Below are 72,089 nucleotides of genomic sequence, written 5' to 3'. Positions count from 1 at the left end.
ACTGTGTGAGACATCACACAGGAAAACGCTCCCTCTCTGCACACAACAGGCCGCATTAATGTGCAAATGTATGCAAGAAAATTTCAGAAAAGACGGAATTACTGAGCCAAATGAGGTAGCTGCACTCAAATTGTTGGGATTATGAATAATTACCGCACATTTTCTGGAACTTTCCTCAATTTCCTGTGAAACAATGACTTCAGTAGTTTAATTGAGGACAATCCAATTGTTGTGTGAAGTTATTGTTATCCAATGGCTGGAGGTGGGAGCTACCTTACACCCAGTTGCATATGCTGTCACAACACCAGCTTGAGTCCTGTCATTTTCTCCCAGTTTCCCTGCAATGCTAACTCTCCTGTCATTGCAGACCCTCCCACTCCTTCCTGACCTGCAGTAACGCATGTTCCCCACATTCTCCATCATCTGACGGACACGCCAACCTGCTCACCTGTTCCCACTCCCCTCGTCGGCACTGCAGTACATATAGCGGCCCATTTCCACCTGTTCCCCGTCAGATCATCTGGTGTGTTCTTCACTAAGCGTTCCACCCAAGTCGCCGGCCTGATACCTGCCTGCATGAACCTTGAGAGGCTTGGGAATTCTGTTGGGCTGAGGTGACAATGTAACTTCCATTCAATTGTTCCTAAAAATAATTCTGCTGCACCATACTTGGCTAGCAAACAATGATGGGCAGTAGTTGGTAACCTGTTACATAAATGTGATGACTTTTTTTCCCCCAGTAAGAAGTAGCACAAGGGATAACAATCCAGTTACTAATCCACTAGTTTATATCCAGGACGTTCCACTTGCAGGATTGTTCAGGTGCCGCCGGAAAATCCACCAAATGTCCCTCATTTCGGCCGGATGTTCGTTACCTTCCGCTTTCTTTGTGTTGTAATTTTAATGTCCGGTGGATTTATGAGGACTATGGTTTACTGCTCCTCAGATCTCTGCAGGGTAAATCCAGACAGCTAGCTAGACTATCTGTCCAATCTGAGTTTTCTGTTGCACGACTAAAACAACTTTTGAACAAGCACGTATTCCACCAAAACAAGTTCCTTCCTGAGGCTATTTTGCAGAGGCGGTGGCTCTGTCCGGCGCCCAAGACAAGTGTGATTGGTTTAAAGAAATGGCAATAAACCAGAGAAAGTTTTTTTCCCATCCCGGAATGCTGTGTGGACCCAGAAGGTCTGGCAATGACATTATTATGACATTATTATGACATAATAATGTCATAATAATGTTATAATGTTGTAATTATTATTACATTATTTGTACATTATTATTATTTGTACATAAATAATGTAATAATAATGTCATTGTTTTTTTCAAGTAATGTAATTACCTTTACAATAAGTAACATGCAAAGAGCAATTTATATTTTTATTATATTTCACGTAACTTGGCCAACACCGCTTACAAACAAAACATTCCGGCTAACATCTCGATAATCTCCTAGTTCAAGGAAAGGCTTCCTTAAAAGTATGCAAAGTCACTTTAATCTGAGGACTTAAAAGGGCAGACCAGGTAAGACCAGGTGATCTGATTTTAATTAGACCAGTGGCTGACGTGCTGTGCCTTAAACACCATTGGTCATGGAGGAAGGGGGTCTCATAGCGCTGTAATTTACCCCGAGAATGATGCGCCAGCCTCGGGGCTCACTGGCAGCTTTGATGCTCTGATCACCAGGATGCTGCCTCTCACCTCTTGGTTCAAAACCAGGAGAGTAGAAAACAAGACGAGAGACAAGGTGGTTAGGAATGATGGCTTACGACTCTTTGTGGTTTGATTGAGAGTAGCAACAAACTCCAAGTGGCATTAGGTGCTTTAAAAAATGGAGATGAGTCCATCATGAAAAGCAGATGAAAGGAGTCTTTGGTGATGTGGAACAACTAAGAAAAATGTCAGAGAAGAAAATGACGTAGAGGTAGAAAAGGGAGGGGGAGGGGGAGGGGATGAAGGAGGGCTAGGACGGCTGTTGTTATTGTGTTTGATGTAGTGCTTGACAAGAGAGAGAGAGAGAGTTTAGAAATCCTTGTGTAGAATGAGGCAGAGGAAGAGAGGGTTCATTTAAATGCATGCTCACTCAGGGCCCATACGGAGTGGGTGTCTGCTGAGAATTCATCATGGCCTTGCTGATAAAGCTTCAGCCCCTTAGCGAGGGGAAAGGAGAGACAGATCACTCTCTTGAGGTGAGATTGCCTCGTGGATGGACACTTGTTATGTAGAAATACACAACACTGACGGATATTGCCATGGCACTTTTGGACTGGTTAGTCATCCCTCCATCCTCCATCCGTCCAGGTTGCATATGAAGTGCTCTCTGGGGACCATACGCTGCAGACTGCATCAGTGATTAAAGCTTCACAACAATTAGTAGGACAGTTTTCCGAGAGAGAAATTCATCCATTGTTCCTTCACAAAGCATCCAGGTAGTGATTTGTTACAATTACAAAGGATCTGTCTCCTCCCGTGTCAAAATTAACACTTTTTTTAACACGTTTTTGTAGCAGTTTTCTGCCAACTTGCTACCACTATTTTTACACTCATGTTTGGAATTTATAGTCAATAAACCCATGTATCCTATATGAAATTATATCTAATTTAAAAAAGTTTTTTTTTTTAAAAAGGCAGAAAGTATAAAAAATGTTGACTGATAATTAAGATCAGGGGATGTTTATGGATAATCACAGACTGTCAAAGTTTAGTAAAAAATTGAATAAAACACCCAAAAGTCAATGATAGTAGTGAACTGATCCATAATTTTACTTGTGAAGAGCGTTTCATGGAACAATCTGTGTTACGTTTGGGCAATTTGGTTGAAAGAAACCCAAAACATTTTATTTAGAAACTTTGAAAACGGGTCAAATTTGACTCGAGGACAACAGGAGGGTTAAACTTAGGCTATGTTTAGACGGAAACTATCTGAGGAGAAAACGCAAAAGTGGCGTTGCGTTCTCACTTTTTATTCCGCGTTTAGACTAGCGTTATGGGGGGTGGGGAATCTGCGTGCATATGGTGCGATCCACCAAGTCCCCGTGCCTGCGTAGAACCTTCCTTCTACTTGTCTCCCTCTCCTCCTCCTCTCTCCCTCTCCTCTCCCTAGTAGCGCGAAGCGAACAACAAAAGCTGACAATTTTGTCTGGACAGACGAGGAGGTGGAGTTATTGCTCCAAACAATGCACACACAGACACACACGCGGCACACACACACACTCGCTCAGTGCGTTTTTACCCTTTAGTGGAGCGTTTTTAAGATTTCTACTCTTGGACGATGGTTTCACTTTTTTTGCGTTTTTAAGCCCCAAAAAATGCCGTCGCCATCTAAACGAAAGGCACATCTGATAAAATATTTTATCGTTTTCACCCGCGAGCATATTATTATAAACAGGGCCTTAATAAGACATTAACAGCTGATAAAAAAACTGTTAACCCAACAATAAGTGCTACGTGTAGCATTTTAACTTGAATATATGTTTCCCACTTAAATATTGATGCTTTAAACCTACATTAATTGTTTGTTTTTTTGACAGAGTTGATATGGGTTAAAGGTGGGCAAAGGTGTTAGCAACCAGTTGATTTGATATTTACACATCCAGCAGAGCAACATTAGAATGAAGTCTGGAGTTGTGTTTTTGCCTCCACGAACTCCTGAGGGAAATATCTTCCTCTTTAGCTGCTATGTTCACCCAAAAAGGTAACTTTGGGCTGTGTAGTGGAGTTTAGCCAGAAAAAGTGAGCGTAATGCGGCGATGACAGTTAAGTTTAGGCACAAAAACGACTAGTTAAGTTTAGGAAAAATATGGTGATTTGGATTAAAACACTCCTGAGCAACAAACGAGCATTTCCTGGGTGAAAGTATTTTGTTTTCGCTGCAAACTGAACGCCGCTCTTCGGCTTGAAAGAGCTGTATTTTCCATTGAATATTGAGGTGCATATTTAAGTGTTTTGGCATGGCTGGCCGAGTAACACTTTATCCACGGTATTGCAAGGGGGATTTTATTCTTGCATGTTTTTGTTTTGTTGTGCATGATCAAAAAACACCCTCTTCCCCTCTGCTTTTTTCACAAATCGCACCCTGGGTATGGGTAGCGAATTCCAGGTAGCAAGTAGCTAAAGCGTCACTGTGAAATGGTCACTGTGACACTTCAGCTACCTGCTACATTACATATAGACATTTGATCCATTGTTATTATAGAAAGCATATTGATTAGAGCAGCTTCACTTTTTCTATTGGCCCTGACAATATGTTTTACATTGTGTGCTAACAGCGTTTATGGGACAACTGCTTTATTACTTTAAGATGATATTGTTTTATGGCACAAAACAGATGTTTTCTAGCTCAGCTGGGGCTAGGCATATAGAGGTCCTATCAATATCTGATGCAGAACCAAATGAAAGATGAAATAAAAAACAAAGCTCAACATGGTGTTATCGTTGACAGTAATAAATCCAAGGTATTCGATTTTATTTGATTTTATTGAGATTTCTATACAGAAATATACTGTGCGTATACAGACACGTATATGTTCTCACATATGTTCATTTGACTCAGGGAACATTCATGTGGACCAACATAATTTAATGACACACCATTCAGCTTTGAGGAGCAATTATCAGATCTTCAAACAGAGACAGGAGGACAATGGCCTTAGGTGGTGAGGGTGTGTTTGTGTGCATTACAGTTTTTCTTTAGCACGCCTCAAAAGGACTGTACAGTAGTTAAACAATAACTTCAAATTCTAGTTGGACTTCAATAAAGTCCCTTCAACACTTGAACATACATACATCAAGCTATCAGTGTTGGGAAGTGTACTTTCAAAACGTATTCCGTTACAGAATACAGAATACATGCCCAAAAATGTCATTTGTAATGTATTCCGTTACGTTACTCAATCTGAGTAACGTATTCTGAAAACTTGGATTACTTCCACATTGAATTGCATTTTATAAGTGTAGGAATGTGGCCATCACATACAGCTTGCTAAACAGGCCTATTCTGGTGTGTTCTTCTGTTCCAACTGGCTGAATGTGTACCTAAACAAGCAGATAGATTTTTGTATTTGTAGTCCCGAACTGCATACTACAAAAATCTAACCACAGTCTAAGCTACCACGAGCTAATTTTAGCTAACGTTAGCTAGCATGTCAAATGGGGCTAGTCAGTCTTTCAACGACTCTGGGGATAGTAAATCAGCACGTAGGAGAATGTAATGTCGCACGTCAACTATAAAATAGCAAGGTGACCAGTAAAACTACAGCAGACGACTGCTACTATTACTTTAAGATGCTTCTTCAGGTTAGAGGTGGAGTCATTTGGACACTGAAAGGAGGTTGGTTGCTGGCAAGCAGAGGTTGCACTGCACAGTTATATTTTGTTCTCCCTGTTATTTCTTTAATGTGAAATGCTGTTTTCCAAGATGGAAACGCATTCCTGCCCTGGCTCTGTTGTGCCGGTTCCAGCTCCATCTCTACCTCTATCAGTGATCACGCAAATAGCTCATTTTTTTGTTTTCATATTGGGGGAAATGCATGGAGTTGCCTTAATTTATTTAGAGAGTGAATAAACTCGTGAAACAGAGAAGTATCGTTATGTAATCCATTGATTTCAACAATTTAACTGTATTTGAAATACCAACTATTTAAATTGTAACTGTAACGGAATACAGTTACTCATAATTTGTATTCTGAATACGTTACGCCGGTACATGTATTCCGTTACTCCCCAACACTGCAAGCTATGAAATGCAGAGAACTAATTGAAGTTGGGTTATTGTATCAGGACACTTAACCTGGTTTATACATCAGTGTTGTTTGCAATGCACCTATTCCCCCCTTGTGGTTATTGTCTTTGTTTTACTCTGTACTTGTATTTTTATTATATGTACTACTAGTTGCAGTGAGTGAGTAAAACTCTTTGCAGTATACATACGACTGTGACATAGTGGTTATGTAATGCAGGTGAGGTTGTCTTTATGCTGAATCAGCAAGCACGCTGCGTTTTTTTCTTGTTTGCTTGTTCTGGCAATTAGCTTTTGAACCTTCCTCATGTCCTTGGACAGAACTGTCCTACCTACATGCATCTGCCCCTCTGCTCATCACAGGAACATTTCACAACCAAAACTCTCCCTTTCCTCTGTTTCTCTCTATCTCTCTGTCACACTTAAATTACTCCGAACAAATCCAAACACATATTCTATCTTCTTCAAACCCAATCTCCCAAAGAAAAGTTTCAGATTTGTATGCATTTTTTTTTCTTCATCTCTAATGTGATAGACGGGCAAACTTTTTGGAGTGCAGGGGGATTTGGGGAGGGGGGGCTGGCATGGCGATGGTGGTGAAGTAGGCAGCAATTAGCGTGGCGCTAATGAACTCCCTCTCATTATCAGTGAATCAACAGGCCTGTGCTAATTACGGTTAGCAGGACAGACTCCTCTCTCCCACTGCGACGGGCTTCAAGGTCCCTCCGGAGCTGCAACATACCGGATGGTCTGCCAGCAGCCACAGGTGCAAAGCACTCACTGCCAATGTTAAAAACAGAACATAACACATGCACACACACAAACATGGGGTCTGACAAACACACCAATCCAGAGAGCAATACTCCAATACTCTCTCTGTCATGTTGTGGTCATCTCTTGCAGATGGCCCCATTGCACAGCCCTTTTTTTTAACACATTTGTTAGAAATTAAAGTGCTGTTAGCCCAAACGGTAAGCACATGAGAGAGGTATGATTCAATATGTATGAGTGGGGCTGTTACAGGATCTCACCTGGGCTTTGTTAACTGCAAGCGTATTTTAGCATCCATTGCTCTTCCGATCTTGAGGTATAATTTTTAGTTTATTTCCACTTGGGTCTTATTTTCATGGTTTTTGCCATTATTCCAATGGCAATATTAACCTTTTTATTAAGTTAATTGCTAAAATCTGAAAACATTGCAACAAAAATTAAAAAGAAGTCAGATGGGGCAAGGAAGACAAGAATGCACACAAGGTTTTAAAGTTGTGTTATTCCATACTTTTATATTATAAATGGACTAAATGACTGCGCGCTATGTCGCTTGTAGTGACAAATATACAATGAATTATCCCGCAACTCTACAGTTCCCCTCACTTTTACAGAGCATTTTAGCATCTTTCAGTTCATTGTTTCGGTTTTATGTCCCGCAGCTTTACTGTTCTGCTTCACTCTCACTGCTCTCATCATCCAGCAGACAGCTGAAAAAAAACAACTTTACACTCCCTGCCCAGCACCAAACAGCAGACAGACCAAGTTAGTGACTAGCTGGTGAACATAGTGGAGCGTTAGCTGGATGCTTTCTGTTGCTGAAGATCAAAACAGAGACTGAAAATGTGACTTTATATTTGTCAAATGGCCAGAAACGTGATTTTAGATGAATGCTGCTTCATGTCTACTAGATCTATAGGTAGATCTATAATAATATGTCGATAACTGTGCTTCCATTCGGTTGTCGACCGAATTCTAAGCAAACATTTAATATGTCAAAAAAAAATTATTAGGTGTGTTTCCATCAGTTGGCTCGGAGCAAATAAACTAGGTGTAGTTTTGTCAGAAGTTGGCGCTATAGGCTAACGGTATGCATGGCTGTAATCCGCTAGTAAAGAGAGTAGAGGAAGTAAAGGTAAACACACAGCTTTTCTAATGTGATACTTGAAATTGCGCATACAAATATGTGAATGGAAACTCAACTAACGTCAATATCCTCAAGCAATCAAAATATCAGTTAATACTTAAACACAATACCTTAAACAAACACCAGGTTAGCCCAAAGGCTAACGGTAAAGTGTTCCTGAAAGTCAGCAATTACTTTAGCATGTGCAAACTGAAAAAAAATGAGCCTCAGGTTGAGTTTGTCTTCCTCGTTTAAGCAGGACCTGCTCTGAGTTGTGTACGTTTTAACTGCCATTTCACGACAAAATCTGCCTATCTACTATCTTACGACAACCTCCCAACATTCCCCTGCTCTGCAAACAAGTGTTTTACATCAGACACAGCAAGATCCATTAATCAAAAAGCCTCTTGTAAGCCAGCAGTGGCTTTCGCCTATCAAACACTCTAAATACTTTTTAAAAAGCACATGTTCTAACTCCATTGATAAAGGGACTAATGGCTTTTCCGTGAGTCACTGAGGTGAGCAAACACCAAAACGATTCTTGGTGTCAGCCCACAGCATGAGCCATAAGATGGGACCTGGGTGTGTAAAATAGATCCCCCCCCTTCCTTTCCATCTATAACTTAAGCAGAGATCAGTGGCTAACACTCTTAATCCCAAGAGGGTGCTTTCTGAGCTGTAATTTAAAAATAGCGTTTTAATAACACACCACTGCTACAGTACATTAATCTCAGAATTAATTATCTACCCCACCCCCAGCCTATTTGCTTGAAAGAAGCTCTTTGCTGCATTTCTTGTGTTTTAGTTCTATTTATTCCTAGAGTGAGCGGATAAAGAGATGCATGTGGAGTGTCTTGTGTTGAGCGCAGTAATTATGCAGTTGCTAGTATATTACCAGTATGTATATGAAAACCAGCGAATAAATTACAGCTGCAGGGTGTCATCGGCATAAATGGTCAGTAAGGTGTGATGTTCGCCGCACAATCTGCAATGTAAACAAGACACGATTCAATTAAGGAGTGCATTAAATAAAAAATGAGAGTGTAATCCAAAGATATTATGGCAAACAGCTGTGGCGTGGAGAATAACTTCATGTTCGCTTACATTTTTATGCAAGAAAATGTTTTTAATCAAACGTCACTCCTAGCGATAGAAAATCAATTCCAGTGAGAAATTAAAGAGCATAACGTGACTGCGAGCCAGGCCTAAAGGCACCGCAAATATTCAAAAACAATATTAAACTGCGATAAATAAAATATGAACCTTCTTTGGCAATATAGCATTCAAGCATCAGGGGACGTGGGCACTTAATGCAAGTTAATGAAACACAAGAATCATTGTTTTAAAGGCACGGCAATCACTGAGCTTTTGTCGAAAGGTGACGATCGTGTTGCTGAGCCCTCTGGCAGAAGTTGCAGGGCTGACAAGAGATCAAGTTGAACACTGACGGGGATTAGAAGTATATTAGCTAGGGATGTTCAAAAAAAGAAAGTCTTTCTTGTTCTCCCCCCCCCCCCCATTTCCCTGATTGACTGACTGACTGACCTCTATTGTCATAGCTCCACAGCTGACAGTGATCTCCACACATACATCACTTTGTATGTTCTCGGCTGAATAGCGGCGACGTGCGTGAACTCTGCATGAGGCAGGTGCCCACGGGTCTGTGTATCACAGATAACCTTTACAAGGAGGTGCAGTTCACGCCTCCCGGCCCCCGCACCTTCCCGCTATCACATCAAAGGATCTGGATGTGGTTAAATTCAGACACTGGAGAGACAGTCGGGGCTTGGCATGCATGATTGATGTCGAGTTTGTAACATTAGGTATCATAAGGTGTAATATAGGAGATAGCGTGAAGTGTAAGATTGCATTTGAGCGTGTTGAAGGAAATAGGAAACAGATTGACAGCTCTCAGTGTTTTATGGTTTCCTGCTGGTCTTTTTCTGTTCTGGATATCTGACCATAGCTATAAAAAAAAAAAAAAACAGAGAGATGCAATAATTTGTGTTATGCAATGTGTTAACTCCACTGTATCTATGGCTGCCTTACTTTTTGGCTGTGTTTTGTCTCCCCTGCTCTTAAATAAATCCCTCACACACATAGCAGACTTTCATGTTTCAATTAAGGTTTGATTGAGTTATGAAATATACGAGTCTTGCAGCCAAACCGACATACATTTCTGTTGTTTGTGACATGACTCTCCTCCGATTTCTGTGTCTCCTACATGACATCCTATTAATTTTGTTTATATCGAGGCAGGTGGTTGTCAGTAAAAGTCATTTCGTCAATCAATTTTTTTTTTTTTCCGGACTGACTATTTTTCAAATGAAAAAATAAGTTGCTAATTTTGTCAGTGCTCTTTCTAGACACTGCAGGTTTAATTGCTAATTGTTAACTGGGAATGAATGCATTTGCATATTAATTAGTTAGCCCATTTGCATTTTTAATTTGCTGCCTTCAAAGGGGGTGAGATAAAAGGTCGCACAATTCTGAATAATTTAAATAATTTATGCTCCATTGGTGAAAAGAAGCTGAACAGAAGTGTTCTGCGGATATTAACCCCTGAGAGCTTTTACCGAATAAAGCACTCCAAAAATTGTTTTAACAAATCTAATTAAACGGAAAAAGGTCTGAACACACAACCACCCAGAGCACTAGGAGCTAGAGTGTGTCCTCGGGAACAAAAAAAACGCTCAGGAGAGAGTGATGGAGGGTGCATGGATATGGAGGACGAGACTTCCAGCCCTCCATCCGAATATGAAGGCCTCTCGTAGTCTTTTCATCATTCAGATTGATCAAATACCCCTGCAGGAATGCTGATGGAGTCAGTGCTTGGTAATAGTAATTCTCTCTGAAGTTAAGCTGCTCTTTGCAACGTGTCGTACTCCATACGCAATCAAAGAGATGCATGGACTACGGTGGATCCTTGAAAGTTAGCCGAGACTAATTTCAACTATTCCAGGTTGTCGGTTTAATGAATGGACACCACTGGCACAAGTAAATTCATCAGCTCATCACAGGGAAGTAACAACAAGTATTTGAAGTATCCCCATTTTAACTTTCTATGCCTTTATTTAAACTATTGAAGTGTCCATTTAAAAAAAATAAAAAAATAAATAGAAGGCAACATCTTTCCAATTTTGGGTGGAGGAGCTGATATTTTCTCTCCCTGTTCTTCAACCAGGTCCCAACTGCATTGTGAGACTGTCTCCTCGTCTTTGTCCCAGTGATCTTAATTACAGGCCCTGGGCCCTGAGCAGAGAAGCCCATTTAAATCAGAACACATCCAGCTTCCATTATGGGCTTGGCATTTGGTCTTTGTGCCCATGCTCTTAAATTACATGCTGCCAATCCTAGTGGGCACGGGCAAGATGAGGAGCGGAGGATGGGTGAGAGAGAGATGAGGTGAAAGGGGGATGAGAGAAAGGAGAGAGGGGGCTGAGAATTACAGCGGAGGGGGCCACAGGCTACACTTGTCGACAGAAAGCCCCCCCCCTCTCTCCCACTCTCTTCTTCTGCCCTCTTTATCACTAGATAACTTATGTAAAGTAGCAGATGAAACCCATTCCCATTCACGTCGGCCTGATTGTCAGAATAAGCTTGCATTCCTTTGAAAAGTGATTGACCGTCTGAAAGGGTACAAATTAGGGGCCTGTTCGTCTTTTCTTCTCCGGTCGTGGGGTTTATTTGCGGCAGATTCACCCAGGCCCAAAATTAAGTGAACTCAGGCAGGGATGAATGGGAGAGCTCTGATTGAATAATTGATTTCCTTTGTGCGGCCTGTGTTTAAGAGGGATAACTAGACATCCTTTGGAGTGTAATGATTGTAATTACTGCGATGACTGGTCATGTCAAATATGACACAGGAAAGGACTGTTATTAACCTTTATTCCCCACATAGAAAAAAAAAAAAACTAACCCAATATCCTCTTGTCTCTCCCGTCTGCATATGGGTTTCACCTCTGGTGGAGGCATGGCTGGCGTAGGTTGAATGCATGGATGAACTCATTCCCTGTCTTCTACTCCTGGCCCATGAAAGGTAGATGGGTAATTGACTGTGCAGTCGAAGTCACTGGGTGTGTCAATGACTCAGGCGGCTAGTGAGCCTTGGGGTAACTCTCCAAGTACAATGCATTATGGCTGCAGAATTTAAGTGTAAAAGATAGGAGTTATAGCCGCGTTCATGATATCTGTCAGATTCCCATATGCCTTGACCTCTCAAGCAGTGCGGCCCGAATAGGGCTTTGATGCACTTGATGCATTTCAGGGCCTCAGTGAAACAGACATTCATCATGTAGTGATCAGACACAGTCTGCTGAAGTTACTGGACATGCTGTCCATATGAATCAGAGATATCACCACCGATCTACTGAGCCATTGTCTTGCCCAAAGAGTGAGGCTTTAAAGCTGCATATTGACGGTTCATTTCTCAACAACAATTCTCAGCTCCAAGCTAGTATTAGCTCTGACCCAAACACTCTCACTGTGTTTTGATGGTAAAACGCTCCGTAGAGCTAAGGAGGGCTGCAGCATAAGGTGATAATTCTCTGTGGGTTTGTCACTACAATCAACCCCTTTCACATTACTCATAGTTAGTTGATTAGTGCAGCTTTAAATTGAGATACTCCACTGGGAGAGTTCAAGGGAAAACCCATGTGAAAGTATAAATTGCATGTGCTATTTCAAAAATAATCCAGCTCAAGTGCAAATATAAGCAAGGCTCTCCTTAAGAGCAGAGAGTCAGGACTATGGTTATAATGTCAAACTGAAACCGATCCTGGAGCTGCTCCATAGGCACTGAATAATTGAACAACGGCCAACTGTGACTGCTCCCGTGGAGATTTTACTGGGATATGTAGACATTTTATGATTCACAGCTGTAAGGCCTACAGTCAAATAAAACTCATTTGGATGTAAAATCTCAAACATTCTACGAGCCCACGGAGTCAGTCGCTAATTCAGTGTTGGTGGACCACCTCCTACAAGTGTTGTGAAATGATCAATTCAAGAATCTATGCTGTGATTTCCATTTAGACAGACAGCTGTCTTTCTGGGTTTTGACTGTCTTGGATAGCACAAATCAAAGTCTCGTAAAGGATCTCCCTTTAAGAGCAAGGACCATGGGAAACGTGACTGTAGCTGTTGTAGGCTGAAAAGAAATGTGTTTCCGTAAGTGTACCACATTTTAACAGCTGTTCCAGAAACTACTGGCAAGGGCTACCTCTTCCCATCTCTAAATCTTATCTAATGCCATACCAGTTTCTTTTTGCTACTTTTCTCCATCCATTCCCAGCAAAAATCTACAGCTCTATGTGTCTTTATGTGCTCTACGTGCTCCATCCACCACACCATAGACAGATCAATCTAGCTCCCGGCAAACTTTTACAGACATTAGAGTTACCTACCTTGTCACTGGAAACCCCAGGCCTCGTTGACCTTTAGTTGAACCTCTATAAAGTCATGCTGCCTGCCTTGCCAGCTGTGGAGACAACTGAAAAACTTCATTTGCAACTTCATTTGCAACTTCATTTGAAGCCTTTAATTAGCTACCACAAACACTTGTACAGGGGTAGTGTGACCAGTGAGCACCAGACAGATGGCACCAGGGAGGCATGTCATATTGATATCTAGCTCAAATTGGTTATAAAATTAAAGAACTGAATTATAGCATAGCATAATTATTTAGCCATGCTAGCAGCGTGGCTCTAGGGATATGTGTCTATTGAGGGTGTGTGTGTGTGTGTGTGTGTGTGTGTGTGTGTGTGTGTGTGTGTGTGTGTGTGTGTGTGTCGCCCTTTGGTCCAGACCCGAGGTTTTCAAACTGTGAGGTGTGCTGGAGGGTTGAAGGTGGGGGCACGGAGGGAGAGACATGGGGCAAAGATACTGTGTGAGGTGAAAGGGACAGGTGTATGCTGGTGTTCTGAAAACAATGGGTCAGGTTACTGTAGTTTGACCCGCTAATTTGGCTCACTCATTAACCCAACGCGGTCAACAGCAGCAGCAGCAGCAGCAGCAGCTGTGGATGCAATAGACCCTTTTCACTGCAGACATTTGACTTGTTATAGCAGAAAAAAAGCACAGGTGATTTAGTTAACAAAGGCTCAGTTCCATCATGTGTCCCATGAGCCATAATATACACACACAATACCAGGACCCTGGAACTAGCTCACCTAAATGGAATGCAGTTGTTTTTAATCAATTATCCCTATGATAATCCTACTATTAAATGCCAAAATGTCTACTGTGAGGTCTAAAAGGTTAAGGTACTAGAGGTAACAAAATGAAGCAGTTTTTGATACCAAGAGCACCGCAGCCTAAAACAACAGGTTAAACTAAAATGTCAGAAATATGAACTGTATCTCGAGCTGGGTTTAGTTGGACTGGCTCAAGTGACTCACTGCCCCACTGTGGCTTCAATGTGTGATTGGTAAAGAAGTGCATCCTAAGGATAGCAGGTGACTTGTTAGCCAGATGCACCTGGAGGCCCAAGGCCTCACACTGACAAAGGGAGGAAAGGCCATTGTGGAAACTTTCACACATGGTACACACATTCATGTTCACTTTGGTGATCCTCTGACTTTTCATCTAGCACTATCTATCTATCACCACGGCAGAATTTGAATTTGTCCAATACTTTGGTTTATGACTAAGTACCTGCTAAGTGCTAATTAGCAAAGTTAGCGTGTTAACACACTAAACTAAAATGGGGATGAGATTATGCCCGCTAAACATCACCATGTTAGCATTGTCACGTACTGTAAGCATGTTGGCATTCTGACATAAGCATTTAGCTCATAGCACCGCTGTGCCTTAGTACAGCCTCACAGAGCAGCTACTGTTGCATGGCTGTCGAGTTTTGTTCTTATTGACAGCCTTGTTGAAATGCACCGTTCACTGATTCCTCCTTCAGTCTGTGACTCAAGGAGTATTTAGGACCCTGCTGGGATATGGCTGCATCTCTGTTGCTTCCATCTTATCCTCAGGCCTTAACTGTTTTCAAGCAGCCATATGTGCTGGTTATTTTGTAAACCAATGGCCACAGTGTGCATTTATTTTAGTAATGGCACATGAATTCAAGCTGACCTAAATTGAATTTTAATTTTATTTTTTATATCATTATTTACATTGAAGAACATTATCTCAAAGGTGAGATATAATGAAAGACAGTTAACAAATCTAAATTGTAAATGAAAATATCAGTCAATAATGAGCAAATGTAAAGTTAGTTTTTCCCCCATGAGTCTATAAATGAAGACACACACTTAGTCTGGAGTTGGTTGCGACTGTGCCACCCTGCTATTTGTGTTCCTTAATGACTTTCTAATTCCTCATCAGTGGGTAGCTAGCCTCCACAGCAGGCAGACAGAGAGCAGTGGCAGGATGCCATCCAGGAACAGGTGGTCTTCCATGTTGTGCTTATGCTGTCCGTAGGCCCCAGTTACATCCTTTAGGTCGCGTTTAAATTGGGAGCAATACAGTGGGTTTCCTGCGCACTGGACTTTTTTGACTCCAGATGCTGATTAATTTGTGGCTGCTGCTAACTTGGCTAGCTTTGTTGTTTTTTTTAACAGTGAGCAGGAAATAGATTGGCTATGTGCTAACATTATGTGAAAGCAAGCTTGTGACTAAAGGAAATCAAGGAGGGTGTTTTACTGTGTCTGTGTATTGTGAAAGAATATAGCACAAGGTCTCCATGTACGTGTTTCTGATTTGTGCCAGGATGTCTCTCGACACAGTTTAATGTGACTATACTGCATATTCACAGTAACAGTACACATTAGATGATTTTCTCCAGAAAGAAAACAAGTGACAGTGATTTACACCTGTCAATCTCAACTAAGTCATTAACATAACTCCATTTAAAGTCTTATGAAGTTCTTAGAGAACATTCAAATTTAAACTAAAGGTCAAACTGTTATGTCAGGAGGGGAATATGTAAGATGTTTATGTTTCTTCCATGCCAGTGACAATATTTTATTCTATCAGGTTACATTTTACAAATAGCGTACATTTGAACTGTCAGAATCACTAAGCAAATATTTTCATTTTTTTTGCTCATTAACTCTCAAACAGTCTTGTGTGTTCCCATGTGTTCTCCTTCTATCTAATTTAAGGCTTCACTCTCTCACATTGCTCAATATTGACAGACTGACATCTAGGACAACCAATTTCTTTACACCTCCCTGGATACTTTGCGGGCTCTGCAAATCACTGTGTATGGACCACCTATCTGCCAGGTAGTACAATACAGTAGGTACTTCTTATTTGCAAGATTAAGAGTCACGTATAGTTTCCATACAAGATTAGCACGAGAAAAAAAAGAATGTTTATCTTGATCAGCTGTTGTCAGTTTTTTCTTATATTCTTTTTGTAGTGTTTTTGTTGCTTTGTTGCTGTCATGAAGTCTCTTAAGGTTATTAAATGAATATCACATGCAATTGTGTGGTGGCATTGTAATCTTTGCGTGACTCCAAAACATCTGATTTACACTGACATATCTCAGTTTTAATTTTTTCTTATGTTTTTTGTGCAGTCAAGGTAATACAATTAAACTGGTTTCGGTTCATTCTTCTTCTTTTTTTTTGCAAATGAAACTCTACCAGTTATTTACATACGGTTACAATTAATCCAGTGCAGAATAAAGACAATACTGCTGGGGTTGACTATATGATGTCAGCCCAGAAAAACAAAGAAAATATACAACAAGAATAGGATAAAGTCAAATAAAACAGGGGTTGGTGAAAGAGGGTGAGGATGTAGTTTTTCCTCTTTGTCAGAAGCTGAATCAAGTATGCCTGCTGTAATAAGTACGGGAAGAAACAGGGTTGTAAGACTTGCAAGTTCACAGAGTAGCATGTAACACCCCTCTAAAGGTCACCCATGGGTGCCAAAAAAATTGTAAGTAGAAAGAGTTTAGCTACCACACTGTCTGTTTCAGGCGTATGCATGTACATGCAAACAAAACTGTGTGCACCAAATATCAACAGCATCAGCATTGTTGGTATTGACTGTGGTGTAGTACATTTTATAATAACCTTGATAAATGAAGTATTTATTGTTGGAGCCAGCTTACTACTATTTGCAGTAGGGCTGGGCAATATATCGATATTATATCGATATTGTGATATGAGACTAGATATCGTCTTAGATTTTGGATATCGTAATATCGTCATATGACATGAGTGTTGTCTTTTCCTGGTTTTAAAGGCTGCATTACAGTAAAGTGATGTACTTTTCTGAACTTACCTCCACGACGCTGGTCAGATCACTCATTGCAACATAACAGCACACATCTACTGGGCCTCCTCTGATCTCACCCGGGAAGGAGACAACACTTTCATATCAATTCACCTGTCATCTCACAATGTGGCATCTTCCCTTTTGAAGGCACAGTAGCATTGTTGCAGTTTCTCAGATGTGAAACTCTAGCTTTTATCATCCTGTTTTGGGCGAGGAGGAGAGGAGTGGGAGATGAAGAAAGCGATTTCTTTTTAACTTGGACCCACCAAAGTGGAAAGAAACAGCGCGTTGACAGGTGTGTGAAAGGAGTGCTACTGGGTCAACTGGGGAACTTCAGAGACCAGTTTAAAAGCCTTCATAACGTCTCCGTAGAGGAGGCATAGCAGTGCTCACTGGCAGCAGAGCAAGTATCAACACTATCAGAAATCAGCATCGAAGGCTAGTTTCTATAGATGCCTGCACCAGCTTTTACCATAGATTATTGTTCGCTCAGATCTAGCCACATAATGGAAGTCTTTGCTACTGTACCACCAAAGAGTCTAAAGCCAGAGAGATTTGCTCCTTGTCCTGAATTACCAGCCAGCTGTAAACTACAAGTCCCATTCCACAGCAGGAGGATCACTCCTCCCATTAGCCCTGGCATAGTGCCGACTGCAAATGTGAGATCTGTTGTCGTCAGGAGGCCCAGTTGGGACAAGACCCTCTGTCACTCACAACGACACATGTCATAAACTCATTGTCTTGCCATCAATCTGGGGACCTAACCACCTCCGCAGCAGATGGAGGCCCAGCAGGAAGACAGAGGGCCATGCCCTGAGCCTCTGCCCCACACAGAGTGCATGTGGCGGGAGTAAGAGGGGCCACAACTATAGGGGAGCCCCATACCCTAGACTGGACCTCCTGTGGATACACCTCTGGATGAAGTCCTAATGTTGTCCATGATTAATTAGAGACAAATGTAATTATGCCGTTTCTGTGTAAGAAAATAGGCTTGCTTTGCTGTTGATAACTATTTAAAAGTGTGTCTCCTTATTCAGCTTCTCCTTTACGTCAGCAGTTACTCTGCATCTATCAGTAAATACATGAAGGTCTAAAACCACAGTGAGCAACATCCCTCCCGAATTTAGGAGTGAAAATAGCGATAAACAAAGATGCCTCGCCTCCCCTGAATGGGGATATATAATGATATTCATAAAGAGCCCACCTACTGCATGGGGACACAGCAAAAACTGTTCCTAAGCAACAACATACACACTCTTACAAGCTACATCTTGGGAAATTTTGACCGGATTGGGATGCAAACAACAAAAAACCCTTAACTAGGCCATGTTTTGAGTCTGCTACCTATGGCTGGGTATCTGGGTGTCTTGTCTGGCATGGATCCCCCCCCCCCCGACTAATGATACATAACTGTATTTCAGCAAAAGACAATAGAAGCAAGCTTGTGGTAGGTTGCTTATCCAAATTTCAACTATTGTCAATCAGTTCAAAATGAACTGATGACAAGTCATGTTCATTAATCCATTAAAGGTAAAGGTCAAGTCTCATTTTTCACAGGAAAAAATACCTTTTTCACTCTTTTTTTTCTTTTATTGTACAAGACTGCTGTACAAGTTCATGTACAATGAATGCATTCTTCAGAGGTCAAGAACTGGTCAACCTAACTATCTAATTCCTGTTCTCCCTCCAGCACTCAGAAACCATTTCACATTATCAGTTGATGAGAAAACTCTGATGGCCCAGGTGCATTAAATACGTCTTATGCCCATTTTATGTAATTAATTGGTTAGTCCTGTTCACAAATTTGCATGATGGGATTACTGAATGTCAGGAATGTTACATTAGGTGAAGAAAAAAAAAAATCGAAAAGCCAAAGCAGAAGGTGGAAATTTAGTCAAAACCATGGGAAAATATGAAACTACCTTATAACGCAATGTAGCATTCTGTCATATTTTCTACTGTGGATGCTATTTACATATGTTAAAGAGGACTCTGTGATGTAAAACTAGGCTTTAGACACTTTAATGCACCAGTTCCATCTTGCCGTCTGCGATGCAATGGTGTTAGATTGAGTGTGATTTTTGTGGTACTCAAATCTTAAGTATACTTGCTATTATGCTCTTCATTCAAAAAGGCCTATAAACAATTACCATTCAATAATGAGTGATGTTTGTTTCTCCCTGTCATTAATTAGAGTTAATCAAAGCCAGCAGATGACTTAAAAGCGCCACTCTGCAAAGAGCTCCCACGGGTCAACTGACAAAACATTATCCTCTGGGTACAGCACTTCCAGGAAAACGATCAAACAACAGCACGAAAAAGGAAGTAAATATGTTTTTAAAGGACAGCGTGATAGATCATCATCACAAATGCATCACAAAATTATTAATCAGCACCTCAATGCTAATATATCTGCTCTGCAAATCAACACATTAAGGTGAAAAATGCAAGCGCTCAAAATCCTTATTTTCTTTCCGTGAGGACTCGGCCATTTATAAAAAGATTACAGAAGGTAAAGATGCTCCCTTAACTCTAATATGCATCAGCTTTTGCTGTCACCAAGTGACGAGTCTTTGAACGATGTGTCTGTGTGCGCCCAATCCTTTGCTACGGTTGAGGAAGAGGCCAGCAGAAAGGCTTCATTGCCCTCTTGTGGTGAAAACATATGACATTGGCCCAGCCCTATCAGTCCACCTTACAAGAGGCCTTCTATGAATCTCAGCACGAATACTGCATGTGAGGATGTCTGTCATATGGGGCACGCAACAAGGTAGGAAAAAGTAGAAGTGTGTGCAGCTAGAGGGAACTAAAGAGAAGTTTCCATTCTAGTTCTCTATTCTGATAAGTCGAATTTTGATGGCGAGTTTCACAACTGTAGCAGGCTTGGTGGCTCAACAGTGGGCAGACTCTGAGAGGGAACAGACAGTGAGGTAAGTCACAAAATATGAATGTCTTTTAGACAAGCATTTTATAAACAGTGTGAGAGAGCAGCAAAATAGGTCTCTTAAAACTTAGTACAAGCTGAGAAGTTGTATTTAATAGTGCATGTCAACTTAACCGAACACCTCTGAAGATAGTTTTGCATACCAGGTCAATTCTGACTTTCTTGGTCGGCTTCTGAAGCTCAGGAGTTCAGGCTCTCTTGGGGCTTGGTGAGGTCACACTTTGAGCTGGACTCTTACTGAGTGAATCACCTGCAGAGCAGTCAGACCAGGTGTCTTTTGGTTCAATTCATTTTATTTATAGTGTCAAATCATAAAAGATGCTATCTCAGGACACTTTCCAGATAAAGTAGTTCTAGACCACACTATAATTTACAGAGACCAACTAGTCCCCCAAGAGCAAGCATGTTTGTTTGGCTCTTCGTCAGGTTTGAACTTGTTAGAAGAACTTTCAGAGTGGGGAGAACCAGGTCTCTTTGTGGCCCCGTGGACTCAGCTTTGCTGGGTGTGGACCCTTGGACAGATGAGCCGTTAGTCACAGACACTGATTCCTGTACAGAACAAGGAATATTTTAGTTTTTTTCTGTGACAACTGTAGCATGAGCTTGGTTGGTTGATTCGTTTTTATTCGCATCTTACCACAAGTACTTGGCATATTAAAGGAATATTTTTTTTTCACATCCAAAACCTGGTTTAGCTTATCTTGTCAGCTTTGGCCTTGGCTGGTAATGTGTGAATATCTGGTAGTGTGGCAGAGATTTTCCGGCTCACTGTGGGCTTCGGTTTCGGACTGAAGACCCTTTTGCGTTCTCCATTAGGTATCTCCCAGCTGACATTGTCCCCGGTCACGTATGTGGCTGATATGGTCATCCCCTCTGCATATATCTTACAGCTGTCTGCCAGACTGTAGACTGCAACAGCACAAAATATGATTTGTAATTTCACACAACATTGCTCGATTTCTACTGAATTTAGAAAAGTAAAAAAAATGTAAAACATACTAGCATCACTGAAGGACAGGAGTTCCAAGGTCAGGTCTAGTTTTAGGTTTTCAGAGCCCTCCGTATTAAAGACAAGTCCAGTCCGCCATCTTGTGCTCATTCACTCTCTGAAACAGAAATACGGGCCAATGAGTACCAAATACTTTGTTGCTGCAAACTGAGATTCAATATATAGCACCAGAACAAACAATATTAATGAGTTAATAGAAATTAACATTATGTTAAGGGATAATGCGAGAGAGAACTTACTGCCATAATTAAAATATAACCATAATATCACGTGTCCTTACTTGGATCTGGATCCAGGGAAGGACTGAAATGAATGTGAGCCAGGGAATCATGTACATTTCTCTCCACGTTTCCCACCAGGAGTCTGATTTTAGACTCCACCAGGCCAACCCTGACTGAGTGAACAAAACCTCATTTTCAGAAAGCACTACAGTAGGTGGAAATAAAACATTAAAATTGTTTTCTCCTCCAGCGAGAAACATGGGGTTCATGAATAAGAAGCATTCTCACCCAAAGATATGAGATTGTCTACATTCGTTCCAGTTTTACTTAAACTTGGCTTTGCTCTGTGTACTTACCATTCAAAGCCCAAAACTGTCTCCTAAGCCCCTCCCCCCACAAGGGGAGAATGAATGCGTGTGCATGAGCAGTGATTGACACGCAGTTAGACACCTCCCTGGCCCTGATTGGTGCATCTGAACAGGGAGTGGTGGATTTTTGCAAATCGCACTACAGGCTGTAGGTGGTGCCAGAGGGGCCGGATGTTTACTACTTCTACTTCTACTCGAACATAGGACCATTTTAAGCAAATATGACAGAAAGTTAGTTTTATAAGTCTTACCTACTGCACCTTTAAGAAAAGGAGATCATGAAGCATTTCAGTTTATTTCTACTTGGAAACAGTAAGTTCAATTTTTCCTTGATGTTGTATGAGATGACTCAACATAGACAACTTTGTGAGAAAGGTGCTAGCTATACAGTTAAAGGGACAGTTCCCTCCAAAATCAAAAATACACATAGCACTAGAGAAAAATATGTATTTTTGATTTTGAGGTGAACTGTCCCTTTAAGTAAACCTGTGTTTATTTCTGCAAAATAGTGATTGGGCTGGTGGTTGCCTGGTACCAAATGTAGACAAGACAAACAAAATAGCCATGGCAACATGAGACACTAAAACACATGAGCCATGGTAACAAAAAGCAAACAATGGCTGTGTCTGAAAGCACGCTCAAGCACGCTCTTGAACTCCTTCACTATTCCCCACATCATAAACACTCAATACTTCAAATTGTGAGTGAATAGTGAATACTAAATTGAGATTGAAGTGATCATTTTGCACCACTGCATTGTTTGTGCAAATGTAATTATCATGTAAGGGGACCAGTCCCCAAAATAATTGTCAGCAAAGCAAGTCTGAAGTCATAAACGTTTGGCATGAGCCTGAGAGTCTCCTCTGTAACAAAAAATAGAATAAGAAAAAGATTAAGAAATAGAAACAGTCACAGTAATAAAAAGGGGAAACCACAGTAGAGTAATAAAGAAAACTGATCATTTTCCTTGCAATGATAGGAGCCAAATGGGAAGATCTTTCCAACAACGCTTTCAGTTACCGATTCAGGTAAGTTCTAAAATATTTCAATATTTTTATATGAACATTTGGTCAAATTACTATGTGTAATGTCAAAGGTTTCAGTGGGGACGACAATACAGAAAATGATCACCTGACTCTGCAGTTCTCCTCAGCTCTACAGTGAGTCAAGTGTTTTAGCATCTTTCAGCTCATTGTTTTGGTGCAGTCTCACTGCTCTCATTGGTGTTGCTTTTGGCTGCAGCATGCATCTGTTTTCAGTAAAAACCCACTGCATGCTACGTGCCCAGCATCAAACTACAGACAGTTAGTGAAGAAAACACAGAAACATAATGGAGCATTCAGCTAAAGGGACAGCTTTTTTCTCAGGAGATGGTAGAGAACATGACAGAACTAAAAGGAGGGTGAATATTGAACTAACATGTGCCAGGTGACCAGACTCCGTAGTAATGACTTCAAATGAATGATCTGTGTCTATCGCATGTGTAAACAGGCAACAGTTTGCTAACAAGTTCACCATATCAACTTATATGTCAGTGTTGTGTTTACAGCTTGTTTCTAAGTTAACATCTCCCACCACGGATGATTGTATAAGCAAGCAGAAGTGTGTAATTAAATGTACTGTAGGTGTCACATCTGCCTCAGTTCATATGAAATGCCAGAGAGAGGGTTATATAGATTATCTGACAAACTAAAGAGGTTATTTCATACCAAGTCCAAAGAAGAAACATGGTTTTATTAGGGGGTCAGGGAAGCCAATAAACAATTGGTGATGATGAATAAATCACAGAAACAAGATAATGCAAAAAAAACAAAAAAACAACATAGATGCATCTATATCCAAACTATTTGACTTACCTATTCAAGCAACTGCTTCATAATCGGACAAAGTCCAAACCTTTTGTTTACTCCAGATAATTAGCCTAAGCCAAGAGTGGCTTCCATACTACAGTATTTCACAATTTTCTGTATTTAAACACAGCAGTTCAGTTAAACATCAACACAAATACAACACAAAGGTAGGCCTTATGCTGCAAAATGTGAATTGTTGCTATATATTTGATTTGATTTTTTATTTATTTTTTACACTTTGCTTTTTTTTTTGCTTTCTGTAAGTATTTTGCACTGCAGGGCCACCAGAGCCAGCGTCATAACCATAATGCTGGTCACTTGATAAGAGTAAAATTGTGTGTATAAATGTAAATATGGTTCTTATTGTCTCTGACTGCTAATATCAGTTACTTTTACAAACTTGTTTTACTACAATTCTTGCCATTTGGAGTCCGTAAATAACAAAAAACATCGTACTACTTGTTACTGTAAAAAAAAAAAAAAGCGAAACGACATTGAAATTCCAGGCAGCGTTCATTTCCACAGAGAAACCTGAACGCAGCATCCACAGCAATGAATTGAGGGTTAAGAAGGACGATGACAACAAAAATGGACATCGAACGACAATAGCCTTGTAAGACTGAAAATTCATTTTGTCACCTAAAAGCATTGGTGCAGCTACAATGTATTAACAGTGTAACGATGGAAAACCGTCTATTTGCTAAAAATACTGTCGTTTCGAGCAACGACTGCTAACGTTAGTTCGGTAACGTTAGCTAAGTTAGCCTCAGTAGCTTAGAAACGTATGCTAGCGTTATTAGCTGTGTGTAACATTAACGGTAACGTTATGACAATGGCCACTAAGACTAGCATAGTAGTACATACAAGCTAGCATTTGCTGATTTAAATAGTGTTTAACGAAAGCATCTTGTGAACCGACTGTAAAGCTTCTAGCTGTTAACGTTACTTCACACCCCCTTACTACGTGCTAGATCTCGGTCAGCTGTTGTTGTTATTGCTCTGGCACTGAAATCAAACAGCAGCCATTGTTTTATCCCGCAGGACAGAGGTGCAGACATGTTGTCATAAATGATAAGCATGCCACAATGAATCTGCGCCAGTGGTACACTGCGTTGTAACTGTAGAAAATGTTGTATACACTTTGGCTGTGGTTGTATTTTCGTTAGCGACCTCAGGTTGTCGCTGTTATGCATTTAAGCAAGTTTTCATTTTCATCTAAATGATATCTCTAATTACATATTAACCAGCAAAACGGATATAACCTGTTTTGCCCTTAGTTTAATTTAAATATCTTTTAATTCAGTTTTGATCTGAAATATGAATTCCATGTAACGTTACCTTATTTTCAGTCAAATATATATTTCCTAATTAGTGTTAAGAGTTACCAAAACTATCTTTTGTTATATCTAAAACAAAGATATTACTCCCAAATGTGTGATAGGCTACTACCACAACATGCAATACTAGAGTAGAAATGACTTTTTACTAGTCACAGTCCCTTTTTAAGATATTTACAATATGATCAGTTAATATGGTGTCCTGGTCATGTCATGATCCAGCAACATGCATGCTGTTTGGGTGTGACAAAACAGTGACTAAATGAATAATGACACCAATTTTGGAGGGAAAAAAATACATTGTAATACAAGGCTGCACCATACACATACAAGACTGAGGGGCTGTTTGTATTTTCGTTATTTTACTGAATGTTCCACCAGAAGCACATCTTTTTCTTTCCTTATATTTTTTTCTTCTTATTTTTTTTATTAATTATTATTATTTCTAATTTAATTGCATTTGTCTGATTTCATTCCAGGCTGTCTATGGCAGACCTCTGACTGGCACTTCACGAAGAACTAGAGGGGAAAAAAAGTGAGAGGCCAGAGTCCAGAACCATGGAGGCTCGCTTTGGTAATATTGTCTTCAGCTCCAAGTTTGATTCCGGCAACCTGGCACGTGTGGAGAAGGTGGAGAAGGGCAGCTCCAGCCCTCCTACCGATATAGCTCCTGGTGGGAGTGCCCTCTCAGGGCCAAACATTACCCCTGATTATGAGTTCAATGTGTGGACGCAGCCAGACTGCGGTGGCACAGAACATGAGAACGGAAACAGGTAAAAAACAATTCTGCTTATGTAGCAAGTATTTTATGTTATTCACACGAGAGGACAGCAAAAGGCATTAGCAATGCCTCTTTGTAGATAAATGTGTTTACTTTCTGCACACAACCCTTACACTAGAGCCACACAGAGATTCCAAAAAGCGCTGCAATGAAGGTTTGGCCGTTATGTCGGCTTTGTTTATTCACACAGAACCAAGCAAAGGCAGCATATTGCCGCCCCAGTGTGTCATTTCACATAGCATGCTGTAACACAATAGCCTAGAAATCTAGACGCACCCTATCGGCAGCAAATGTAATTTGCAGCCAGGATCGTCTAGCAACTCTCCGTTGGCTTGCGAGCTGGAAAAGCCAAACTCCAGCCGGGCCAATCACATCGTGTACAGAGTCGGTGGGCGGGCTTAACATAATGACGACAGAGTTATGACGGTTCCGCGTGAATTCCCTGCTACTTGAAAACAAAGAAGATGGCTGCTGCTGCTGGCGAACAGCGGCCTTTCGAATCGGCTTTGGCCGCGACTCTGGAGGACTTGGAGTTCAGCTTTTCTTTGAGAAAAGAACAAAGAACGGCACTGAAGTCATTCTTAAAAAAGGAAGATGCGTTCAGAGTTTTGCCGACCGGATACTTTCTTCGTTGCTCTGCTTGGTTGTAGCACTATCCTATTGCGTGCAGAGGGAATTTGAAAGACAACCGTTTATCCCGCCCCTCGGATTGAGCCCTGCCAATGGTGAGTTCCCAGACCCAACATCTTGATGTGGGTCTGGCTTGTCAGGCTAGTAACACAACAGTGTCGTTGTCTAGTTTGTGTAAGCTGATCCGCACCGTTCATCAACCACGTGAACCCAGCCCACGAACAGCATAATTGTCGGTAGAGAGAAGGACAGAGACGGCCGCAATCCGTGCGTGTGCGTATGTCTTTGAGACGCACGCAATGTTTCTGTAAGTTATTAATAACTTTGGCTACTCGGAACACTGCTTTGTCACTTTTTGACCTGCCTGTGGGTTGACTTGGGCATATTACATGGGCATATAATGTAGTCCCGCCATGCCGGCTGTCCCTTTCACAAAGACGTTGGTTCGGCTCTGTTACGGCTCTGTAACTACCTCTGCGGCTGGCTTAAAGGTGCAACAACTCTGTCTTGAACAGGCTGTGTGAAAGGGACTTCGGTTACATTACTCCCAGGATCCAAAATCATGCTTTTGTGTTTCAGATCATGGTTTTACTTCAGTGTGAGGGGAGCCGCACCTGGGAAGATACTGAAAATCAATGTGATGAACATGAACAACCAGAGGAAGCTCTACAGCCAGGGCATGGCTCCTCTCGTACGCACCTTACCTGGCAAGAACCGATGGGAAAGGATCCGGGACAGACCCACATGTGAGGTATTTAGACATCCTGAGGCTGTCAGGGAGAGGATGTAGGCATCAGGAGCCAGCGAGGCAGAGTGCTGTCAGTCTGGCTTCTGACAGCTATTATTATCGTACTCATAATATGTCTCTGTCTTCTGTTGTGTTGCAGAATGTAGATAACCAGTTCATCCTCTCATTCACTCACCGGCTGTTGGAGGCGAGAGGAGCAACCACCTACTTCTCCTTCTGCTTCCCGTTCTCTTATAGTGAGTGCCAGGAGATGCTGCAGCAGTTTGACAAGAGCTACCCCAATGCTGCTCAACTCAGTCCGAGCAGGTAAAGCACAACACACACACGACGCCTCTAAAGGTGCTGACACACCAACCCGATTATCGGCCGTCGGACAGTCTGGCGAGGTCGGTGACTCGAGTCTGTTCGGTGTGTTCCGTGCCGTCGTCCATTGGAGGAGCTGTCGGTCTTCATTTTGGCCGACCCGACACGCGCAGTCAGGACTCACCCGGAAATGGCGAGCGGATGAGCCTCTCAAAATCTGACAAATCTTTTAAACTGACCTTTGTCGATCTGAAATGAAGACAGATTCAGCAACTGCGTGGCCTATTTCTTGCTTAAAATGTTTTCAGAAACACATTTCGGTGAACTATTTTAGTACAATATGAGATCGTATTCTGAACAAGCCGCCATGACAGTGTGGCTGTGAATTTCCGGAGAAAAAACACTCGCGTGACGCATTCGTCCTGTCTACCTTTTTGGACCTCGGGGACCCGACTGATCAGTCCGACTGCCTTTTCTGCCGACGGTCGGCCGTCTGGTTGGTGTGTAACAGCTCTAAAACGGACACAATACATGTAGTTTGAAACTTTTGGCTTTTTTTTTTTTTTATTATTATTACTGTCCTTCTAATTTAACTTCTTACTTTCTCTCCCACCAATTTCCATCCTCTCACTGTCAGTGAACCAGACAGTGTGTATTATCATAGGGAGTTGCTGTGCCACTCTCTAGATGGCAATAGGGTGGACCTGATCACTGTGACCAACTGCAACGGGATGCAAGATGAGAGAGAACCCCGTCTGCCTAAGCTGTTTCCCGACGCCAACACTCCAAGACCACACCGCTTCTCCAGCAAAAGGGTATCGCTCAGTCGTACATCAACACACAATCCGTATTCTCTTTCGTAATGTCAAAACAGTGAAGCCGACCGTGGGCCCTTGTGTGGCTGCGTGTGTTTGCAGGTGTTTTTTCTCAGCAGCCGAGTGCACCCCGGGGAGACTCCCTCATCCTTTGTGTTCAACGGTTTCCTCAACTTTATCCTAAGAAGAGATGACCCTCGTGCGCACGTGCTTCGAAAAATATTTGTGTTCAAGCTCATTCCCATGCTCAACCCAGACGGGGTCGTTCGTGGGCACTACAGGTAAGAATTGCACACGTAGTCAACACGCACCATCCTCACACCAACAACGTCAATGTCGTTGATGGTATAGTTTATGTTTTGTCTTTGTGTTACATGGTTTTGCATTGATATATGCACTTTACATTATATGTGAGAATTTTCTATTTCTGTTTCTCCATTCATGTGTTTTTGAAAGGTTCTGTCAATAGGGCTTGGGAATGTGACGTCATGTATTGTCATGCTGCACGGATCCACCATTGTTGTCACTAAGCTAGTTTGCTTTCTCTCATCATATGGCTCAGCCTGTAGCAGGGCTGCAGTTAAGTTACAGTGCAGTTACAATTTCAGCAGTTAACAGGTGTTTGGTTGGCAGTGTTTTTTCTTTTCTTGTGCCAGTAACACAATCAGGTTACAAAGGAAATCATTGATTGCGTTTACATGCACCGTAGTAACGCCTGACTTTATTTTGGAAGCATTACGTACTAATAATTTAACCACAGTGATATAGTGTGTGTGTGTGTGTGTGTGTGTGTGTGTATGTGTGTGTGTGTGTGTGTTTGTGTTTGTTAGAGGACAGGATGTCTTGCGTGTAAATACTGCTGGCCAGGCAAAGGTGTATTAAGGGTATCAGTAAACAGTGTTTACAGTTTTTTCCGTAACCTGTCTCTTGTTTGCAGGACTGATTCCAGGGGTGTGAACTTGAACAGACAATACCTGAACCCCAGCCCTGAGCTGCACCCTTCCATCTATGCAGCCAAAACACTTTTGCTCTACCACCACACACACAACCGCCTGCACAATCCACAGTCCAGCATTCACTGTAACAGCCCCCCACACCCGCAGACCCCGCCACTTAGCATCAAACCCGCCAATCGGCATCAGTCGCCTCCCTTCACTGCCCTTGAAGTCAACTTGAACCAACGAAATGCCGAGAAGGATGCAAATCCCGCGCTGCCAGAAGTTCCCATGGTGATGGAGGAAAACGCCTGGGTCACCACAGAGATGGGGAGGGGGGACCAGAACAGCTCATCAAGCTCCCCGGAGACTGTAGCTCCTGTTGCTGTAGAGGTAACAGTACCACAGGTGGAGGAACAGGAAGCAATTCCACCCCAGGATGGGGGTGTGGCGTATTATGTGGACTTACATGGCCACGCCTCTAAACGGGGATGCTTCATGTACGGAAATAACCTTTCTGACGAGAGCCAGCAGGTACAAATGATAAAATATACTCACCCTCCCTTTGCAGTGTTTTTGGAAAATTGCCAGAAATATTCAGTTCGTTTTTTTTATTAGCAATTAGTTTCTTTTATTTGACTGAGTTGTTTTGAATCATGTCCTTGACATATTTGTTTATCCCCATACGGAAGCCACAGCACAAGCGGTACTATACTTTATACATCTAAGCTCCTGTGCACTGTGCACTCTCTCTCTGCAGGTCGAGAACATGCTGTATCCCAGGCTGATCGCGGTGAACTCTGCCCACTTTGATTTCCTGGGCTGTAACTTCTCTGAGAAAAACATGTATGCACGAGACAAGAGAGATGGTCAGTCTAAAGAAGGCAGTGGGCGGGTGGCCATTCACAAGGCCATAGGGCTGCTTCACAGGTCAGATTTCAATGAATTCACCGAAAGCCAACAGTTGATGTGCACGGCTGTCCGCTCAAAAAGCACATATGCAGCTCTAAAGAAAAATAATCTCTTTTTTTTTTCTTATCTCTGAGAGTCAGAGTAAGCCTTTCTGGAATGTAGACAACAGTGATAAACCCACTGTTGATCAAACATCATTTCATGGTGCTTTTAATCATGCTTAACTCTGTGAAAATGCAGTTTACGCTTAAGGGTCAGGTAAGATTGAACTTGCAGACAACAACTGCTGTAACAGTTCTTTCTCAGTCATTACCTTGACTGTAAATGACCTGATGTTAACTCATGCATCAAATTCCTGTTCAAGCTTTAAATGTATATTTTTACAAGTTTCCGTTATTTGGTCCCCATCAGCTACACTTTGGAGTGCAACTACAACACAGGAAAAACCATGAACACCATTCCACCTGCTTGTCATGACAACGGACGGGCAACCCCCCCTCCACCTCCATCATTCCCTCCGAAATACACTCCAGAAATATTTGAACAGGTGAGTGGTTTCTGTACAAGTATTCCTTCTCATTCAGAGGGGAATGTGATTCTTTGATTAAGGATTGCAGGTTTTTGGAGTATGTGAATGAATAACTTTTGCCATCAAACTGATAATTCCACAATAGCTGCACATTCATGTTTTTGATATGCGATAGCTGCATGCCAAACCATACCTTGTGAAGTAAACCAGTGGATGTTGTGCATCAGGTGGGGCGTGCCGTGGCTATCTCAGCCCTGGATATGGCAGAGTGTAACCCCTGGCCACGGCTGGTGCTGTCGGAGCACAGCTGCCTGATGAACCTTCGAGCTTGGATCCTCAAGCACGTCCGCAACACCAAAGGCCTGAACACACATATCCACGCTCAGCCTCCAACAAGAATACACCACAATGGCAGCAAGGCGTCACCGCCAAAGAGCTTCAACAAGTGAGTTTACATCGCTTTTATTAAACCAAAACAAGACTACGCGCTTCCGTTCCCTTAGTTTCTTTGTCACGCGTAACATTTGGGTCATGGGTTTCTGTGCTTGTCTCGATTTTCCGAGCAGTGGTCTGTCTGGCTCGGCGTCGGAGAACACCCTCAGTCGCATTCGCTGCAACAGCCACAGTAGCAGTAGCCAGACTCCCTCCCCAAAGATGCACAGCTCCCCGAGCTTTACTTTTGGCTGCCCCCCACCCCGAACTCACACACAGCACAACAGCACGCACGGCAGCGGACGTGGAGGCAACAAGACGCTCGGGCCAGTCAGGGGTAAGTTGATCTCTCTGCCATCTGCTTCTGTGTTGCTGGCTGGCATTTTCTGTCACCTCACACCATTTCTCATCTTGTTTCTCTCTTTCTTGCTACAGTCCTCTCTTTCTGCTGTTGAAGTTGTTAAGAAAGGCTACTGTGTGGCCGGGTTGGCTCAGTGGGTAGAGCAGGCGCACGTATACTGAGAGGTTTATGCCTCGACGCAGAGGTCCAGGGTTCGAATCCGAACTGTGACGATTTCCTGCATGTCTTCCCCCTCTCTCTCTCTCCCCTTTCTCACCTAACTGTCCTGTTAATTAAAGGCAGAAAAAAGCCCAAAAAATAATCAAAAAAATAAATAAATAAGAGAGGCTACTGTGTCAGTGCCTGTGTGACTGTTGGCTTCAGGTTTATTGTAGTCTCGCATTGCCAGACCTATCTCCACAGCGCTGCCGAGGAGCATACACTGGATAGGAGAAAAAACAGTCAGGGGTTGTTTGCATTTCTTTAAACCAATCACAATCACAATCTTCTTGGGCGGCTGCAAAATCGTCTCGGGAAGGAACTTGTTTGGTGGAACATTTGCAGCCCACAAAAGGAAACGCCACATACAATAATAAATGACGTCAACTGACGATACATGATTAAACTTAATTTGCTCTTAACCAGTGTATCACCGCGTGTACTTCATCCATAGCTAGTCCCCGCCAATCGGTCCCAGTTGGAGACTTTGCAATCATTCCCAGAATGAACCAAGCAGGCCTGCCTGCCTTGTTGCATGATCCACATTTTCTTTAAAACTTAAGCCATTTTCAGCGTGTAACATTGCTCAGAGGTTCCTGTTAATGTTGCTCGATCCGACCGGAGTTTAAAGTAAACACAAAGGGAGCAGAAAGTGAGGGACATCCGGCGGAACTTCCGGCGTCACCGGAACTATCCCGTAAATGAACCGCCGTCGATATAAACTAGGTTTATTGTGATGGTGAGGTAAAATTGGTTCCAGGTTTGGGGTTAGCTGGATTTCAGAGACATGAACAAATAAATGAATGCCCTGGATGTCTGTGGCCGGGAACATCAGTATGACCCCTGCATGACTCTTCATACCTGCAAACTATCACTAGCTGTCACCTTTTTCAGCCCTTCTGAGTTTGCAGGTATGACTCTTGCTGCTGCTGTCTGTGCATGCATGTTTTCACCTTTACAGATTAGTTCTACTCAGATGAGCCCTGTTCTAAGGCACCAAGACCAATAGATTTCTTGTGTAGAAAAATTCTGAAACATACTAAAATACTTTCTTTTTTTTCTTTTTTTTTTACCCACACTTGCATATTTTTCCATCATGCAGATTCTGGCATACAACTCGTCAATTGGTGTACCAAGAGCATCTAAACATCACGTGTGTCTCAGTACGTGGCTCATTTGAAGGGCACTTTGTGTTAGTCTGATCCCCGATCCATGTCTCTGAGCTGGGGCATGTGTGTGTGTGTGTGTCTCCCTCTCTGTAGACCCTAAGCCTCAGGAGAAGAGACGCCCCCCCCACCACCACTCCATCCTACGGTCTCCCAGCAACAGCCACACACCCACCCGCCCCCCACTCTCACCCACTTCCTCCTCGTCCTCCTCGTCTTCCTCCGTGTGTGCAGCGGGCTCCTGTCCTCTCCCGGCCTCCGTCACTATGACAGGTCTGTACTCCCTCCAGTCCCCCAGCCTCTCCACCTTGCTCCCCTCCCTGCAGGCTCTGCCCCGTACCGGGCTGCTCTCCAAACTCAGCCCCCTGCTCCTTCAGGGCCTGCAGCCACCCACCAATACTCCAGATGGGCCCACCCAGGACTCAATGTAACCTAACGTGTGTGTGTGTGTGTGTGTGTGTGTGTGTGTGTGTGTCTGTGCGCGCGCGCCTAAAAAATATCACTGGTGCTAGCACTACTAAAATATGATTGTTTTTTCCATCTGCACATATCTGTGTAATGGCATGTTTCTGGCACAAGCGTTCCTCAAATCTCAATTGTGAGTAAAATGTGTTGAAAATGTTTGTTTTTTTTCGTTTTAAAGCATTGCTTATTATTACACTGTCCTTTCCTCTGGCATAGTTTTTGCTGCTTGTTTTACAGTCCCCTAGGACTTACATAATATACAGGATATATCTACAGTAGACATTAATATTGGAAATATTATACTAATGGATTACATTACACTGATGAAGTCTTCTATTTATTCTGTATACAAGTAATAAGCTACAAAGAATACCATGTTACTGTGCTGATATTTGGGAAATAGCATAATAACTTTTTTTTCTTCTTTTTGCACACATACTGTTGAAATGGGAGCCGTTCAGGATCAGCTACAGTATGAATGATATACTTTTACTTAAGCCCTGCTGCGCTTGAGTTTTTAATTATTTATTGGTTTTATTTTTGAGAATTTGGTTTTGCTGAATTAGACTGAGCATAGTGTGGCTTTCTGATTCTGTAAAATCTGTCAAAGCACCTTATTACCTTTTTTTTGTTTGTTTCTTTTTTCCGATGTATTTGTATTTCGCTCTGTAATGTTTATATGTGAAACATTGCAAGACAGAGGCTAATCCCACCATCCACTTATAGTCATATTTGGAGTCAGTTCAAAGTAGAATTGAGCATTCTGTAGATTATATTTAATTTCTAGTGACTGAAAATCACATTTAAAAGGACTGTGGGTTAGTTTTGTATGCAAGTCTGTGATTAATAGTTATGAAACCTGTATCATTCCAGTGTCAGTCCAGTGTTGGTCTTGGCGTTATGATCTTCACAGCGTAGCCTACTGCCAGAAAACTCACGTGGTCCATAACTGAGTTTCTTTGAGATAAAAAAAAAAAAAAAAAGTTGCTTTATGGAGCTGTTTGCCAATAAGCAATACAATATAAAAGCGCTTTGTTTGGTTCACTGTTCGAGCAGTTTGGCTTGACGAGAAGAGAAGTTCTGTTTAGAATTTTTTCTAATACAATTCCCATATTGATTTTAGTGTGAATAAAGTGAACAGTTTAAAAAAAAAAAAAAAAAAAATGTTGTTACATGTTTCACCAAACTAGTGAAAAAAAAACCAAACTCATCATTATTTATTCAAGCACATTTGTGTGTTTCCTAGTTTGAATTGAACCTGGCAGGTATTTAGTAGGCTGTCCATTGTCAAAGTTAATATATTTTGTGGTTAGCAGAGATGAGAAAATATCTTGTTGTCTTGGTCTATATGTAAGCCTCGTAGATCAATTGTGGAATTATTGTGTTTTCGTCTGTAAATTCAGTTTTGTGTGCCGTCATCCAAGTACTTGATGATGGTCTGTGTTTTAGGACCAGCCATTTCAGATGCACTGAAGATGCAGAGGTAGCGCGTGCGAGACCTGGAGAGGTTTTCATGAGCAGCAGATAAACCAGATCGTGAATCAGTTGGATCCAAATAGCTGTCAGAACATCTGGCCTTGACTCGCTGTAGCCATTCTGTTCCAGTGCTGTGTGACATTGTAGTTATGATGTGCCTTGCCCTGGTGTCTGTTGTAAGCAGTAGGTTTTGGAGGCTCTGCTCATTTAAAAAAAAAAAAAAATGGACCTGGTTGGTCATCCATCCTGCCTCCTTATCTGCTTTGTCGTAGATTTTCATTCATATTAAGGTCTTTTGTTGACCTTTTCACAAAAGATAAAGATAGCTAATTAGAGCAGATATCAAACTAAAACTGATGCCAGTGATTGTCTTGCAGCATCGCCCCTCTCTTACATAGATGGAAATGTTTCCAAAAAAGAGAATATATGCCTGAAAGAGAAATCTCCGCTCTTAGAGAACCAATTATGAGGTTACCAGGAGTGAAACTCAAACTTCTACAAATTTGATCGTCGTTTTGTGCTCTGGGGATATAAAAGTCTTACTTAATGCTCCTGTAATATCACTAAGGCGAGGATTTTCTTGTAGCCTCTGCCCACTGCATTCCACGCAGTGGGAAGGCTGTCACTTTACATTAGTGCCCTGAAAAATGTAGAGGGTACTGTCATTTTTTTCTGCTTTCTCACTGTGAACTTTAATTTCCTGTTTCCTGGTTGTTTCAGTCCTAAAGCGTGTGTGTGTGTGTGTGTGTGTGTGTGTGTGTATATATATATATATATATATAATATCTCTCTCTTCATCCAGTATCACAAATAGCTTCAGGTGGAAACACTTTATGCAGTCACATTCTCACCAGGTCTTTCTGCTTTATACTCCTTATGAGAATTGTGCCGTTTCCTTCAATGTGGTGCTGATCTTCTATACCAGACTACAGTTGGTAGTAAGTGTTTGTCTGTGTAACAGAATATCACCTTCTTGAATGTCTGCTGTCTTTACCGCCTTTCTGTTTAACCTCTGGAATAAAAACTATCCCTTTTGTGAAGCAACTTCTGTGTGTGGGTCCTCTACTGTGTGTGTGTGTGTGTGTGTGTGTGTGGTTGTCACAAAACTGCTTGGAAGTCAAAGCTCTGTCCTATTAGATTGGATGAGACTCTTTGTCAAAACACTGATTTACTGTATTTACTGGATCCGTGGTAGATCGATTTCCAAATTATTTATTTTTTGTTATTTGCCATGAACATGGTGTCCATATTTGAACATTGTGTTACTGCCACACACTGTTTCTCCTTTTTGTTCCTGTTCCTTGTATTTATGTCCCTTCGTCTGGTTAACAGGCCTCAGCTGCCCAGACTTTCAGGCTGGTGGACCCAGTTCAGTGGGTTGGTCCAGAATTCCTTTCCCCATGCATCCTGGGCGTGTGAGGAGAGGATGCCGGACTCTTACAATCACTCATCACCCCGCAGAGGCCCGCACAGAGGTTAGCTGACCTTGCAGGCTCACTCCCAGAGAGTTTTTTTTTCTACAATATATCCTACATATGACATACACTTGTTTTATGAAGTCTCACTGTAATGTCTCCATCTGTCACAGACTGCTAAAGCCTTGGGGCCTGAAAACATCCTTTCCTCCATCAAATTTAGCAAGTGAGTCCAATCTTGTCTATGTATCTTGGAGTTTTTAAATCTCACAGGGAACAATTTCAAGCCAAGTCAAAAAAAGGGTTGGAAGTCTCAAATGGTATGAAATCTATATGAAAAACGGTGCACGATGATGACAAAAATTATGATTAAAAAGGTTACACATAACGAAACTTTATTCTTGCTCGTCATATACAATTGACAGTACAGTGTAGTGAAATAGGATTACTGCATTTGAACCCATCCTACGTATTAGGTGCAGTGGACAGCTATACATACAGCACCGTGGAGCAACTTGGGGTTCAGTGTCTTGCTCATGGACACTTTGACATGTGACCGGAGGAGCCTGGGATCTAGCCGAGCACTCTACCTCCAAGCCACCGTCACCCAACATCTGCATTGTCACCCTGAAACATTGTATATCATTCCTGCCATGATATATCGATGAGTGGTGAAACCATAGAAATAGAATGAGAGTAGAACGGACATTCCCATTCAAATAAACAGCAGGATGGTCAGAGCGGCGGCCATATTTATGTGTACTATTGCCATTGCAAAGAACTGTTACCACTGTAGTGGACTTACTTCCGTATAAACTTATGTTTAAACTGATTTGCTGCAATTCGGGGACTCACTGAGGTGAGGTTTTGCAGTAACGTCCATACTAGCAGTGGAGTGTAACAAAGTGTAGAGAGCCAATGAATACAATTTAACAACTCAATGCTTCATCCACACACTTTTGTCACAGCGTGGAAAGCACATTGCTATCGCCAGATAAGTGACGACTTTGTTCGGCTAATTTTCTGTATCTAGTATAGCATGAAAGCATGGCGGAATTAGCAAGCTAGGTAGCTTACTAGCGGATGGCTGGCTAGTTAGCTACCTAGCTTGTTAATTCCACCATGCTTTAATGCTACACTGGTTACAAAAAATGAGCCAGTCGGCAGGCTGCCGGCAGCGCTGGTTCTAACGGTCCATCTGCCTCACAGACAAGCTAGCTAACTCTGCATCCATCCGTCTCCAGAGCTGCCGCCTGCTCTCCTCCCGACGAAGTAGTCTGTGATACACTGACGTGTTTTGTCACCATTACAACTAAAATCGATCACCATTGTCTTTAGTACTAGTCAGAGGGATCAAATGTATTCACATTCATTACTCAGGTAGAAGTATAGATACTAGGGTTTAAAAAGACTTCTGTAGAAGTTGAAGTATCAACTCAAGCTTTTTACTCAAGTAAAAGTGCAAAAGTACTGCCCATTGAAAATGAACGCATTTTAGTAAAATGCAAATAAATTAAAGAACCATATGTGTATTACTGAGCATTAACATGTGTTTCATGGAGCGAAAGATCTGATGACTAGTTGCTTATATTGTAATGGTGCAAAAAGTCAAACTTCAGAGGCATGTTATCAATAGCCTTTATTGGAATGTAAATGTACATCCAAGCTTAGCTGCGGGAATCTGTGAGGGCAACGGATGTAAGATAACAAAACTGGACAAGAAAATTGGTGTACCCAGGGCAGGCTTAGTAACAATTACCCTTGTATATATAGGAGTAACGAGGCTATTTTTTAAATGTAAGAGTAGAAAGTACAGATAATTGCGTGAAAATGTAAGGAGTAGAAGTAAAAAGTCTGCTGTAAAATAATTACTCCAGTATAGATACCCCAAATTTCTGCTTAAGTAAGGTAACAAAGTATTTGTACTTTGTCACTTGACACCTCTGGTACTAGTCAAATGACCGCGGAAAACAATTCACTCTCCGTTCTACTCGATCCATTTCCATGGGTAAAACATGCTAACCTCTCTGTTGCCGGCCCAGATGTGAGCTGCAACCTCACGTAAGCCGCATCCCCATCAGGAGGGTGGGGTCGACTGAAAGCCCTCTTGGACATGACAGTACAACATCTCCTAGCAGCATTAACCCAGTTCCATCAGGAGATAAGGAGGTGTCAGCCACCATGAAGGTCTGGAAGCTGCTTAGACCTGGCCTCCATCGACACCTGTCACTGTCAGGCATGTATACATACACTTACACATGTTGCTGTGCTATTGACTCTGTTTGGTCTAGAGACAGTTACCTGACTAATGCTTGCACCAGTCAAAATAGGATAAGTGACATTCAGGGTTTAGCTAATTTGTCGGACCAGGTTTTAGTGAGACGGTGAAACTGCTTCCCATTTCCATACTTGTAGCTCTCAATATGGCTTTAGTATATATTCCCATACAAGTGTCGCAGCTATTTTCCTTTGTTCCATAAGTTTAAAGTGCTGCATGACATTGCTTTTAGAGTTTACTCTTACCAGTATGTAAACTGCACAAAGCCACAGTTAACATCACATTTATTTCCATATACAGGTGTATCGGGGAAAAAAGAGGGTGCCGTGCAGTTGGCCTCTAAAGCACTAATGAAGAAAAGCCCAGACAGGAGTCTCCACTACACAGAAACTACTATTATAGAAACTGCACAAAAGAACGATGAGACAGTGCAACAGGTGAAAACAGATATATACACACACACACACACACTGTGTGAAATAGAATAATGCACATTCAGAGAGAAACAAATGCTGAACATGAATGAATCAAATTGCTAAAACTTAACCAGGCTGTATGATGTCGTCCTCAAAGGTTGAGGAAACTCCAGTGATGCCCCTGCCTGAGACTGTGAACATGTGTGAGACAGTGACCCTGTGTGGAGAAGCCTAGGAACTGCACAGAAGAGGCTTGCGTATGTCTATATTTGCTTCATGTGAGCCTAAATTCCTATATTGTGACCAAAACCATTTAAAACTAAGAAAGAGGGAGGATTACTTGAGGCATCTTAGTGTGCAATACAACAATGTTAGCACTATTTATTCAGATTTTCCAGAGCATACATGGTGTTTTCAACCATGCTGTTCAACATAGTCATACTGTGGAGCTGTCCATTCCAACCATTAAGCAGCTTTACTGGAGCAGCTGGAGGTTTAGTGCCTTGCTCAATGAAACCACAACTGTGGCTAAGGTACGGGAGAGGTACAAACCTTCCCCATCTGAACAAGAAATATCCTTTAACATTTCAGCTGTTACCATTGTACTTCACATATCTGTTTTTGTGATTTTAGTCCTTGCCTTCTGATGTCCCTCTTCCAAAAAAAGATGTTAAATGCACTCTGACCAACACTGTAACGCACTGGTATTTTTAGTCAGCCACTTGTACTATCACAGCAACGGGTTGATTTTTATTCAGACTGACGAGCACAACAGCACCTTTATAACCTCCGTATTTCCATCGTGATTTTAGAAACTAATTTGTGAGTGAAGTGTTTATTTAATGTAATTATTCCAGAAGTTTTTAGTGTTTTGCATATAGTGCCTATAAAAGGTGCTCACCCCCAATGGACATTTTCATGGTTTTACAACACTGATCTTTGTAGCAGTTGATCTACGCTGATCCACATCAAAGAAACTAACCTGGACTTTTAAGTCCAAATATGAAACAATAACTAACTGCACATATGATCATATGGGATGGAAATTACCTGTGTGTGACCAGTGATTTTAGGATAAATACACTAACAACCTTGTTGTTATTGTCCTTTCTAACTAGTAGCTGGACCTTTCAAGGCTCTGATTATCTCTTGGAGTAAAGTAACGAGTTATTAAAAATGAAGGGAAAAACATGGCACAGATGTATCTGCCTAGAGCAGGCCACCCTCAAGCGTGAATGTGAAAGAGGCCCCAGTGAGAGAGTACACCAAATCCCATAAAGCCTGGCAGTGGTTGCATCTGCTGCAGTCTACCAGAGAACTGTGATTTGGGACTTTTATTTCCCACATATAAAGCCATTTACACAAGTGGCTTAAAAGTAAAACATGGTAAGGTCCAAAGTGTGGGTTAATACCTTCATACACACATATGTTTAAAATATACTTTGTTTCATTCCTTTAGAGCTTTTTGCTCCACAGCACACCAATATAGGAACCTGTACTTTATTACACTAATATATATAAATAAAAATAATATACACACACACAATATAAATATTTTGTGTAAGGCGAACGGTTACAGGAGTTGTCTTTTTAAATGTGATGAGCATATCTTAAACCCAGTAACATATGGACTGATTTTTACCAAGTTACTTTTACTGTGACTGATAATACTGTGTTGGAACTTGACTCAAACTTGAAGTATAAATAAATGAACTTGAACAGTATTGCAATACAATACCTCAATAAGACTGTATCTAGTGTGCATGCAGAATAACTTAAGGAATAAATGATGCATTAATGCAAAGGCATACACATTTTTTTTATTAGAAAAAACACTACTGTGCAATCTTACAAAGAAATTCATCTCTTGGGACTGGAAGTGGGGAATGTTGTTTCCATGGTGATGGCATTACGTCCCATCTCACCTGTGGGGAGAAAAAGATTTTCAGCAGGTTCACAGATGTTAAACCCTGGAAAGAATAATCCTCTGTAGCGGAATGTGCTTTGATTTTCAGACAAGACGGTGAGAAGTCACTCACAATCTTTAAGTAACTTGACTTGATCAAGGTCACAGTGGAACATGACTGGCAGTGGCAAGCACAAATATATAAATATATCAAAGTGCTGAACCATCTTAGATATAAATTGCACTCACCTCTCCAACCATATTGGGGGACTCTACTCCAGCTTCTTGGGGTTATTGACAGCAACATAGTGATACAACACAACCAGCAGGAACAATGACACGCCAAGCATGTTGGCGAATATGGCCAGCTGCACGTCCGTCACCATTCTGCAGAGGATAAAGAGATAGTATTGCAAGTGTAAGTCAAATGTTAGTCAAAAGCAGCTAGGATCACTCAATTTACTATAAGGTTATGTTTACTTTGCATCATCTTGGTCCATTTCCCAAAGTAAAAACACCTTTCACACATCTATCTGAATGCATTTTATGACCTTCCAGACACTTGTTTATATTCATTTAAGTGAATGCACGTTATAAGCATTACTTTAATATTCACAATAATAGTAAGGCTAGGGCTGGGCGATATGGAGAAAATCAAATCTCACAATATTTTTGACCAAATGCCTCGATATCGATACTGCAACCATATTGTAGTGTTGACTATTGGTAAAATATTTACACAATGAGATTTTTGATAAATAATCATCAGTAATGTGGATATAATGACTAAGTGGGTAAAGGCAAATAATAGAACAGTCTTGTAAGTTCAGAAAATTACATAATTTTACTGTAATGCAGCCTTTAAAACCAGGAAAAGACAACACTAATGCCATAGTACGATATTATGATATCCAAAATCTAAGACGATATCTGGTCTCATATCACGATATCGACATAATGTCGATATATTGCCCAGCTCTAAGTAAGGCTGATGTTCACGTTATCTCTGCGAGTAATTTATCAATTCTTACTGTATTAGAAAAATGCAACAAATAGCTGCTTTGAAAGATGGATGGAAACATTTATTTGAAATCTAAAAAACAAGGGGAAAAAAATCTTTATAAAATGCCTAGCAATGAGATTATATAAAATTTGATGTACAGTTACGGTCAAGTATCTAAAACAACCAGCATAAACATTATCACATCTATGGCCTTTATAACATGTCATTTCTATGTGTAATAAGTGACTGACCACAAAACGCCGACACTTGCTATTCGCTGTATTCTGCTTATAAATATTATGTAGATGGTCTGAAAACCATCAGAGTTACTGCAACAACCATCGCTTTTATTACTGATTACATGGTTGTTAATCAATCTGCCAAATCATGCTACATTTGGACCACCAATCTGTGCAACGTTAACGTTGCTAGCGAACGTTAGCTAACTAACGTTAACACCAACACTGGCTGAACTAACATTAACCAAAAAGGGGACGCTACATATAAAGCTTCCAGAAATGTACGACATTGCATTAATTGCAAAGTAGTTCAACTAATAATATTACTTACATTATCCCTTAAATTGGGTTTTTACACTGGGCTCGAGCGATACTTCAGCTGTTCAGCATCAGACAAGCAAACCTGTCTTTCTCTTCCGGTTGCAAAGGAAAGCCACGTCACGTTTAAGAACAGAGAAATTGAACGCGGACGTCAGTGAACAATTAACAAAACAAACCTAGATACGACACCTCAACAACCATTATCCGTATTCGATTTCTCAATTGATACCATAATCAATTAAAATCGTGTAATTCTGGACCATTCGACAGAATTCCATGCTGTTTTTATTTTTAAAAAATTAAATCGCAATTCGCAAACATCCAGGCCAGAGGCGGCGGAAGTGAGCTCCAGTCAGTTGGATGTTTACGCTCCGTAGGAGTGGCCCAAATGTTTCGACATCGCCTCACCCGGCGTGAACGACAGCGGCCAAGCTAGATGGTACTTCGACTCGGCAGCTAACGTTGGGGTTCGCATTTCCAAAAGAAGACATATCCATTTATCTCATTGTGGGTCCAGACTGTACCACCATGGCTCTTTACGAATATGTCACTCAGGAGCAGCTCGCAGGCTTCGACAAATACAAGGTAACGTTACGATTCATATGTTGTAATAGCCTGCTAGTGCTAGCAACTGACGTTGGCCATTGAGCCGACCCTGTGCATAGCTATGCACCCTGTTATGTGTGTAGATGTGTTTAACAGTTAGCTAGCTAGCTGTCACGATCTGCAGTGTTTTTCCTGGGAAAAAAAGAGTGTTTGAAGATAACCGCAGTTAGCCAAAACCATACCAGATCCTGGTCAATTATCCCCTAGAAAATGAAAGCGTGATTGTTAGATAACGTAGCTAGTTATAACGTTAACTACCTAGCTAGCTACAGTATGATCTCGTATGCTGCAATGACCCTACTGTTTTTATAGAGTTGTCCCCTCTATGTTAACCGTTCAGAAAGTAAAAGGCACCCTTTGAGGTGGGAAGTGGTGGTTGGAGACTCATCTCTGACTAAAGGATTGACTTTGTTCCTCCCGAAATATAAGCATTTTACACGCTATTTTAAGTCTGGTAAATACAAAAATTCATATTTTTCAAAGACATTTCTTAAGTGTCTGGATTTTTGGACATAACGTTACTCTTCACGAATAGTACTTCTGTTATTTTGAAAGTGGCGGCCGGAAGTGTAATAGTTTGACATGTTTTGCTTGACATTGGCGCAAGTGTGCTAATAGTTAGTTAGCTAGCTAGCGACTCTTGCTGTTCGACATTGCTTTGTTATGAATTAAGGCTTTACTTTTGTGTTTTCACACATTTCAGATGTCCCCTGTAGTGTCTCCTCTTTGTATAGAAAGCCAGCAAAACGTTTATATTGCAACCACAGAGAGAAAGTAAACCAAGTAGCTGCTGTAATGGCAAACTTAAGGGGAAACCACTCAACTTGAACCAGTCAGGTTACAATGATGTGGAACGCCGACAATAAACAAGGACTGACGAGCAAAATCACTTTTCTAAGAATTCCAATGACCATATATATAACTGTGTTGTTAAAGTGTTTAAAACGGCAGAATCCTTTCTGCATGACACAAACATTTCAGTGTTCAGTTAATTCCCATAAAGATGAGCATCAATGTGGTAGTACAGATACAAAGAGCTTGTTGTCCTGTCTCTGGCTATGGAGGACTGTAGAACACAGGAGTGGCAGTTATTAAAGGATCTAACAACACAAGGAAATTGAGTTGTTATAAGGGGGATATATTTTGACCTGGGCATTGTTCACACATTAGTTTATGATCAGTACCATTGTACATAACAGCTACAATAGCAATGTGTATTCACTCAGAATCCTCATTCATTTATATCTGTATGTTTTCCAATAATTCTTAAGACCGTTAGGCCCTGTTCACACCTGGCATTGGCATCTGTCCTGAGTGATCCGATCACAAGTGGACAGCTCTAACTACAGGTGTGAACACACCCAGGACACATTGAGGACGCATTGAGATCCAGTAGCTCAGACCACATTTCACCGGTGGTCCAGGCTGCATATGGATACATTCTTTTAGCAGTGTGTACGGATGTCTGTCCTGGGCATTATTGAAAGACCGCCTACTCAACTGATGTCCTCTGCGCAAACGGAAATACATACTCATTCACTGGCTTTGTCCCCAATGTCTGAGCTATTGGTAGCTCTGTGTATTTTGGCCGTTTTTGGAACATATGTGTAGTATTCATCATCACGTCACAGAAAGAACACAGAGAGTGACTCTTGTATTTTAGATGTTATTTTCATACTGTCTGTGATGTGTGTTTTCTTCTTTTCGGTGCTCTGCACAGATCTGACACCTGCCCGCCTGCCCTCATCCTGGGCTCTCTGGAGCTCAGATCGCCGCGGTTGCCTAGCAAAAGCGAGGTTGTCGGTGGCCCGGCGACTGCCAGTAGCCAATAACCTCATTTTAAGGTTTATAAAATGTGAATAAAAAATGAGATGAAAATCCAAACACATCATGCGCATATACCACCGTCGGGCGGAGAAATGTACACCCATTAGCACACAGACTGAAAACAGTCAGTGGTCACCTCTGGCTCCAAAATACCAAGATGGCGACGGCCAAGGTTGTCTGTTCCTGGTCATGTTCTTTGTCCTTGAATGACACAAGTATAGGTCATTCAGGCTCTTTTTTTTTTAATTATTATTATTATTATTATAATACTGCCTCCTTCGATTACTGTGGGAAACTGCTTCCCTTAACTGTACATCACGCAAGACCTTTTTTTCGAATAATCACTTTTGAAGTGGTTCCCCCTCTGTGTTGGCTACTGTGGCCGGAGGAGAGTGGAAGATGACAAATGTCAGTGAATGAAAGAACTGGGTGTTGACTCAGTTGCAAATGGAAAGCACATGAGAGCGAAGGGTTGTTCCACTGATCGTCCACACTCTCTTTCATGCTGTCATCCATCTTTCTGCCTCTCACATCCTTTGTCACACTTAAGAGAAACTCTCGCCTCCCTTGTATCTCTGTGTGTGCTTTCATGTGTCCAGTCGTGTTTGTACAAGATGTATGTTTTTGCATATGTGGTGAGGATTAGCCACATTCGTTATCTTGTTGATTTTGAGGAACACAGGCTATTGACATTACACAACATAATGACTCTCTCTATCCACAGTGGACATTCTAAAGGAAGTGCTTGAGTTATTGCTTAGTCTCTTTAAGTGCAGTTCAAAATCAAATTGCAGCCACCTGAAAATGCAGATCCCAGTCATATTTCAAGTGAACTAGGGGTGAGAGTGAGATCTACATCTTAAAAATTGAAACCAATCACAGAAAACAGTGCTCCAAGAACACTGGCATCAGAGAGGCAGCATTTCTTTTTAATTGGAAACCCTAGCATAAACACACAAAAAACAGCCTCACACACATCCTAAATTGTATTGAACACCATAGAGGGTACATCACGCTGTAGCCTACACACTGATTTTCCTCATGTGTGGATAAAGTAACAGAGACTGGGATCAGGTTTATTTTAATTCTGAATGATGGCAGGCCACCAAAATTATCCAGTAAACAAATTACACAGGAGGCCACGTGGCCTTGTATTACAAGCTGTAAAAGACTTGCAATGAGATGATCAAATGTAAAAAAAAAAAAAAAATTTTATATCAAATGTTTGATAATCACATCCTGACTGATTGATTTGTGTCTCTTTACAGTACAGCGCAGTGGACTCGAATCCCTTGTCTGTCTACGTCATGCATCCTTTCTGGAACTTTGTAGTGAAGGTGAGAAAAAAAACCTGTTCAGCTCTGTGCGCATGTGTGTAAATAATGAGGTTTCCAACGGTCTGCTGTGATACAGTAACAAGACGGCCTCATCCCCCTTTGTCTGCCGCCGAACACTTCATTCTCTGATTGTAATATTGTGTTCTGGTCTTTGGAGATACTGCGTTGATTTGAATGCAGTCGTGTACCTGATTAAAAAAAAATACATCAGTCTGGGTACTTGTGAACAGGATGTTAAGACACTAACACATTTATCTACTTGTCTATATCAAGCCTTTATTTTATTTGTACGTTAATCTCTGCTTGACTGCGATCTGATAAGTTTTACAAAATTCCCCGCCTTGTCATAAAGAGTATCTCTGCCTAACAGTGACGCCACTGTCCATTAAGTGTGGCAACAATAATTAATGTCTAGTTATTTAATCGGTGTCAGTATCCGGATGAGAAGACTCTATTTATCAGCCAAGTGACATGTTACTATCTTATTGTCTCTGTCCATCTCTTTCTCAACAGTTTCTACCAACATGGTTGGCTCCAAACCTCATTACATTCACAGGCTTTATGTTCCTTGTGTTGAATTTCCTTATGTTGGCCTTTTACGACTTTGACTTCACTGCCTCTGGTAGGTCCTATGTGCTACTCCTTTTCCCCCTAGTTGTGTTTGACTAGTGTCGTGAGGGAGTGTTCCATTTATAAAACAAACCATGCTAGTTGACTCCACCCCAACTGTTTAGAAGCTGGCAACAAAAAACTAGAAGGGTGCATGTTGGCAAGTTTGTTTACTGTCCAGGCAAAGTCCATCTCTTAATGACGCACCGGTGGCTATGGTGGTTCAGGCTAATCACTGACCCATTGCATTCCTACAAAGACGCACACAAACACTGAGCCACTACTGTTAACATATGCAACAATATCTCTAGAACATAAGCAAAGACTGACCCACAACTCTGCAACTAGATACTGTGCTCTATCAGTCTGTTGTCTCATAAAACAAGGTACACGGATAAATGGACAGACGCGACTCATACGCTAACCTCTATAGTCACTACACAGACCTCGCAAGAATATTTGTTGTCAGGTCTCATTCCTTACAAGAATAGCTTAACCAAATTATGCACATGTGTTAATTATTCACCTAAAAATATGCTGCTCAGAAGTTGCAGAGTTGTTGTGCGTTGCCTTCGATTTGAGCTGAGATAAGTTTTAACAGGAAATTTAAGCAAAGTCAGAAACGTGAAAATCATTTTTGGCTAATCTATGGCTCTCAGTTTCTGCGTATTTACATTCTTTGTGTGTCAGCTGCAGAACATGAACACGTGCCTAGCTGGGTCTGGGTTGCTGCAGGGATCTTCAACTTCTTGGCCTATACACTCGGTGAGTCCTAACCCCCGCAACCCCTGTGTGTTGTTCTTCTCCGACTTTTCCAGAGGCGCCAGGGCAAATTCCTCCCAATGGAATGTATTCTATCAGACTCTATTCATAACCAGTATCATATGTCTTCAGCTAGAATGTACTGCGCCTGATATTGTGGAGGTTTGGATATATTTAATTCTGTTTCATCACGTTTCCTTTAGATAAACAAGGTACTGTGTGTGGTGTGTTGAAATGGGATTGTTTATGAGAGACACACAGTCCTGTAGTTCGTGCATCAGGCACAAACTGATAGCAAATCACCAGGATGCCACATCATCAATCAGCAGGGTTATCAGTTGAATGTGCTGGTTTCCGAGAAGATATGGGAAAAACATGATTAAGATTGCATACATACAGTATGTGTTCCAGTTGTAAGAACTTCAAAGACATCCGACCTATATCTTATACTATAATAAAGTGTGATAGTAGTAGGTTTTAATATAGTAAACATAATACTTCTCAACTCAAAATAAAAAGTTTAGATGGGTTTTTTTTTTGTGTGTGTCTCTGTGTGTCTGTCTGTCTGTCTGTCTGTCTGTCTGTCTGTCTCACATAGGAAACATGGTGGGAGAAGCAGGCCATAAAACATGGGTGGGGAAATGAATTAGATACACTCTGCCTTCTCTTGCAACAACTTGCCCTTGAGCAAGACATGTCAAGCTGGAATGTGATCACAGCATTCATAGCATCCTGATTACGCCCTAATATAGGCCTATTATTATATTACATAAATATAAAATAAGTATATTATATAAAAAATCATATCATTGAATGACAAGCAACACATGTATTAGTTTCTCAGGTATCAAAAAAGCCATGTGAATAGAAATATATATATATATATATATATATATATATATATATATATATATATATATATATATATATATTTTTTTTATTTATTTATTACACACACACACACACACACACACAAAAGTATTTTGGTGATGACAAACGACTTGAAGAACGACAGCTAGCCTACTGCAGAATGGAAATAAGTTCCCAACCTTTGAAAGTTAGTGAGAGCCCTTTGTTGATGCTTAGAATAGTATAAGTTAGAGGAGTATAGGTTAGAAGAGTATAGGTTAGAAGGGTATAGGTTTGCTATTGCCTGTCCCAGCACGGAGCTGCGCCAAACAAAGCTGACAGAAGCACAGAAGAGTTATGATACCCGTCTCGTCCAGTCGCAGTGCCGTGAACTGGCAGGTTTTAATGTTGCAGACCAATGTTTTGTTAGTAGTTTAAAGTGTAAACATGTATTGTTATTGTGAATCTTTGGTTTAAACTAGCTTTCAAACAAACGCCCCCCAAGGGAACCTCAACTCCCCCCTTTCCAAAATATTGCTTCCAGCGCCCCCCCCCCCGTCATCTTCTGAACGCCCCCGTTGAGAAACACTGATTTAAAGCTTCCCTAATGTGGATGTGATGAATGTGTGTCATGTGAACAGGGTTGCTTGCAGCAGATATTTTGGATGGAGGACCCAGAAACATAACTAATGCAGTTTTAATGGTATGTAAAGTGGAGATCGTTGTGCTCCAGGTCAGGAATTAAAAGATTTGACTTAATGGTTGAATTAGGGCTGGGCGATATGGAGAAAATCAGATATCGCCATATTCTTGTCCTAATACCTCGATGTCGATATTGCGGCGATATTCTAGGGTTGACAATTGGTGCTTTAACAAAATATCCTCACAATGAGATTTTAGATAAATAATCTTCAGTAATGTGGACATAATGTCTAAGTGGGGAAAAATAATGGAAGAGCTAGAACAGTCTGGTAAATTCAGAAAATGACATCTCTTTACTGTAATGCAGCCTTTAAAACCAGGAAAAGACAACACTTCTGCCATATTCGATACACGATATCCAAAATCTAAGACGGTATCTAGTCTCATATCACGATATCGATATAATATCGATATATTGCCCAGCCCTAGATTGAATGTTTACAATTTGGTGCGATCATCCGAGGCATTTAAAGGAGATTGTAATTTGCGATGTGACTGTGCCAGGGCTGCACGATATGAGGAAAATATGCGATACAGTTGTTGAATATCGTGATAACGATATTACTGGCGATAAATAAACAGATATTGAAGTGTACTCAGTTCTGCATTTCTGCTGCTTTCAATATTCTGCTAAAATACAACAATTGCTTGTCGAGTTTAAAACAAACGAAAGGAAATCATTTTCAACATTCTTTTGTTGAACAAATTGAACAGTGAATTGAATAGAAAAGGCAGCACTAAAGAAAGAACGACAGTTACAATTAAAAATGCAGTTTTCTACTGATAGGAAATCTCCGAGTGCCTTTTGCGATATGTGTATTGCGCTAGTTAATATTGCGATGACGATTTAAAACACGATACATTGTGCAGCCCTATGCCACACCCTTTGTACTCTCCACCCGAATCCTTCAAGCAAGATAAGTCACATTAGCAGAGCAATATTTACACAGCAAGGTATACCATTAAGCATGGTAAATGATTGGACATGTTTTGTATTGACAGATTTCCAGACTAAGTACCCCCAAATATCAGTAAGCGTGACACGTGACATTGCCGTGTTTCCCACACATAGACTAATTTGTGGCGGTGCGCCGCACCATCAACACCTGCCACCGCACATTGCGTTTCGTTATTATTTTTTTTGAACGCTATTTAAAACACGCAGCATATTCGTTCAGCTGCATTTCTTTTCCCTGCTCTCCTCCGTCTCTCTGTCACTTGCGTCTCGCTCACACACACACACACACACAGCCCCTCCCCCCGTGCACACAGCGTCTATCTCCATGAAAACGAGAGAAGACGGCTGGCGAAATTCACAAGGTCACGAAAGGTTGGTATCTCGTGAACACCTTTACACAATCGCACGTTGAAAAGTGCTATACACATGTTTTATATTCTGAATACAACGTTGTCAGTGTGTTAATGCTGGAGTCCCGACCCGACTCTTGGCAAACAAGCGATTGCGCCTGCTTTCGAAAGTTAACTAGTCGCAAGTTTGCGGTAAAATGCAGTTGGGTCGTCGAGGTCAAAACACTATATGTAGCAGCTGTGAATCAAATAAACTTATTATAAATAATGTTATGTCTTTTTTTTTTTTTTTACTCTTGCACTGAAAAAGGCACGTGTTGAGGATGAGGACCAGCCTGAACCGGAGGTATCGGTCTGAAACAGAGCTGAACAGTCCGACCAGTGGAATTAGTTATGTTATTAATTTGTTTACAATATTTTCAGGCTTGAACCAGTGAAAGACAGGGAGAGAGAGAGAGAGATTTGTTAGACATTGAAGAAAGAGTAGGAGAGGAGGAGACGGCATCCAACAGCGTGCCACCCCCTTGAAGTTTGTAGCATTGCTTCACAAATAATTAACTGAACATTCTAACCTCATAGGAATTATATTACAAGTGCCAGGGGGATGAACTGAGTTTGATCTTTCATATTTGATAGCTGGCTCACTGACAGTGCCAAAGTCGCATAGATGCCCTCACATTTTCCCCGGGCTGTTTGGCAGCCAAATAAATACAGATTTATTTTTACAGTCAAATTCCTTCCCTATCTGTTTGTGTGTAGACTGTAGACATGTACTCAGTGAACCACACTAAAGTCGGTTTAAAATCATGCTGACTATTTTGTGAACCGTAACAATAAAACCAACCATCTTATGAGGATGTGTTTGCAGATTACTTCCATGTGCTTGCTGGCAGGTTTTCTCCACCAAACCCTGAGTTTCTCTCTGTGTCCTCCCTCTTACAGAGCCAATCACACTGTTTCACTTCATTTCCTCATTGCTCCGTCTGTTTTTTGCCCCTCACATACAGTCATAAGTTTATGAACCCACGCTAAAGTTGACTACTAAGAGGTATAAAAAAAACCATCTTTTGGGAATTGATCTTAATACCTTAATTAAAAAAAAATGAGGACAAATCCAACCTTTAAGGACACCAATTTTCTTTGTGAATGAATAATGTATCGTAAATGAATACATGTTCTTCCTTTAAAATACAGGGGGCATAAGTAAGTACACCCCTATGTTAAATTCCCATAGAGGCAGGCAGATTATTATTTTTAAAGGCCAGTTATTTCATGGATCCAGGATACTGATGCATCCTGATAAAGTTCCCTTGGCCTTTTGGAATTAAAAAAGCCCCACATCATCACATCCCCTTCACCATACCTAAAGATTGGCATGGGGTACTTTCCATAAGATCATCTCTCAATGCAAATCAAACCAGCTATTAGGCTAACTGAAATACAACCATGCCAATCTCTAGGTATGGTGAAGGGGATGTGATGATGTGGGGCTATTTTAATTCCAAAGGCCAAGGGAACTTTATCAGGATGCATAGTATCCTGGATCCATGAAATAACTGGCCTTTAAAAATAAACATCTGCCTGCCTCTATGGGAATTTAACATAGGGGTGTACTTACTTATGCCCCCTGTATTTTAAGGAAGAACATTTATTTATTTACGATACATTATTCATTCACAAAGAAAATTGGTGTCCTTAAAGGTTGGATTTTTCCTATTTTTTTTTAATTAAGGCATTAAGATCAATTTCCAAAAGATGATTTTTTTTTTTTTTTTTTTTTTTTATATTCCTTTTTTAGTCAACTTTAGCATGGGTTCATAAACTTATGAGCACCACTGTACAAGCATCAAGTCAGCTCAGAGTAAACACATAAGACAGCTGTCAGTTTGTAAGAGCAGTTCCACTAAAGTGTTTTATTGCACATAATGTGTAATCTTAGTTTAAATTGTACAAATCGGTATAAAAACTTAAGACATGTATGATCACTGAATAATTCTCTATCACTAATGGTGTGATTGTTCACACTGATGGTACATCATTCCTATAATATTGGAGATTAAATGTTAGTATTTCTGAGTGAGCAGAATCGTGGTGCAGCTACAGAATCCATTTTGAAAATGATTTTTTTTTTTTTTTTTTTAAATAGGCTGTGTATAGTCTGAACGTGTTTTTAACATTTAAGAAAATATAAGTACAAAACTTTATTGTGTTTAGCCGACTTATTGACACTTTCCCGCTCTGACTCGGGATCTTTTTTTGTTTTTTTTTGTTTTGAAAGATAAATGTGCACATTCTGCATACACATGCAGTTATATCGCTTTCTCCACAGGATTAAAATGCAGGCTCTGCCACCTTCTGTGTACCTGTTGCTATGGTTAATTGTGGTATTAGAGCTTCATCAAGCTTAACTCAGAATAAACATACTCATAGTTGATTGAACCAACCACAACTCGGTTTCCCATCTCAGGGTTAGTCGACTCAGAGTTCAGTGTTAGGCTCAGAGTTTGGTAAACCTGCTTTCTGAAACGGGGCCGATTCAGACTTTGCAGAAGACGTTTTACACTTATGCAGGCCAGCAGCTTTGGGCGAGTGGAAATGTGAGACATGCAAAAAATATATAATGTTGACATAAACGTGTACCGTACCAATGATCCGCGTCTTCACTGTTGTTGTGTGTAGATGGTGTTGATGGTAAGCAGGCTCGTCGCACCAACTCCTCCACGCCACTAGGGGAGCTGTTTGACCATGGCCTGGACAGTTGGGCCTGCATCTTCTTTGTGGCCACCGTCTACTCCATATTTGGACGTTTGGAAAGTGGCGTGGCCGTGCTCACACTATATTACATCCTGTGGGTGGTGCTGTTCTCATTCATCCTGTCTCACTGGGAGAAATATAACACTGGCATCTTGTTTCTGCCATGGGGATACGACATCAGCCAAGTGGTAAGAACACACGCACACACACACAAACAGAAACGGAGGTAAGCGACCGGTCACCACCTTCACAAACCAGCCTTGTAATGACTTGATGTCTCATCTCCTTTCAGACAATCTCCCTGGTTTACTTGGTCACTGCCGTGGTCGGCGTGGAGAAGTGGTACCAGCCATGCCTGTGGCACTACCTCTATAGAGACCTTTTCAGCTTCATGATCATCGGTGAGCTGTGATTGGTCACTCTGAATACATTCATTCACTAGCTGAGCTCCAGGTCAGGAATTAAAAGGACTGTTTCACCTAATGGTTGAATGGTTTGGTGCAATCATTAGAGGTAGGGCTGTAACAATACACCAAACCCACCATTCAGTTCGTATCGCGATTTTTTTTTACCCACAATTCGATACAAACCACGATTGTTATTGGGGGGGGGGTTGGAGGAGAGTTATACTCAGTAAATGTAATACAACTTTCTTTCTGCCACATGGCATCGTTTGATTACATGCCACTTTGCAACTTTTTACAACTCTGGGTTAACCCACGAATTCATCAGTAACGTTAACTGTATAGATAGACGACTAATCTAATGCTAATTTAGCCAGCTAGCACACCCCGGTCGGTCTGCCTCACTCTCCCAGCGCTGCAAGGCTTCAGTCGGGATGACAGCTGACAACAGCCCCGGCCCGGGGACACATCCACAGTCAGCCCCCAGCCAGCTAGCAGCCAGCCAGCCACTGTCATTACACGGCAATCCAAATCCGGTCCGCGCTTAACTCCGGTGCTAAGGACGCTAACGTCAGTTTACTGAACCGTCGGGAAACAGACCCTGGCACCCGAGTCAGAACAGCGGCCATTCGTAACGTTATACCTCTGTTAGCGTTACCAATGTTGGTGCCGAAATCCCCTCCCCCCGTTTTGCGTTTGGCCGTCTTCACAGTTAGCTACATTTAAGGCGTATAAGGCACCAAAACGACTAATACTAATAATAATTTAAAGATGTGGTAGCATTGGATCTGGACGGGAAGGATAACTCTGGGAGTTGGAAGGGGTGTGTCACGATTCTGCCTTCTCGCACCGCGACACAGGTTCGTGGGTCGAACGAGTGTCGCGAATTTGGTTTCAAATCGCATATTAGAGGCATTTAAAGGAGATTATATAAATGTGACCGTGCCACAACAAAGCTAGACAGCCTTGCTGTGCCTAGTTACTATAACAAAGGTTTAAAGGTTAAAAAAAGAAAAGAAAACATCATTATGAACACAGAGCCAGTGTGGGTCCCACTCATAAAAAATGCCACAAAAAATGCCAACGCCACCTACAATAATGAATATCTTTTTTTAATTTCCAGTCTGTTCCTTCACTGTGACCTTACCCATGAGCCTCTACAATGTCCAGAAGTAAGTACACTCCTTCCTTAGCATTTTATGATATTGGATTATTATTGTTACACACAGCGCTCTGAACGCTTCACCCTCTGTGTTGTTTTGCAGAGCTTACCGCAGTAACACCCTGAAGCACAGCAGCATGTACGAAGCCTTCCTGCCCTTCCTTTCTCCCGTCCTGCTCTTCGTCCTGTCCACCACCTGGGTGGTCTTCTCTCCATCCAACATCCTCGAGCTGCAGCCCAGGATCTTCTACCTCATGGTGGGCACAGCCTTCGCTAATGTCACGGTGAGTGTCTGCTGATTTTTCACACACATCATCATCATTATTATTATTATTATTATTATTATTATTATTATTATTATTTGTTGTGCTTTTTTTGACAACCACACAATACATACGTACATGTCTGTATTCAGGTGTTAATGTGTGTTTATTCCCGTGTGAATGCATTTATCTCGCAGTGTAAGCTGATCGTGTGTCAGATGAGTAACACACGTTGCCAGGCGCTGAGCTGGATGTTGCTGCCCATGACGCTGGTGGTGTTGTTAGCGGTGACTGGGGTGGTCGCCAACGAGACCCTCCTGCTCTATCTGTGGACGGCTGTCGTCATACTAGCACACATACACTATGGAGTTTCAGTGGTAAGAGCAGACGCATAAAGGACCTCTGTTGAAATAAAAAATGTCATGTACAATATCTCCGCTTAGCATAAAGACTGGAAACGGGGAAATGACTAGCCTGTCAGAAGGTACCAACATCCACCTACCAGCTCCTCTAAAGCTCAATCATTATCATGTAATGGCTTGTTTCTCTAATTCAGTTGAAAAACGGAAGTGTAACAATGTCAATTTGCAGGTGGTTATGTGTGGCACTATTTCTTTGCTCTGAGTAGTAACTTACTGGATTTTCCGCTGGTTGCCTGGCGACTGGTCCTGGCCGAAAAAAGTCTGGCACATAACCTCCCGTATAATAGCAAATTTGTGCGGATTAAACAAACAAGATTTAGCGTATTAAATAGAGAACTTTTGTAACCTTTGGACAGAGCCAGGCTAGCTGTTTCCCCATTTCCAGTCTAGCTAACCGGTGGCTGGCTGTGGCTTTATAATTAAAGGTGCTCTAAGCGATGTCACATGTTTTTTTAGGCTACATACAGCAAACATCTCCTCACTAGCTATACTAGCTGCCTGTCTCCTGAACACACTGTAAAAAAAAAATTTAAAAAAATACGGTCTCTGTAGACAGCCCAGGCTCCACAAACGGCAACAAAAATAAACTGCGCCAAACTGCGCCAACCTGCGAGAAGGTTTTGGGGGTGGTGGTTGCGGGGTTAGTGGGTGGAAGCACGGAAGGGAGGGAGAGGGGACGGGATGAGGAGGGAAGGGCGAGCTAGCCTCGTTTTGTTTGAAAATACTTCGAACGTCAACAAGAAGTGCCGTCACCCAACATCGCTAACTCCGGATTTCCACTGAATGCAGAACGTCTGCGGACCGGCTCCGCTGCGCGTCGGCTCCGTGCTCCGCCGTCCGTCGATACCCACCAGGTCCGGATTTGTTGCGGCACGGCTGCGGCCACGACTGACAGCTGTAGTCACGAGGACCCACAAGATCTCGCAAATTCACGTAGAATAGAACCACAAAACCAACAACAGTTTTGTTTCCTTCCGGAGGAGTAGAGGGGAAACAAACTCTGTGCTGTGTTTTCAAGGTGTAGTGCAGGGAAATATGATCCGCCGTGAGCATGGTGTATTTTATTTTGATAATTAACCGGATGTTTTATTTTGTTTCTGCGCTCGACTTCCTGTCCCGCACTATCTGAATTGTATTGAACTGTCTGCTCCGGAGGGCGCAGATACACAGCTGTTCCGCAGTCCGTGGAAATACACACAGTGACTTCAGGGTTCATACGTTTTGAAAAAACTTGGAAAAGTTATGGAATTTAAAAATGCAAATTCCAGGCCTGGAAAGACCCAGAAAGTTTTGGAAAAGTCATGGAATTTTTTTTTAACACCGTATAATATGTGATTAATACATGTATTACACGTCGTCCTAACCTCACCGTTCTATTCGGGCCGCGATATTACGACTCCCACTATGAACCACATAAATTGTCATTCATTTTATTGTTAAACCTCTGAGGGTAAACTTTAACACAGATTTTTATTTTTATTGTATAATGTCGACTGACATTTTCAGAATACATAGTCATAGAAATTTGCCGAAAAGGTCATGGAAAAGTATTGGTTAAAATGCCTACGAACCCTGTGACTGTAATGGAAACCTATTGACTCCACAGCCGTTCCGCAACCAGTGGAAAATGGGGGTTAGAGCACCTTTTTAAATAACAGATATGACGGTGGTATCAAGCTAAACTGCAGACATAGTTTTTTGTTTTTTTTCTTTCTCGGGTAACTGTTTGAATGCCCCCAGGGTTTAAGGTAAAAGACAGAATTGCATGTCTGGTTCCTGTACTCCTAAATGTTAAAAATGATGCAGTTTTCTTTATTGAATCCACACATGACTGAGGTACAAAATAATGCTATTTTCCATTGCTAGGTAAAACAGCTCAGCAACCACTTCAGCATCTTGGCCTTCTCCCTGAAGAAGCCCAACAGTGACTGACAGGAGCAAGAACGAATCGGCTTGAAGGCAGCGGAGGTTTAGGCTTCTCGACTTATCGACACTTCACTCTCATCACCGCGGAAACCGCACCCCCTCCCCTCCATCCATGAGGACTCTGCGAGTGGAATGGACTGTGTTTTCACTGTCCGCAAACACACACACACACACACACACACACACACACACGCACACATTCACACACACATTCCCAACCAACCAAACTCTGGTCTCTGCGATGGGGTGGGTCCAGGGGCTCTGGCTTCCGTCATTGGTGATTAGCTCACTTGGTTAAGCCAATGAGGTGCAATTGTTTCCTACGGAAATGTGCTTCAGTCATGAGGACGGGCCATGCAAACACAGACACACACACATACTTGTACATACTGCTTTCGTGCAGATAATTTATAACTCGTGGCAGGTATTTCAAGTACAAACACAGCCTCACACACACAAACGCACATAAACAGTTGCACTCACATAGTATTATGAATGTATAATATGCCTTGGGGAAACGCCATTTAAGTCTTATTATCTAATTATTATATTAACAGGAATGCTTCAAGTAGTGTTGTTTCAAACCTGACCAAACCTCTGGCCGCATGTGGCTCATACACATCCACAGCGGTGTCCAGAGTTTAACGGTTCTGTCACCTATTTCTTTTTTTCATGGGATGAGGTGTGTGTGTGTGTGTATGTATGTATGTATATATATATATATATATATATATATATATATATATATATATATATATATATATATATATATATATATATATATATATAAAAGAAATGTATGTGTTAAGGGGTTTGGGGCCTTTTATTTTCGACTGAAAAGAAACTTAAAAAATAAGATAACTCCTGTAAAACATTGTATAAATGTTCCTCTAATTAATTCCACGTTCTGCTCTGTGATGACGGTTGTCATGAGTAAACTGTGTTGGATTTTGTCTAACTAGGGCAAGAAATGACCAGGGTGACCTCTGACCTTTTGAACTCTACTAACCTTCCACTTGGGCCTCTGACAGAGCACCCGGGTCTCCCTACCTTCTGAGGTGTCGTGTCTTCATGCCGATTCGTTCTGTTTTAACTGTTTATTTTTTTAAATATATATATATATATATATATATATGTATGTGTGTATATATATATTAGATATACTTGGTAATATTTTGTTAATCTGTTGCAATGGTTTGTGGTTTAGTTGCGCAGCGCTTGAATGAAGAGTGCGTTTAAAAACCGTTAACGGAGCGGACTCACTCTGAGGGAACAAGTTGTCGCACAGGACGCCGCAAACGCCGCAACACAGCCTGGCGTCGCTCTGCTCACACGATATTATCACATCTTTTATACTGTCTGTCAGATAACTTGTGGATTGTTGCGTTTCTTTTTCAATCCGTTGAACACCGTTTTCTCCGTTTCACCGTGTGTGATTCTAATTTGTGTTTCCATGGTGAAGATGGAAATGTAGTTGTTACTGCAGTTGTGACTTTGTTTCTCATCAAACTGGCTTCCACTGCCGGGCCAAATCCAATTTAAAAGGCTTACCGATCATCTGTGTCACCTAAAAAATCTGTCATTTTGTTCATGTTGTTAACATAGACTGATAGTTTGGCAGTAGTTTGGAGGAAATAAGTTATTTTGTGTGTAACCTGACCCTTTGGGATTCCTTTGGTTGAAAAGTAGACTAGTCTTGTTTTATCTGCAAGACTTTCCCCCAGATCTCCAGTATCTGTTGACATAAGACTGAAAAGAGTTTCAAAATTGCAAGCTTTGCCTGATCGGAACCAAAATAATCAATGAGGAGCCAAGACTTGTGGATGAATCTTCCACGAGTCTTCTTCATCAATATTTTTTAAACTGTGGTTCTCAACAAAACTAGACAATTTTAGCCCACAAAGTTTGTTGGGTTATTGGTTTACATGCCTCAAAAAGAAACTGTGGAACAGGTGGATCCAGTCAGCTAAACCATCGGTCCAATGTCTGGGACCGATGGAGAAGGAAAATGGTGAGAGGAAAATGTTAAAATGAACCACAATAACTGTTGGGAAAGACTTGCACTTGACTTGTGAACATTCAACACGGAGATCTGTCTGTCCCTTATGTGAGTCTGAATGTGACGTCACAATAATTATCATCTCGTATACAGTAAAAGTGTGACTAAAACTAAAAGGTACAAGAAAACATAACATACACTGGGGATGAAAAATATGAAAATGTACTTAGAGCTTCATTTTACTTATAAATTTTTACCACGTGTCCAGAAGTTTTGTACATAAACTGTTAGTGAGCAACACTGATCATTTAGACGGCAGCCACGACCCTGTAGTGTCCCTGTAGTGCTATTATGACTGGGAGAGACAATGTAAGATCCAACTCTACTGCCATAATACCCAGTAAAGTAGCCCATGTTGGTTTGCAGCACCTCTGCACTGTAGCTGGTTAAAGCTTGCTTGCAGTCATACGCACATAAATAATAGTTGAAAGTTAATTTGCCCCACATCTGTGACTTTGGAGACCGTAGATTGTAGTGATGTGAGAACATCTGTGACTGAGATTTCGCCACCAAAATGGGGAAATGTTTTTTTCTGGTGGGTACATGCACTGTCTGGGTATGTGCATATCCATGTGTAACAGCCTGTTAATGTTTGGATGTATACTCTGTATGTGTGGATATCTGTAAATACATATATTATGTCTTCATTTTTTAAAAAAATATTTTTTTTTTTAACCTACCTGTTTCTCCAAAAATGGGGTAGGTGCATCAGCTCCAAACCCTGCAGCAGTTCCTAGATCTGACAACACAGGGTTTATTTTTTTTTATTTTTTATTTTTTAACAATTCTCATTGCTGCTACTCTACTGGCCGTTTTGGATCTTTTCTCTGGGATAGTTTGGAGAGGGGGCGGGCTCTGGGTGTGAATACCTCCACCCCAGGCTGGAAACACTACAAACAATGCTGAATGCAACAATGGAGTTCATATCATATTGCTAAGAAAAATGTTAGCTGGGTGAGAACATTTGTGCCAGGCAGAAATAGCAGAAAAACCAATAAAACAAGTGAAATTCTCATCCAGCTGGCAGGTGAATTCATCAATTAAAAAAGAAAAGAATTGTTAGCAAATTTTCTGGGCATTTTTTGTAGTGTGCTCCTCAGCTTCACTCACAACTTTCTAGAAAAAGTCTTAATTTCTTTCCCCCCTTTGGATCAATGAACCAAGCTGTTCAAATTGTGACTGAAGTTGTTGTATAATGCTCCGGGGCTTCGGTGTGGTTACTTGTGATGTTGTATTTAACCAGTAAAAGAAAGGACGGCCCAGAAACAAATAAAAGTGAATTTTCTTTAACTGCTTTACTGTGAGAAACTTGAATGATAGTTTTTATAAGATTGAGTAAATCTAAAGTTCCTTTCATATCCACTAGGGACCATCCATCAGGGAGCAGCTTTCGGCCTTTGTGTACACAGTGCATTGACTGATAAAGCATTTACATCTTAAGTAATTATATTTCTTCACTGTAGATCACCTGTGCCATGGTTGCAGACAGGCCTCTAGGCCTTGTGTCTGTTCTGAAGTAGATACCAATGCAATTTCCCTTTTCTCCACACACATTTCCGACAAAAAGTTTGCAACTGCAGCTTCCCAAAATGTCTCACCTATTTCACTAAAACGCACACTAACCTACGCAAATGAACCACAGGTATCAATACACATCTGCCAGAACCCTGAAACTCATGTCAAAATCAAAAGCAACTTTTTTCACACACACACACACACACACACACACACACACACACACACACACCTTACACCTCGAATTTGAAGCACATGTGCCAGTACATGCTCTAAACACAGCATTCAATAATAATAAAAAATATTGTCAAGCTGTGTGTGAGAACCTTGATGAATACACATTCAAAGTCAGCAATATTTGAATATTAGTTTTAAAGGAAGTTCCTGGAGATTCTCCTCAGTCATCGCCTTCAAGTTTAAGTTTTATGGGTAAACCTTACTTTTTGCAGTAAGAGTGCAATGGATAAAATGTATTAAGTGTTGTGCAGTAGCAGGTAAATGATAAGCCACAAATAAGAGGTGTGTATTTCAAGAATTGTACACAAGTGTAAGCAACAGAGAAAACTTTTAACAGCAAAACAACCTGCACTACACAGAGCCTTCAGCAGATGGAGCTGCAAAACAACACATGCTGTCGATGACATGATTTTCTGCTGATGGTTGAAGCATTTGAGGACAAATAGCAGGGAATGATGACACTATTGTCTCTGCACACATTTGCCTAAACAACAGTTGGCATTTTGATGGACTCCATCACAGTATGAACAACGTGTGTGCTGATCCTAACACCTCTGACCCATGTGGCTCTGCTTTCTGTTGCAGACTTCATAAGTAATTGATTGACTCCTTGTCTGTAAGTTTGTCTGGCACCGAAAGCTTGTGCATGTGTTTGTTTTTTATCATCTTTGCTCACAGCTCTATTCAAGAAGTTTAGGAGGTGGTGTTGACTCAGTGAATGAAACTTTCAAACAGAGAAATGAGAAATCCTCAAGTAATCTTTAAGAGAAACTGCCAGAGAACATAAAAAGAAAAGACTATATGGCTTGTATATCATTGAGTCACTTATGTTTGAATGTGGAGAACCAGCATGTCTGTCTTGGATGGGCCACTCTATTGTGAATGTATGTGAAGGTGTCGATTTCTGCCTGTAAAAACAACTGTCAGACGATCAACGGTCACTTATCTTGAAGGGATCTTTTTCATCCAGAAATAAAACTCTCATCCAACAATGACTCATCCAATGTGCTGTGAGCAAGCAAGAGGTTTGCTCAAGCATTAAATATGTGATCCAACTCATTGTCTGGGAACAGGCTACAGTAATAACATGTTGAAAAAAGTCATAAATAAGTTATACTATAGTATATTGAAAAAAGTCATAGTATAGTATGCTGAAAAAAGTCATAAAAAAGGCATAGTATAGTATGTCAAAAACAGTCACCGTATAGTATGTTGAAAAATGTCATAAAAAAGGCATAGCATAGTATGTCGAAAAAAGTCATATAATATAATATGTCGAAAACAGTCATAGTATATGTTGAAAAATGTCATAAAAAAGGCATAGTATATATAGTATGTCAAAAAAAGTAACAAAAATTTCATATTATAGTATGTCGAAAAAAGTCTTTAAAAAGTCATAGTATAGTCGAAAAAGCCATAAAGAGTCTGTATAGTATGTCGAAAAGAGTCTTAAAAAAGTCATAGTATAGTATGTTGAAAAATGTCATAGTATAGTATGTTGAAAAATGTCATAAAAAAGGCATAGTATAGTATGTTGAAAAAAGTCATATAATATAGTATGTCGAAAAAAGTCATAAAAAAGTCATTGTATAGTATGTCGAAAACAGTCATAGTATAGTATGTTGAAAACTCATAAAAAAGGCATAGTATAGTATGTCGAAAAAAGTCTTAAAAAAGTCATGGTATGTCGAAAAAAGTCATGAAAAGGGCATAGTTATAGTATGTCAAAAAAGTTATAAAAAAGGCATAGCATAGTATGTCGAAAAAAGTCATATAATATAATATGTCGAAAACAGTCATAGTATAGTATGTTGAAAACTCATAAAAAAGGCATAGTATAGTATGTCGAAAAAATTAAAAGTAACAAAAATGTCATAGTATTGTATGTCGAAAAATGTCATTAAAAAGTTCATAGTATGTCAAAAATGTCATTTGCAATGAATGTCTTTGTGATGGGAGGAGACCTACACAAACACCATGCCCTGACTGGGAACCGAACCAGAAAAGTTGAAATGTCAACTCTCAGCAGGGCAATGGTGCTTACCACTGAGCCACAGCACTATACTCTATGGTGGGGCAAAAGTGACAATGGAGTCATACTATAGTGTCGAAAAAGTCATAGAACATTATGTTGCAAAAAGTATAGTATGTCGATAAAAGACATAGTATAGTACGTCGAAAAAAGTCTTAAAAAAAGTCATAGTATAATGTGTCCAAAAAAGTCATAAAAAAGGCATAGTATTGTATGTCGAAAAAAGTCATAAAAAAGTCATAGTATAGTATGTCGAAAAAAGTCATAAAAAAGTCATAGTTTAGTATGTCAAAAAGTTTAATAAGTCATAGTATAGTATGTCGAGAAGTTTAATAAGTCATAGTATAGTATGTCGAAAAAAGTCATACAAAAGTTATAGTATAGTTTGTCGAAAAAAGTCATAAAAAAGTCATAGTATTGTATGTGGAAAAAAGTCATATAATATAGTATGTCGAAAAAAAGTCATAAAAAAGGCATAGTATAGTATGTCGAAAGACGACATAAAAAGTCATAGTATAGTATGTCTAAAAGTCTTAAAAAAGTCATAGTATAGTATGTCAAAAAATGTCATATTATAGTATGTTGAAAAAATGTCATACGCAATGCATGTCTTTGTGGTGGGAGGAGACCTACACAAACACCACATAGAAACACCATGTTTCAGGGGACTGGGAATCGACCAGAACTCTAAAATGCTTGCTTTCAGTGGGGCAACGGTGCTTATCACTGAGCCACGGCACTGTAGTATACTTTGTAAAAAAAGTCACAAAAGACTTATAGTATGGTTAGTTGACAAAAAGTCATAGTGTAGTATGTCGAAAAAAGTCACTGAAAAGTCATAGTATAGTATTTCAAAAATATCACAAAAATGTTATAATATAGTATGTAAAAAAAAGTCATCATATAGGCTTTCTAGGCTGACCACCCATGTGTTGAGGTTAAGGGCAGTTTGTATGTGTTGAGGTTAGGGGGAGTTCCTATGTGTTGAAGTTAAAGTGACACTGTGTCCCTCTGGTCAGGGCGTCTTTTAGTAAAATTAGCTGGTGTTGACCCCTAACCGACAGTTAATCAGAGTTGGCATCAATTAAACAGCCTTCGGCTCGGGTTGCTGCTCTGCGGCGCTGGCCGTTTTGTGCGCCGCTGACCCCCGTGACTCATACACACACGCTGTCATGGCGAGCAGCCGGAGGCTAGTTAACCACCGCGCCTAACTGGACCGGTCCCCCTGCGAGGGTACACTCAATTATTGATGACCTTCATTAGAAACCAGACACGCGGGAACACAGGCTAGCCCAGACTGACACACACATACACAAACACTGTGATAGGCACAGCGATTATTCTCAGAGACACCCAAGACTATTGAAGTGCTAATGGAGTAACACCATCCATTTAATTCCATAACCACTGCACCTGTAACCCCTGTGGCCTCCAGGTGACCATTAGTATACATTTTCCATATCAGTACCCTATCATCATTAGGTAATTAAAATCAGTGTCAAATTATGATATTACCCTGAAGTAATTAGATTTCATTGCAAAAATAAGTATTTTTCAAGAAACCGAGTTTTGGTTTATCATCCAATTACAAAATGGTATTCCTATAAATTGTATCTGGAGGTTTACGTTGGGGCAGTCCCTTTGTCTTGGCTCTTAATCCGGCATTCGTTCTACGAAAAAGCCTATACAAAGGACACATCTCTCATCAGTCATTAACAGGAATTAAGCTGCAATACATCAAATGATGGCATATATGGTCATACAGCCATGTGCACACACACACAAGGCAGGGAGTTAAACATATGTCAGGAGATGATATTGAGGCCCCTAGCAAATGAATTTTCATTTCCAACTACCTGTTTGAGCGGTATCGTTTTTTCTTCACAGTCGATCAGATATGTAGCCTACATAACCCTATCCGTCCACATATCACTAACGTCACCCATCGTGGACATATTCTTACATCCGAGTAGATTCTTTGTGTCGCGATATGTTTTTTTTTTGCAAACGACACTTTTCTTTACAACATTGGTGATGTGGAGCATATTAGTAAAGCCACTGTTTGCAGAGCCGTCAGAAAAGTGGGCCTCGCTCTGAAACAATTTTTTTTTTTACGTTTCTGTAGCGTTCACCTGGACACATACCAGTGAGAGACATTAAAAAGGAATCCCACAGAATTGCAGGCGAATGATGTAAAACCCTTTGAAATAAATTATAATGCTGTTAATGACATGGTGCTGCAACCTCAGAATGGGATTAGTAGTACTTTTTTTACTAATCCCATGTAGTAATTCCAACCGTTTTCACCAGTAATTATACTTGTGATTAAATATAAAATAAATACACTATATTGGAACATACACATTGACTCGAGCAGCATTTTTCTCCCACGCCAATTCTCTCTTCTGCAGCAGCAGCCATGTTGCTTTTAATGAAATATACGTTCAAACTCGCTCTATGTGCGCATGAGTATTTCCAGCTCCAGAAAGGTAAAGTATGCCAACCGTTTTTGTGGTTGTTGCCATGGTGAATCGTAGTATCATGGCTCCATTCATGCTGCCTTTTTAAGGTGGTGGTGCACTCATTTAACTTTGAGTCAACCCACTCTGAGTTGATTGAACCAACTCAAATCAGCTGTTCTGGAACCACAAACTGTTTCCCATCTCAGGGTAAATCAACTCAGTTCAGGGTTAGACTGTTTGTTAAACCTTCCTTCAACAGGCCCCTAATTTACCTCCAAGGTTATGTTGCACATTGCTACATTAGGTGCTATAGATTACAATCCTTATACAACACATCCTTGGGTTTTGTTAGTGTTCCTTGTTATTCTGGCATATTTTTTGTGTAGCAAGTATTCAAATGTATTTTTTTGTATTTGAAAATCAACCAGAATGCTCCTTTATCTACTTGGCCCAGTTAGGAGGCGCTCTTAAAATATCGTTCACACAAATGCAGTTAAACTGGTTCAACAACGGAGTCATTCTATTACCATATTTTATGACATGCATTTCCAAGCCATTTTAAAAAGGTTTTCTTAAGACAGCCCTCTGATACCTGGTGTAATTTCTCATTTATAGAACAAATTCTGCAATAGCAAAAATGGAAACTAAAAGTTCTGTGATGGAAAAACAAAGTTAAAGTTTCTCCCCTAGTAATCAATTTTAAAGAATTGCTTCTTGAGTCTCTGCTGGTTGGATTATGCAAAACAAAAGACCTCAGTAAGCTTTAGTGCTCAAGGGCAGATGTGTTACCAGGCTAGCTGATTTGTTTCCAGTAGTTATGCTAGGCTATGGTGGCACTAGCTTACGCATTTACCGTACAGACAGAGCAGCATCAATCTTCAAGGTGTCAGAACTGGGTTCAGCAGCAGACTGAATTATTTGGATCATAGCATAATGTAGGCAGTTATTGGCAATGTCTGGTAGTTCTATGGCCAGATTGTAAACGTCAAACCCTGCACCCAGTTAGACCTATGGCTACATGAGTACTGCATCTTGGGAGTAAACATTGAAAACCAGGGCAAATATGAAAGTTAAGCTTTTGTTTTATTGACAAGTCTTCAGAGTCACCCTTTAGCCAACCTGAAAGACAGGAAAGAAAGCATGTTAATATCAAGCTCTGAAAATATCCTGCCAACTGTGAAGGACAGAACAGTACCTTTCGCATGAATGAGCTTGCTCTCCCTGGCGTTGTCAGCCCAGCTGCGAGTAAGAACCTTGTACACCAACTCCACTGTAGAGCTGCTGTTGTCCAGTCGCTGCACCACTCTGACCATGACTAGCGCTCCCAATACTCGCCTGCCTGACGGTCCGGTGTTTATAAGGGATGTTCTCGGCCTGCTGAGTGCTGGGATAGTTGTCCTTTGTATAGCGAGCTTCTGCCCAGCTGTCCCTCCCCTGCTCTAAGCTGTTGCTGGTGTAAGTATACGTGCCTGGAGGATACTGGCCAGTCAGGAACATGTAGTCATAGTAAGGATAAGGATATGGGTAAGGATAAGGGGCCAGGCCTGATAGCACAGGTCCACCATTAAAGCCTTGTGGAGGTGGTGCAGCATAAATAACAGGAGGTGGTGGTAAGGAACCTTGCTCTTCGGTCTCAGATTCAGAGTTGCCTTGCTCAAAGCTTCTCTGTTCCTGGATCAGTTCACCTGCCCGGTACTGTGGAAGAGAAGTGTCAGGCTGGCTCACAATGCTAAGGCCAAGTGGTTGAGGGACAGATCCACTGGAGGCAAACTGCTGAGTGCTAGGTCCTGTGGATGCTCCAGCAGAAAAGGGACTGGGAGGTGCAACATCCCAGGAAATCCCTAGGAGCAGAAGTGAGTGATGTTAGCAAGTAGAATAAGGCAATGAATTCAACAGCAAGGTCCCTTTCCTAAACACGAGCATTCACTACCCACATCAGTTCAGACATTTAGATACTGACAGCTCAAGTTTAGCTAGTTTAGTTAAATCACATTAGCAACCTTGTTTAGAGGCAGAGGGAGCTGGGCCTGCAGAAGAGCCTTGAGCATGTCCTGGAGGTGCTGGTGCATTCTGAAAACTGGACTGAGCTGGATTTGAGACATTTTCCCAATTGTAGGTAGTAAGAGAGTCATCAGGATTTTAGACAATGAAACCACTTTTAAAATGTGTACAGCACTGATACTTTACCTTGCTTCATAGGGTAACTGTAACTCAAACCAGTCAGCAAAACAAGGAGCAAAGCCCTATTGAGAAGCAGACAAAGCATAAGTACAACTACTTAACACAAATCAGTCAAAACCTCACAAACAAACTGCCACTCACCCTGACATGCACCAAACAGCCATCATGTTGAATGAACAGCTCAGGTGACACTGGGAGCCTGTGAAAGGTTTATAAGTGCTACAGGTGACCTGCCCTGACCAATCAGAACATAGCCAGTTAACGACACACAGCTGCTAGCAATTGAATCCTGATTAAGGTGGATCAGAACTGGTCCAGTTGTCTAATTTTCTTCAAATGTTATGTTGCACGTGTTCTGGAACCGAAAACTCAGAGTTTCCCATCTCAAGGTAAATCAACTCAGAGGTCAGGGTTAGACTCAGAATTTGTTAAACCTCCTTTCTTAAACGGGCCCTTCATTTTCTTCAAATGTTATCTTGCACATTTCTACATTAGGTGCTTTAGATTATAATCCTTACACAACCCAACCTCCTTAGTTTTTGTTTCTGTCTTCCTTGTCACAGATGTTTGTTCTGGTGTTTCTCTTTTTCATTGAACATTCCTAAGCAGTATCCAGATGTATTTTTTGTATTTCTGAACGATTAGAAATAGGTTATTTTCTGTCAAATTTAAATGTTGTCTTACCTTGAGCTATTTGGCCCAATCAGAGATAGTAAGTAAGTAAAAATAAGAGAGGCGCTCTTATCATTTTCTTAAAATATCACTGTCCAGAGCTAAATTTACCTTCCAACAGTAGCTGTTTGTTGCATATTAGATGTTAAGGTCAGGCTTTGTAGATTCACACACACATACATACATACACACACACACACACACACACACACACACACACACACACACACAGAGTAGTTTGTAGGACATTAACAACCTACAGAAGAGGACATGCTGCAAGAAAGGCAACATATACATAGTGCAGTGTGGGAGCTGAGTGTTATTTTAGTGGCATTTTAGTATGTGTAGGTGTTAGACACCCAAAACTTGCTCACACATACACACACACACATACACACACATACACACACACACACACACACACACACACACACACAATCAAGGTTTATCTGGGTCTGTCAGTTTCTGCATTTCTTTGCTGCCACTCTATCCACATCTATATTGTCTTCATGGTTCTAGAGATGGCAATGACTGAATATCTCAAAAACCACTAAATAGGTTGCCAATTCATTTTGTACAGCGATACATGTCTCCCTCAGGATTACAGTTTTTTACAATCACTTTGGCACTAATTTCAGAACCTTGACGTAATTTCTCATAACTCTAGACACAAAACTCACAACCAATAATCAAAATGCACATTTTTCGAAACTCTTCTTTCAATTGCTTGGATACAATACACATAAACCTAAGGTCATTTGTTCATTTCACAAAAATCACCTGTTCAATATGACACAACTTAACATCAAAGTACTACTATTTGAAAAGGCAATCCACACATTACATTTCAGATGATTGTCTATTCATTGCATTACAATGATCTAACTATAAATCGATACAAGTGCTCAAAATGATAAGTAACTGTTGCATTACTCTTAATGCATAGTTGTATGGAAACAGACAAACAATATTCCATGTTTAGATCATGAAAGTTTCAAGATAACGAAATTCATTGTCACCAACATCGTGGAAGGAAGCAGAGAAGACCGCCCAACACCGAACCAGTTGGAGGAAATTCATGAATGACCTATGCTCCCCAAAGAGCAAAAGGGTTTAAGAGAATTAGCGTGGAGCCTGAATCAATTAGACTATATTATCTATAGATGTAATATTTCATCATCCTTCTTTACTGTAATGTACTACTGTTTATCAGACACTGTTTCTATTGTCCCATGTACCACCTTTTCAGACTATTTACAGTATTGACAGTACTACACTGTATGGATGCAGGCCCTTGGAATTGCTTGTCCAATTCTGCCAACTCGTATATACTTTATATATATATATATATATATATATATATATATATATATATATATATATATATATATATATATATAATATATATATATACTCGTACCACATTGGCCTGTAGTATTTGCCTCTACTACTGCAGTACTTTTACAGGGATGTATTTACATGTAGTACCATAATGAAACATGTATCACCTATTTTGTACTACAATATTTAATGATTGTACCAACAATGACACAGGGAAACTATCGGTAGCTTGTGTGTGGGTGATCTAAAGTAACGTTTCAATGGTATTTAACAATCAATTAGTGTTTTTAATCAATGATAGTGCAAGATTTATTTAAATATATGAATGCACAATGCAATGTTTTGAACATTGGACAGTCTGTGTTACAAGTGATAACTGTTTTGAGTTTTTACTTTACTTTAAAATTACATCAAGGTTCTGAAATTAGTAGCAAAGTGATTGTAAAAAACTGTAAATGTAATAAATTTGGTGATCCCTGAACTTTTCTTCTAACACTATCATCAGCTCAAAAAAAGAGACATGAGGTAAATAACAGAAATAAGCTGGAGTCTGAGCTGAACACAACATGACAGACACGACTGTGCATCCTTTGCTACATAGCTTACAGCTAATGTCTGTACAGTTGGTACATTGGCTGCTTGGGGCAAAGAAACACAAACACAAAAAGCTGTGTGTTCTGGCTTCTATAATAAGTAACTAGCTCAACCCCAAAATGGCAAACATTAGAGGAAGCAGGCATGTTTGTGTACTTAACAATGCCAACAAACCAAATTGAACACACAGATGCATGACGAACTCCCAGTGACCACAACTTGCCTTCTCTATTGCGTCTTACCTAACAGGGCATGACAGTGGCTAAAACTTTAATGCAACTTAACCTACATTCTGCTGTATTAGCAGCCGTGACTGGGAGAAACAGTATAGAGGGAAGACATCATTATAGCCACAGATCCAAAGTAAGAATGCATCTCAGGATGAGAGAGGATAAAGTAGGTGGAGAGGTATGCTGAGGTAAAGATAAAGCATTATTATAGCTACATCCTTTAATACAATCAATAAAGTTTACCAAGGCCTTGCATATTGCTTCCTCTACAAAGCCAGAGAGAGATTAACTCACCAGGACACTGCCACCATTCTTCTCTTAAAATGACGAGCTTTACTGTATGATTCTATTCATCAGCACCACTACAGTAAATAAGGCCTTGGCAACCTGCCAAAACCATCACATAGTACAATCACATAGTAACAGTGTGTTAATGTTATGCAACCGGAGTTGTTTAGGCCAAGTCCTGGTTGAGTCTCATGTCAAGGCTCAAGACTTATGGGTAATTGGGTTTCCATGTCTCTGAATGTCTAACATGGAGTCAGGTTCAAGTCTCAAGACTTCATTTTTGTGACTTAAGGTGCTTACACACCAACCAGACGGCCGACCGTCGGCAGAAAAGGCAGTCGGAGTGATCAGTCGGGTCCTCGAGGTCCAAAAAAATGCCTCAAAACACACTGAGGCGACGCCGACTTGAGCATACGCTCTGCGCGTAATATGTCTCCATAGCAGCAGGCGGTGCTTCTCTGTATTGTTTCCCAGAAAATGAAAACCGGCACGTGGGTCTTTTTTCCCCCGGAAATTCACAGCCACACTGTCATGGCGGCTTGTTCAGAATACAATATCGTATTGTACTAAAATAGTTCACCGAAACGTGTTTCTGAAAACATTTTAAACGAGAAATAGGCCATACAGTTGCTGAATCTGTCTTCATTTCAGATCGACAAAGGTCAGTTTAAAAGATTTTCGTCAGATTTTGAGAGGCTCATCTGCTCGCCATTTCCGGGTGAGTCCTGACTGCCCTGTCTCCGACTGAGCATGTTGAGTCGGCCAAAATGAAGGCCGACAGCTCCTCCGACGGACGACGGCACGGAACACACCGAGCAGACTCGAGTCACCGACCTCGCCAGACTGTCGGCTCTGTGTGTCAGCGCCATTAAAGCTATAGTGTGTAGTTTCTGCTGCCCCCATGAGGAATTCTAAGTAATGACAACAAAACTGTCGGCCCGTCCACATGATACAAGCCTACGTGAGCGCGCACGTGCCCCACCCCTCCTCCACACGGTTGCTAGTAGCCAAGGAGGACACAGAGGATTAAAACAACATGATGGACTCAGAAGAGGTGATTATCTTCACATGAGTTTCTGTGCGGGATGACACCAGTTTCTGAACATAGCCATACTGAGAAATACAGAGAGAGTTGTGTGGAGCTGATAGTCTTAATTAGCTTTGTAGCAACTCATTTGGCAATGGCTTGAATGTAACAGACATTCATAAATATTAAAAAGTTACGCACTAAAGCTTTAAGACAAAGTCTCAAGCCTTTACCTCTGTATGAACACTTCTCTCTGTTTACAATCGTTTTTAAAATGCAGAACGTGGTGGTTGTTAAGGTGAAAACGTGCCAATGCTCTGTAACTTGCCTATTTAAAGATGAGTTAGACGAAGTGTTGCGTGACTGGCGAGAGTGTGGACATAATATTGGTGTATGGGGCCCTTTGACCTTCTAGCAGAAGGGACGTAAGCAGTAATGACATCTAAACACAAGTGATCAGCTGCAGACATACTGTATAATAGACAAAGGTATGAATGGTGACGTGTCTCAGCTGTCCACTTGTGTTGGGATCACCGAAACACATTTTAAAACCAAGCTGACAGGGTCTTACAGGGAGTCGAATCCAAG

The 72,089-nt window shown here is 41.0% G+C and overlaps 3 protein-coding genes across 5 annotated transcripts; 2 read left to right on the top strand and 1 right to left on the bottom strand.

Annotated features, from left to right (window-relative positions):
• The first annotated feature begins 19,748 nt into the window (after nt 1-19,748).
• agbl5 (AGBL carboxypeptidase 5) lies at nt 19,749-39,154 on the top strand. 3 transcript variants are annotated; one of them, XM_078275011.1, is made up of 18 exons: nt 19,749-19,804; nt 22,396-22,444; nt 25,083-25,376; nt 26,594-26,765; nt 26,902-27,068; nt 27,703-27,880; nt 27,983-28,161; nt 28,818-29,349; nt 29,576-29,745; nt 30,139-30,274; nt 30,484-30,701; nt 30,823-31,025; nt 32,510-32,686; nt 35,687-35,829; nt 35,943-35,995; nt 37,812-38,005; nt 38,348-38,484; nt 38,621-39,154. In XM_078275011.1, the coding sequence occupies exons 3-18, from the start codon at nt 25,162-25,164 to the stop codon at nt 38,696-38,698; spliced, it is 2,952 nt and encodes a 983-aa protein (XP_078131137.1). In that variant the 5' UTR covers nt 19,749-19,804; nt 22,396-22,444; nt 25,083-25,161; the 3' UTR covers nt 38,699-39,154. The 3 variants fall into 3 exon arrangements, with proteins under 3 accessions (XP_078131137.1, XP_078131136.1, XP_078131138.1); XM_078275010.1 differs by lacking the exons at nt 19,749-19,804; nt 22,396-22,444 and adding exons at nt 22,558-22,576; nt 23,792-23,879; XM_078275012.1 differs by lacking the exons at nt 19,749-19,804; nt 22,396-22,444; nt 37,812-38,005; nt 38,348-38,484; nt 38,621-39,154 and adding exons at nt 22,558-22,576; nt 23,792-23,879; nt 36,246-36,815.
• Nucleotides 39,155-40,261: 1,107 nt separating this feature from the next.
• On the bottom strand, nt 40,262-42,053 carry ost4 (oligosaccharyltransferase complex subunit 4 (non-catalytic)). The gene is made up of 3 exons (XM_078275014.1): nt 41,943-42,053; nt 40,619-40,756; nt 40,262-40,388 (listed from the first exon to the last, which is right to left on the bottom strand). Exon 2 carries the CDS (start codon nt 40,753-40,755, stop codon nt 40,642-40,644), a length of 114 nt encoding a protein of 37 aa, XP_078131140.1. The 5' UTR covers nt 40,756; nt 41,943-42,053; the 3' UTR covers nt 40,262-40,388; nt 40,619-40,641.
• A 257-nt stretch (nt 42,054-42,310) lies between these two features.
• On the top strand, nt 42,311-58,804 carry selenoi (selenoprotein I). Its single transcript, XM_078275013.1, has 10 exons — nt 42,311-42,517; nt 45,634-45,702; nt 46,216-46,324; nt 47,002-47,076; nt 52,612-52,874; nt 52,979-53,087; nt 54,214-54,262; nt 54,356-54,536; nt 54,713-54,892; nt 56,804-58,804. Exons 1-10 carry the CDS (start codon nt 42,461-42,463, stop codon nt 56,909-56,911), a joined length of 1,200 nt encoding a protein of 399 aa, XP_078131139.1. The 5' UTR covers nt 42,311-42,460; the 3' UTR covers nt 56,912-58,804.
• Nucleotides 58,805-72,089: the final 13,285 nt, after the last annotated feature.

The sequence above is a fragment of the Sander vitreus genome, chromosome 18, assembly GCF_031162955.1.
Source record: "Sander vitreus isolate 19-12246 chromosome 18, sanVit1, whole genome shotgun sequence".
Classification (NCBI taxonomy): domain Eukaryota; kingdom Metazoa; phylum Chordata; class Actinopteri; order Perciformes; family Percidae; genus Sander; species Sander vitreus.
Note: the sequence above shows the minus strand (reverse complement) of the source record. Positions and strands in the feature narration are given on the sequence as shown.

What these genes read in the sequence shown, in the direction of transcription:
- ost4 (XM_078275014.1), bottom strand. Translation starts at nt 40,755, where the DNA reads ATGGTGACGGACGTGCAGCTGGCCATATTCGCCAACATGCTTGGCGTG.
- agbl5 (XM_078275011.1), top strand. Translation starts at nt 25,162, where the DNA reads ATGGAGGCTCGCTTTGGTAATATTGTCTTCAGCTCCAAGTTTGATTCC. An exon ending in GGGACAGACCCACATGTGAG is followed by an intron (nt 26,766 to 26,901) that starts GTATTTAGACAT and finishes GTTGTGTTGCAG; the next exon opens with AATGTAGATAACCAGTTCAT. An exon ending in ACGATGAGACAGTGCAACAG is followed by an intron (nt 38,485 to 38,620) that starts GTGAAAACAGAT and finishes TCGTCCTCAAAG; the next exon opens with GTTGAGGAAACTCCAGTGAT.